General features: G+C 47.7%; 1 protein-coding gene across 2 annotated transcripts; it reads right to left on the bottom strand.

Annotated features, from left to right (window-relative positions):
* Positions 1-15461: 15461 nt before the first annotated feature.
* LOC134932401 (tubulin alpha-3 chain-like) lies at positions 15462-29983 on the bottom strand. 2 transcript variants are annotated; one of them, XM_063926773.1, is made up of 4 exons: positions 29875-29983; positions 29127-29349; positions 24770-24918; positions 15462-16614 (listed from the first exon to the last, which is right to left on the bottom strand). In XM_063926773.1, the coding sequence occupies exons 1-4, from the start codon at positions 29875-29877 to the stop codon at positions 15637-15639; spliced, it is 1353 nt and encodes a 450-aa protein (XP_063782843.1). In that variant the 5' UTR covers positions 29878-29983; the 3' UTR covers positions 15462-15636. The 2 variants fall into 2 exon arrangements, with proteins under 2 accessions (XP_063782843.1, XP_063782842.1); XM_063926772.1 differs by lacking the exon at positions 29875-29983 and having other exon boundaries at positions 29127-29364.
* Between the last annotated feature and the right edge of the window lie 42106 nt (positions 29984-72089).

Here is a 72089-nt window from a genome sequence, read left to right as displayed (position 1 = left end):
GACTCACCAGTGTCCTAAAAAATGCAGTTGTACCCACTTAACCACGGACATGTGGACAAGTGGAGCAGGGCAGGGTCAGGACTATATGACTGTGACAGCCCACTGGGTAGATGTATGGACTCCCGCCGCAAGAACAGCAGCGGCGGCACCAGTAGCAGCATCTCGCAAACGCCAACTCTTTCCTAGGCAGGCTACGCTTTGTATCACCGGTTTCCAGAATACGCACACAGCTGAAAACCTCTTACGGCAACTGAGGAAGATCATCGCGGAATGGCTTACCCCAATTGGACTCTCCTGTGGATTTGTGGCATCGGACAACGCCAGCAATATTGTGTGTGCATTAAATATGGGCAAATTCCAGCACGTCCCATGTTTTGCACATACCTTGAATTTGGTGGTGCAGAATTTTTTAAAAAACGACAGGGGCGTGCAAGAGATGCTGTCGGTGGCCAGAAGAATTGCGGGACACTTTCGGCGTACAGGCACCACGTACAGAAGACTGGAGCAACACCAAAAACGCCTGAACCTGCCCTGCCATCATCTGAAGCAAGAAGTGGTAACGAGGTGGAATTCAACCCTATATATGCTTCAGAGGTTGGAGGAGCAGCAAAAGGCCATTCAAGCCTATACAATTCAGCACGATATAGGAGGTGGAATGCACCTGTCTCAAGCGCAGTGGAGAATGATTTCAACGTTGTGCAAGGTTCTGCTGCCCTTTGAACTTGCCACACGTGAAGTCAGTTCAGACACTGCCAGCCTGAGTCAGGTCATTCCCCTCATCAGGCTTTTGCAGAAGAAGCTGGAGACATTGAAGGAGGAGCTAACACGGAGCGATTCCGCTAGGCATGTGGGACTTGTGGATGGAGCCCTTAATTCGCTTAACAAGGATTCACGGGTGGTCAATCTGTTGAAATCAGATCACTACATTTTGGCCACCGTGCTCGATCCTAGATTTAAAACCTACCTTGGATCTCTCTTTCCGGCAGACACAAGTCTGCTGGGGTTCAAAGACCTGCTGGTGAGAAAATTGTCAAGTCAAGCGGAACGCGACCTGTCAACATCTCCTCCTTCACATTCTCCCGCAACTGGGGGTGCGAGGAAAAGGCTCAGAATTCCGAACCCACCCGCTGGTGGTGATGCAGGGCAGTCTGGAGCGACTGCTGATGCTGACATCTGGTCCGGACTGAAGGACCTGACAACGATTACGGACATGTCGTCTACTGTCACTGCATATGATTCTCTCCCCATTGAAAGAATGGTGGAGGATTATATGAGTGACCGCATCCAAGTAGGCACGTCAGACAGTCCGTACTTATACTGGCAGGAAAAAGAGGCAATTTGGAGGCCCTTGCACAAACTGGCTTTATTCTACTTAAGTTGCCCTCCCACAAGTGTGTACTCCGAAAGAGTGTTTAGTGCCGCCGCTCACCTTGTCAGCAATCGGCGTACGAGGTTACTTCCAGAAAATGTGGAGAAGATGATGTTCATTAAAATGAATTATAATCAATTCCTCCGTGGAGACATTGACCAGCAGCAATTGCCTCCACAAAGTACACAGGGAGCTGAGATGGTGGATTCCAGTGGGGACAAATTGATAATCTGTGAGGAGGGGGATGTACACGGTGATATATCGGAGGATGATGATGAGGTGGACATCTTGCCTCTGTAGAGCCAGTTTGTGCAAGGAGAGATTAATTGCTTCTTTTTTGGTGGGGGTCCAAACCAACCCGTCATTTCAGTCACAGTCGTGTGGCAGACCCTGTCACTGAAATGATGGGTTGGTTAAAGTGTGCATGTCCTGTTTATACAACATAAGGGTGGGTGGGAGGGCCCAAGGACAATTCCATCTTGCACCTCTTTTTTCTTTCATTTTTCTTTGCGTCATGTGCTGTTTGGGGAGTGTTTTTTGGAAGGGCCATCCTGCGTGACACTGCAGTGCCACTCCTAGATGGGCCAGGTGTTTGTGTCGGCCACTAGGGTCGCTTATCTTACTCACACAGCTACCTCATTGCGCCTCTTTTTTTCTTTGCGTCATGTGATGTTTGGGGAGTGTTTTTTGGAAGGGCCATCCTGCGTGACACTGCAGTGCCACTCCTAGATGGGCCAGGTGTTTGTGTCGGCCACTAGGGTCGCTTATCTTACTCACACAGCTACCTCATTGCGCCTCTTTTTTTCTTTGCGTCATGTGATGTTTGGGGAGTGTTTTTTGGAAGGGCCATCCTGCGTGACACTGCAGTGCCACTCCTAGATGGGCCAGGTGTTTGTGTCGGCCACTAGGGTCGCTTATCTTACTCACACAGCTACCTCATTGCGCCTCTTTTTTTCTTTGCGTCATGTGCTGTTTGGGGAGTGTTTTTTGGAAGGGCCATCCTGCGTGACACTGCAGTGCCACTCCTAGATGGGCCAGGTGTTTGTGTCGGCCACTAGGGTCGCTTAGCTTACTCACACAGCTACCTCATTGCGCCTCTTTTTTTCTTATTTGCGTCATGTGCTGTTTGGGGAGTGTTTTTTGGAAGGGCCATCCTGCGTGACACTGCAGTGACACTCCTAGATGGGCCAGGTGTTTGTGTCGGCCACTAGGGTCGCTTAGCTTACTCACACAGCTACCTCATTGCGCCTCTTTTTCTTCTTCTTTGCGTCATGTGCTGTTTGGGGAGTATTTTTTGGAAGGGCCATCCTGCGTGACACTGCAGTGCCACTCCTAGATGGGCCGGGTGTTTGTGTCGGCCACTAGGGTCGCTTATCTTACTCACACAGCTACCTCATTGCGCCTCTTTTTTTCTTTGCGTCATGTGATGTTTGGGGAGTGTTTTTTGGAAGGGCCATCCTGCGTGACACTGCAGTGCCACTCCTAGATGGGCCAGGTGTTTGTGTCGGCCACTAGGGTCGCTTAGCTTACTCACACAGCTACCTCATTGCGCCTCTTTTTTTCTTCTTTGCGTCATGTGCTGTTTGGGGAGTGTTTTTTGGAAGGGCCATCCTGCGTGACACTGCAGTGCCACTCCTAGATGGGCCAGGTGTTTGTGTCGGCCACTAGGGTCGCTTAGCTTACTCACACAGCTACCTCATTGCGCCTCTTTTTTTCTTCTTTGCGTCATGTGCTGTTTGGGGAGTGTTTTTTGGAAGGGCCATCCTACGCGACACTGCAGTGCCACTCCTAGATGGGCCAGGTGTTTGTGTCGGCCACTAGGGTCGCTTAGCTTACTCACACAGCTACCTCATTGCGCCTCTTTTTTTCTTCTTTGCGTCATGTGCTGTTTGGGGAGTGTTTTTTGGAAGGGCCATCCTGCGTAACACTGCAGTGCCACTCCTAGATGGGCCAGGTGTTTGTGTCGGCCACTAGGGTTGCTTAGCTTAGTCATCCAGCGACCTCGGTGCAAATTTTAGGACTAAAAATAATATTGTGAGGTGTTCAGAATAGACTGAAAATGAGTGGAAATTATGGTTTTTGAGGTTAATAATACTTTGGGATCAAAATGACCCCCAAATTCTATGATTTAAGCTGTTTTTTAGGGTTTTTTGAAAAAAACACCCGAATCCAAAACACACCCGAATCCGACAAAAAAAAAAAAAATCGGTGAGGTTTTGCCAAAACGCGGTCGAACCCAAAACACGGCCGCGGAACCAAACCCAAAACCCGAAAAATTTCAAGTGCACATCTCTAGTATTCACCCAAGGGTTCTAGTGGAGCTTCACTCTGAACTGGCAAAACCGCTATCTTTGATCTTTAAGGATTCAGTTATATCAGGTATGGTTCCCAAAGACTGGCATATAGCGGAAGTAGTGCCTATATTCAAAAAGGGAAGTAAAGCTGAAGCAGGTAATTATAGACCAGTTAGTCTTACATCTATAGTGGGGAAAGTATTGGAAGGTATTCTAAGAGATAGTATTCAGAAGTTCCTTGAAGTCAATAAGGTCATTAAAATGAATCAATATGGGTTTATGAAGGACAGATCCTATCAAACCAACTTACTTGGCTTTTATGAAACAGTAAGCGCAAACCTAGATCAGGTTAAAGACGTGGATGTAATCTTTTTAGACTTTGCCAAAGCATTCGATACTGTACCACACATGAGACTCATCTACAAGCTACAAGAATCAGGGCTAGGAAGCACAATATGCACTTGGGTCAAAAACTGGTTAGATAATAGGGAGCAGCACGTTGTGGTTAATGGATCTTTTTCAACTTGGACTGAAGTGCTAAGTGGTGTGCCGCAAGGCTCAGTATTAGGACCGCTATTGTTCAATATTTTCATTAACGACCTAACAGAAGGTCTAGAGAGCATGGTGTCAATTTTTGCAGATGATACCAAATTGTGTAAGGCTATAAATACAGGAGGATGCCGAGTCTCTTCAGAACGATTTAGTTAAATTAGAAGCATGGGCAGCCAAATGGAGAATGCGCTTCAACACAGACAAGTGTAAGGTAATGCACTGTGGTAACAAGAACAAAAATTACACCTACCTACTAAATGGGGTAAAATTAGGGGATTCTGTACTGGAAAAGGACTTAGGTGTCCTCATAGATAGCAAGCTAAGCAGTAGTACCCAAAGTAGGACTGCAGCAAAGGCGGCTAATAAGATATTAGCATGCATAAAACGGGGTATTGATGCTAGGGACGAGAGTATTATACTCCCGTTAAATATAAATCACTAGTGAGGCCACACCTTGAATACTGTGTACAATTCTGGGCACCGTACTACAAAAAGGATATCCTGGAGCTAGAAAAGGTACAGGAGGGCGACCAAACTAATTAAGGGCATGGAGACGATGGAATACAAGGAAAGGCTTGAAAGACTAGGCATGTTTACATTGGAAAAGCGGAGACTAAGAGGGGATATGATCAACATCTACAAATATATAAGGGGACAATACACAGCTTGCACGGGACCTGTTTTTGGTTAGATCAACACAGAGGACTTGTGGACACTCGCACAGGTTAGAGAGGAGATTCCGCACAATACGTCGTAAAAGCTTTTTCACGGTAAGGACAATACGTGTTTGGTATTCCCTGCCCGAGGGAGTTTTAATGGCAGAATCTGTCAACACCTTTAAGAATGGGTTAGATAAATTCCTAATGGATAAGGATATCCAGGGGTATGGTGCATAGTCCTGCATTATAGTTACTATAAATAGGGATAAAATGCAACGGCTGACAGCAGCATCAGTCAGATATTTTAGTCAAATCATCGTGCATAGGAGACCACAAATAGGTTGAACTCGATGGACAATTGTCTTTTTTCAACCTCAGATACTATGTTACTGTAGAAGGCATTTTGTACCTCCTGGAATAGGTAATAATGGAAGGTATAGATTGTATATATTAAAATTTAAACCAATGGTGTATATTAGTTTTAAACTAATAGTTTAATAATGCCTAGGTACTGTTTATAACGCCACCTAATTGAAAGGCAACTATTTTATAAATTTTTCTTGTAGTTGAACAAAGTAAACTTAACCTTAAAAAACACACAGAAAAATAAAATGTATCTTATCACATGCAAGAATAGCAGCCGCTGTACTACAGAAACACTGACAGGACTCAGGTGAACTGTGTGCGTCTCTCTAGGCCCAAATGGTGCAGTTGCATAACAGTTTACACCAAACTCAGACACCCAGGCAGGGAGAAGCTGGGATCCATGTGTCACTTACAGCTCTGTCCACCCTCCCATCTCTCCTCTGGTCAGAAAGGTCTGGTGGTAGCTCAGGAAACATGATGTTCCTCGTCTCTGCCTGCACTGCATACTGTCCTGCTTGCATCCTGACTGCTGGTTCTGTTGCTGCTTAAGAGGGAAAGCTAGTGATGTCAGTGTGCTCTGGGTGGGGGCACCCTGATAAGGGGGAGCCAGGGTACAGTATGCTCTGCATCCCCCCTTAATCTGGCTATGAGGCCTGAGACTAGCAGCTGACTGGACATAAGCAAACTTACAAGAAAGTTCCGACAGGCAACTGAGAATTTACCAGCTTGCAAGACCCAGCAAATTCCCAGGGCACATGTCTGAAAGCCACATAACGGGTCATGTTTTAGCAATACCCCTTTTCCACCATAGCAAAAATCCCAGGTATTTGTACGTGGAAACCGGTAACCCAAGTCTTCAGCTGCATTTAAAGCAATGTGACAGGCCATACCTCCCAACCGCAATTTGCCACAGGAGGTTAGGGGCAGTCTGTCTGTACAGCCTGATGCAGAAAGAGAAGCAGTGTTGGTAAAAAGGTGAATGATCTATTCAACACAGGAGGTTGGCTTACCTACAGCATCAATGGGGAAAAAATCCATGTCAGAGCCACAGTGGAATAGAGCTTGCCCCAGTGTTCCAAGTCTCGTGTCAGACTGAGGACTCAGGAAAAGGGTTATAACAACATGCCAGTCTTTCCTAAGAAATGTTTAACACCAAACCAATACAAACAATTTTATTATGGTACTGAAGGCAAGGGATGCGGTCAACATCCCGCTGGACGGGATCCCGTCGGTCAAAATACAGACGCTGGAATCCCAACCGCCAGTATCCAGACATATTCTCCCTCCGTGGGTGTCCACGACACCCATAGAGGGAGAATATAATAGTGAGCATAGCGAGGCACAGTGCCGGTAGCGTGGCAAGCCCGCAAGGGGCTGCGTTCCGCTCGCCATCCCTGTCAGGATTGTGTGGTCGGGATTACGGCATCGGTATTTCGACCACCGGCATCCCATCCAGCGGGATTATGATCTGATACAATCAGTAACTGCTATTCCCTGCACAACAAATGATAGTCTGAGGTGATGTTGGTTATGGACCCCTGTCAATGAAAGTCACCTGTAGTTTTTGAGCTATAAAACAGATTACATAAAATTTAGCTTCAGGCACACAATTTCTATTCAAGAAACCGACATCACCATATTTTATTTACATCCTTAACCACATAACTGACTATTTTTCCCATCAAAAGTGTTAAAATACATTTCTCTAACGTCCTAAGTGGATGCTGGGGACTCCGTAAGGACCATGGGGATTAGCGGCTCCGCAGGAGACTGGGCACAACTACAAAGAAAGCTTTTAGACTACTGGTGTGCACTGGCTCCTCCCACTAAGACCCTCCTCCAGACCTCAGTTAGATTCTTGTGCCCGGCCGAGCTGGATGCACACTAGGGGCTCTCCTGAGCACCTAGAAAGAAAGTATATTTAGGTTTTTTATTTTCAGTGAGATCTGCTGGCAACAGACTCACTGCAGCGAGGGACTAAGGGGAGAAGAAGCGAACCTACCTAACAGGTGGTAGTTTGGGCGTCTTAGGCTACTGGACACCATTAGCTCCAGAGGGATCGACCGCAGGACCCGACCTTGGTGTTCGTTCCCGGAGCCGCGCCGCCGTCCCCCTTACAGAGCCAGAAGCACGAAGAAGGTCCGTAAAATCGGCGGCAGAAGACTTCAGTCTTCACCAAGGTAGCGCACAGCACTGCAGCTGTGCGCCATTGCTCCTCATGTACACCTCATACTTCGGTCACTGATGGGTGCAGGGCGGTGGGGGCGCCCTGAGGGCAATAGATAACACCTTGGCTGGCAAAATATACATCATATATAGTCCCAGAGGCTATATAGATGTAAAAATACCCCTGCCAGTATCACAGAAAAAGCGTGAGAAAGTCTGCCGAAAAGGGGGCGGGGCTTCTCCCTCAGCACACTGGCGCCATTTTTCCCTCACAGTTCCGCTGGAAGGAAGCTCCCTGGCTCTCCCCTGCAGTCTGAGAAACTACAGAAGGGTAAAAAAGAGAGGGGGGCACTAAATTTAGGCGCAGTACAGAGAATAAATATATATATATATATATATATATATATATATATATATATATATATATATATATATATATATATATATAAAAAAGCAGCTATAGGGAAACCACTCATTGATAGTGGGATCCCAGTGTTATATAGCGCTCTGGTGTGTGCTGGCATACTCTCTCTCTCTGTCTCCCCAAAGGGCTTTGTGGGGTCCTGTCCTCTGTCAGAGCATTCCCTGTGTGTTTGCGGTGTGTCGGTACGGCTGTGTTGACATGTTTGATGAGGAGGCTTATGTGGAGGCGGAGCAGATGCCTGTAAATGTGATGTCACCCCCTGCGGGGTCGACACCTGAGTGGATGGTGCTGTGGAAGGAATTACGTGATAGTGTCGACTCCTTACATAAAAAGGAGTGACGACATACCTAATGTGGGACAGCCGGCTTCTCAGCCTGTGCCTGCCCAGGCGTCTCAAAAACCATCAGGGGCTCTAAAACGCCCGCTACCTCAGACGGTTGACACAGATGTCGACACGGATACTGACTCCAGTGTCGACGACGAAGAGACTAATGTAACTTCCAGTAGGGCCACACGTTACATGATTGAGGCAATGAAAAATGTGTTGCACATTTCTGAGGTTACCCCCGGTACCATAAAAAAGGGTATAATGTTTGGAGAGAAAAAACTACCAGTAGCTTTTCCTCCATCTGAAGAGTTAAATGAAGTGTGTGAAGAAGCGTGGGCTTCCCCTGATAAAAAGATGGTAATTTCTAAGAGGTTACTAATGGCGTACCCTTTCCCGCCAGAGGATAGGTCACGCTGGGAAACATCCCCTAGGGTGGATAAAGCGCTCACACGCTTGTCGAAGAAGGTGGTACTACCGTCTCAAGATACGGCCGCCCTGAAGGAATCTGCTGATATAGATTTCAGGATAGCCTCCTGCTTTCTAGGTACACACACACACACAGGTGTGATACTGAGGCCGGCTATAGCTTCAGCCTGGATGTGCAGCGCTGCTGCTGCATGGTCAGATTCCTTGTCAGAAAATATAGATACCCTAGACAGGGACACTATTTTGCTGAACGTAGAGCATATAAAAGACGTACTTTTATACATGAGGGATGCACAGAGGGATATTTGCCGGCTGGCATCCAAAATTAGTGCAATGTCCATTTCTGCCAGGAGAGGGTTATGGACTCGGCAGTGGACAGGTGATGCAGATTCCAAACGACACATGGAAGTTCTGCCTTATAAGGGTGAGGAATTGTTCGGGGATGGTCTCTCGGACCTCGTTTCCACAGCAACAGCTGGGAAGTCTACATTTTTGCCCCATGTTCCCTCACAACCAAAGAAAGCACCATATTATCAGGTACAGTCCTTTCGGCCCAATAGGGGCAGCGGGTTAAAGGCGCGTCCTTTCTGCCCAGAGGTAGAGGGGAAAAAGCTGCAGCATACAGCCAGTTCCCAGGAGCAAAAGTCCTCCCCCGCTTCCTCTAAGTCCACAGCATGACGCTGGGGCTCCACAGGCAGAGCCAGGTACGGTGGGGGGCCCGTCTCAAGCATTTCAGCAAGCAGTGGGCTCGCTCACGGGTGGATCCCTGGATCCTTCAAATAGTATCTCAGGGGTACAAACTGGAATTCGAGACGTCTCCCCCCCCCCCGCCGTTTCCTCAAATCTGCCTTGCCAACCACTCCCTCAGGCAGGGAGGCAGTGTTACAGGCAATTCAAAAGCTGTATTCACAACAAGTGATAGTAAAGGTGCCCCTACTTCAACAAGGAAGGGGTTACTATTCCACAATGTTTGTGGTACCGAAACCGGACGGTTCGGTGAGACCCATTTTAAATTTGAAATCTTTGAACACATATATCAAAAAATTCAAGTTCAAGATGGAATCGCTCAGGGCGGTTATTGCGAGCCTGGACGAGGGAGATTACATGGTATCGCTGGACATCAAGGATGCCTACCTACATGTCCCCATTTACCATCCTCACCAGGAGTACCTCAGGTTTGTGGTACAAGATTGTCATTACCAATTCCAGACGTTGCCGTTCGGTCTCTCCACGGCTCCGAGGGTCTTTACCAAGGTAATGGCGGAAATGATGATACTCCTTCGAAGGAAGGGAGTTTTAATTATCCCGTACTTGGACGATCTCCTGATAAAGGCGAGGTCCAGAGAGCAGTTGTTGGTAGGGGTAGCACTATTTCGGGAAGTGCTACAACAGCACGGCTGGATTCTAAACATTCCAAAGTCACAGCTGGTCCCTACGACACGCCTGCTGTTCCTAGGGATGGTTCTGGACACAGAACAGAGAAAAGTGTTTCTCCCGGAGGAGAAGGCCAAGGAGCTGTCATCTCTAGTCAGAGGCCTCCTAAAACCAAAACAGGTGTCGGTGCATCACTGCACGCGGATCCTGGGAAAAATGGTAGCTTCCTACGAAGCGATTCCATTCGGCAGGTTTCATGCAAGAACCTTTCAGTGGGACCTGTTGGACAAGTGGTCCGGATCGCATCTTCAGATGCATCATCTGATAACCCTGTCTCCAAGGACAAGGGTGTCTCTGCTGTGGTGGCTGCAGAGTGCTCATCTTCAAGAGGGCCGCAGATTCGGCATACAGGACTGGGTCCTGGTGACCACGGATGCCAGCCTTCGAGGCTGGGGAGCAGTCACGCAGGGAAGAAACTTCCAAGGACTATGGTCAAGTCAGGAGACTTCCCTGCACATAAATATTCTGGAACTAAGGGCCATTTACAATGCCCTAAGTCAGGCAAAACCCCTGCTTCAAAACCAGCCGGTACTGATCCAGTCAGACAACATCACGGCGGTCGCCCATGTAAATCGACAGGGCGGCACGAGAAGCAGGACGGCAATGGCAGAAGCCACAAGGATTCTCTGATGGGCGGAAAATCACGTGTTAGCACTGTCAGCAGTGTTCATTCCGGGAGTGGACAACTGGGAAGCAGACTTCCTCAGCAGGCACGACCTCCACCCGGGAGAGTGGGGACTTCATCCAGAAGTCTTCCAAATGATTGTAAACCAGTGGGAAAAACCACAGGTGGACATGATGGCGTCCCGCCTAAACAAAAAGGCTAGAAAAATATTGCGCCAGGTCAAGAGACCCGCAGGCGATAGCTGTGGATGCTCTGGTAACACCGTGGGTGTACAGATCGGTTTATCTGTTCCCTCCTCTTCCTCTCATACCAAAGGTACTGAGGATAATAAGGAGAAGAGGAGTAAGAACTATACTCATTGTTCCAGATTGGCCAAGAAGAGCGTGGTATCCGGAACTTCAAGAAATGATGTCAGAGGACCCATGGCCTCTACCGCTCAGACAGGACCTGCTGCAGCAGGGGCCCTGTCTGTTCCAAGACTTACCGCGGCTGCGTTTGACGGCATGGCGGTTGAACACCGGATCCTGAAGGAAAAGGGCATTCCGAGGAAGTCATTCCTACGCTGATAAAAAGCTAGGAAAGAAGTAACCGCGAACCATTATCACCGCATATGGCGAAAATATGTTGCGTGGTGTGAGGCCAGGAAGGCCCCAACGGTAGAATTTCAGCTGGGCCAGTTCCTGCACTTCCTACAGTCAGGGGTGACTATGGGCCTTAAATTGGGTTCCATTAAGGTCCAGATTTCGGCTCTATCGATTTTCTTCCAGAGAGAATTGGCTTCACTACCTGAAGTTCAGACTTTTGTTAAGGGAGTGCTGCATATTCAGCCCCCTTTTGTGCCTCCAGTGGCACCTTGGGATCTCAACGTGGTGTTGGATTTCCTAAAGTCACATTGGTTTGAGCCACTGAAAACCGTGGATTTAAAATATCTCACGTGGAAAGTGGTCATGTTGTTGGCCTTGGCTTCGGCCAGGCGGGTTTCAGAATTGGCGGCTTTGTCATGTAAAAGCCCTTATCTGATTTTCCATATGGATAGGGCAGAACTGAGGACTCATCCCCAGTTTCTCCCCAAAGTGGTATCAGCTTTTCATCTGAACCAACCTATCGTGGTGCCTGCGGCTACGAATGACTTGGAGGCTTCCAAGTTGTTGGATGTAGTCAGGGCCCTAAAAATTTATGTTTCCAGGACAGCTGGAGTCAGGAAGACTGACTCGCTTTTTATCCTGTATGCACCCAACAAGTTGGGTGCACCTTCTTCTAAGCAGACTATTGCTCGCTGGATCTGTAGTACGATTCAGCTTGCACATTCTGCGGCTGGACTGCCGCATCCTAAATCAGTGAAAGCCCATTCCACAAGGAAAGTGGGCTCTTCTTGGGCGGCTGCCCGAGGGGTCTCGGCTCTTCAACTTTGCCGATCTGCTACTTGGTCAGGGGCAAACACGTTTGCTAAATTCTACAAATTTGATACCCTGGCTGAGGAGGACCTTGAGTTCTCTCATTCGGTGCTGCAGAGTCATCCGCACTCTCCCGCCCGTTTGGGAGCTTTGGTATAATCCCCATGGTCCTTACGGAGTCCCCAGCATCCACTTAGGACGTTAGAGAAAATAAGAATTTACTCACCGGTAATTCTATTTCTCATAGTCCGTAGTGGATGCTGGGCGCCCATCCCAAGTGCGGATTGTCTGCAATACTTGTACATAGTTATTGCTTAACTAAAGGGTTATTGTTGAGCTCTGTTGAGAGGCTCAGTTGTTATCATGCTGTTAACTGGGTATTGTATCACGAGTTGTACGGTGTGATTGGTGTGGCTGGTATGAGTCTTACCCGGGATTCAAAATCCTTCCTAATTGTGTCAGCTCTTCCGGGCACAGTATCCTAACTGAGGTCTGGAGGAGGGTCTTAGTGGGAGGAGCCAGTGCACACCAGTAGTCTAAAGCTTTCTTTGTAGTTGTGCCCAGTCTCCTGCGGAGCCGCTAATCCCCATGGTCCTTACGGAGTCCCCAGCATCCACTACAGACTATGAGAAATAGAATTACCAGTGAGTAAATTCTTATTTTAAAAAAAAAAAAAGTTCTTTATTAAAGTTGAAAAAGTATTTTTTTTAAATATTTAAACTAGATATGAGTGGGTTCGGTTCCTCGAGATCCTAACTTCACCCATTTTATGCAGTTCCAAGGCAGCCTTGGATCTTCCCACCTTGCTTGGTTAACCAGAACGCCCCCAAATGTCATCATCCCGCTGTCAGATTCTCTCGGGATTCGTATTCTATATAAGGAGCCGCGCGTCGCCACCATTTTCACTCGTGCTTTAGAGATGATAGCGAGAGGATGTGGCTGCGTTCTCTCAGTTTCTGTGTTCACTGTGCTGCAAATATCTACGTTCTCTGCCTGAAAAAACTCCATATCTGTGCTGCCTTGTAGGAGGACAGTGCATAATTTTTCTGACCACCAGAGTGTGTGTGGTGTGATGTGAATATACATACAGCAGTACAGTAGTCCATTGCTCTACCTCTGTGTCGTCAAGTATACTATCCATATCTGTCCTGCATTGTAATTTTGCGCAGTATATAGTAGGAGGACAGTGCAGAATTTTGCAGACTATATCTATACTATAGATCTCTCTCTATCTCAGTACGGTACAGTAAGCCATTGCTATTGATATATTACTGGCATATAATTCCACACATTAAAAGATGGAGAACAAAAATGGGGAGGGTAAAATAGGGAAAGATCAAGATCTACTTCCACCTCGTGCTGAAGCTGCTGCCATTAGTCATGGCCGAGACGATGAAATGCCATCAATGTCGTCTGCCAAGGCCGATGCCCAATGTCATAGCAGAGGGCTTGTAAAATCCAAAAAAAAAAAAAGTTCAGTAAAATGACCCAAAAATCAAAATTAAACGCATCTGATAAGCGTAAACTTGCCAATGTGCCATTTACGACACGGAGTGGCAAGGAATGGCTGAGGCCCTGTCCTATGTTCCTCATGACTAGTGGGTCAGCTTCACATGAGGATGGAAGCACTCATCCTCCCTCTAGAAAAATGAAAAGACTTTAACTGGCAAAAGCACAGCAAAGAACTGTGCGTTCTTCTAGATCACAAATCCCCAAGGAGAATCCAATTGTGTCGGTTGTGATGCCTGACCTTCCCAACACTGGACGGGAAGAGGTGGCACCTTCCACCATTTGCATGCCCCCTGCAAGTGCTGGAAGGAGCACCCACAGTCCAGTTCCTGATAGTCAAATTGAAGATGTCACTGCTGAAGTACACCAGGATGAGGATATGGGTGTTGCTGGCGCCGAGGAGGAAATTGACAAGGAGGATTCTGATGGTGAGGTGGTTTGTTTAAGTCAGGCACCCAGGGAGACACCTGTTGTCCATGGGACGAATATGGCCATTGACATGCCTGGTCAAATTACAAAAAAAAAAAAACAAACACCTTCGGTGTGGAATTATTTCAACAGAAATGCGGACAACAGGTGTCAAGCCGTGTGTTGCCTTTGTCAAGCTGTAATAAGTAGGGGTAAGGACATTAACCACCTAGGAACAGCCTCCCTTATACGTCACCTGGAGCACATTCATCAGAAGTCATTGACAAGTTCAAAAACTTTGGGTGACAGCGGAAGTAGTCCACTGACAACTAAATCCCTTCCTCTTGTTGTAACCAAGCTCCTGCAAACCACACCACCAACTCACTCAGTGTCAATTTCCTCCTTAGACAAGAAAGCCAATAGTTCTGCAGGCCATGTCACTGGCAAGTCTGATGAGTCCTCTCCTGCCTGGGATTCCTCAGATGCATCCTTGAGTGTAACACCTACTGCTGCTGGGAGTCGATCGTCATCCCAGAGGGGAAGTCAGAAGACCACTTGTACTACTTCCAGTAAGCAATTAACTGTCCAACAGTCCTTTGCGAGGAAGATGAAATATCACAGCAGTCATCCTGCTGCAAAGCAGATAACTCATGTCTTGGCAGCTTCGGTGGTGTTTAACGTGTGTCTGGTATCCGTTAATTCACAGGGAACTAGACAATTGCTTTTAGGACTAAAAAAAAATATTGTGAGGTGTTCAGAATAGACTGGAAATGAGTGGAAATTATGGTTGAGGTTAATACTACGGGATCAAAATGACCCCCAAATTCTATGGTTTAAGCTGTTTTTGAAGGTTTTTTTTTTTTTTTTTTTTTAAACACCCGAATCAGACAAAAAAAATTTCAGGGAGGTTTTGCCAAAACACGTCCGAATCCAAAACACGTCCGCAGAACCAAATCCAAAACCCGAAAAATTTCCGGTGCACATCTAATTTAAACATTATATTATGCACATCTGCAGAACAGATCTCATAAAAACAGTGGGAATGCACAGTTGCATGAAATCTGACCATGCCAGTTAAGCAGTTAAATCAACTGTTACTGAGCAAACGCTAATTAGATACCTCTACAACAGAGTTACCCCCAAACTCCATTACAGTCCAGGTTTTAAGGATAGCCATGCTTAAGTCCAGATGACTGAGGTACTAATTAAGTCACCTTTGCTCAAGCATTGATATCCTTACAATTTGGACTGTAATGGCAAAATTTGGGCAACTGCTCGGCAAGATTAGTTCAGGTCAATAAACATGTAACACAAGCTATTTGCTCTGGTCACACGTTAAAAATCTTCTTTCATAGCTTAAATGTAACAAACCCCATAACATGTTCACATGAACAGTCACATTTTACTTCCCAGCCCAAGGCTCCTGCTACAGCAGTCAGTTTCAGCTTACAAGAGTGTCATTGTTTTGTTCATATGAACTCTGATTAAAGAAGTTCAAACAAAATAATGCATTGTTTTTTTTTTTTATTTATACAAGAGCATAAACGTTATTTCAATGCAATGTAAACTTATATCCTGGGCCCTGTTTGATAAGAAAAACATTGTTTATCTACAGAACTGCAGTACTCATTTAATACCAACATTTAGAACACTGTGTGGCTCCAAATAATCTAAAGCAAGGTTTAGTATTCATCTTCCTCTTCACCTGCACCATCACCAGATTCTGTTCCCACCTCTTCATAATCCTTTTCCAAAGCAGCCATATCCTCTCTTGCTTCAGAGAACTCCCCTTCCTCCATTCCCTCTCCCACATACCAGTGTACAAATGCTCTCTTGGAATACATTAGGTCAAATTTATTGTCTAATCTGGCCCATGCCTCCGCTATAGCTGTAGTATTACTCAGCATACAGACAGCACGTTGAACTTTGGCCAAGTCTCCTCCTGGGACCACAGTTGGGGGCTGGTAGTTGATGCCCACCTTAAATCCAGTAGGACACCAATCAACAAACTGAATTGTCCTCCTGGTTTTAATTGCGGCTATTGCAGCATTTACATCTTTGGGCACTACATCACCTCTATATAACAGACAGCAAGCCATGTATTTACCACGCCGGGGGTCACATTTCACCATCTGATTGGAATATTCAAAGCAAGCATTTGTGATCTCCGGCACAGACAGCTGCTCATGGTATGCTTTCTCTGCAGATATTATGGGTGAGTAGGTGACCAGTGGGAAATGAATTCTAGGATAAGGTACCAAGTTAGTTTGGAACTCTGTTAAGTCAACATTCAAAGCACCATCAAACCTCAAGGAAGCTGTGATAGAAGAGACTATTTGGGCAATTAATCTGTTCAAGCTGGTATAAGAAGGACGCTCAATATCCAGGTTCCTGTTGCATATGTCGTAGATTGCCTCATTGTCTACCATGAAGGAGCAGTCTGAATGTTCCAGAGTCGTGTGGGTTGTCAGAATAGAGTTGTATGGTTCTACCACTGCAGTAGAGATCCTGGGGGCAGGATAAACCGAGAACTCCAGCTTTGATTTTTTCCCATAATCAACAGAAAGACGTTCCATCAATAATGATGTAAAACCAGAACCTGTGCCACCTCCAAAACTATGAGAAACCAGAAATCCTTGAAGCCCACTGCACTGGTCGGACTGCAAATGAAAAAAAGAAAATCTCACAGATTGAAGCCTGAGCCATTTTTAAGTGATTTTATTATCAGTACAACAACTTTCCATTAAAGTTAAAACCTAATACCCATGTATTACATTTTCTAAAAATTAACAGTTTTGGGGTGCCACACCCTGCACCTAGATATAGCGCTAGGGACCCCAAATATACAGAGACCATGATGCAGCTTTGGTGCTTATTCATACATTTGCACAAATATGTGCAAGATCTCTGAATTCTAATATTGTGGGATTTAAATCGGATTACTCTTATTCAGGGTGCTGGGGGAAACAAGGTCTCTTTTCTTGCTTAGAAATACCCCTCCCTTTCAAGCACCTGAATGATATCATTAAGCTGATTGAGCATATACCATTATATGTCAGTTTTCTTGGAACAAAGACCAAAATAGTTAAGAGTGACCGTTTTACTTGTCTATGAGAACAAGCTTTAAAAAAAAAAAAAAAAAAAAAAAAAAAAAAGAAGAAGGTTTCTTCAACATGTCCTATATAATTGGCTAACTGCTCCTCACCTTCTGTTATGTGCGCCGGTGGCCACTAGAGGCCACCAAACAGACCCAATGAAAGTTATACAGGGAGATGTTACAGCCTGCTGATTACCCAAAAACACTGAGCCACATGTTTCACACTTGCTGAACATGGAGAGGGTGCTGGGGAAAGTTGGGGTAGGTTTTTTGTGTGGCAGTTGCCATAACAACCTTTCATATTCAAAGTGAACTGGATTTTCTATATCCTTTCGTTTGATTTCCACTTAGTTACATTACTGATCCTCACCTATGTGGTGCCACTGGAAGGACAAGGACACACCCTATGCACACTGCACCCCTCACCATATACTGCCCCTATATACACACACTGCACCCTCATACACCTCCATATAGTGCCCCCTATATCATACCTCAACGGGATCAGTAGGGTTTACAGCTGGACAGGATGCCAGAGGCTAGAATACAGACAGCAGCATCCCATCCAGGAGAATCCTGACAGCCCCCCATACCTCATCTGCCCCTACCCTAAACCTAACCCTCCCTTGTGGGTGCCTAACCTTGTCCGCTGTCTAAAGCCAACCCTCCCTGCATGATGCCTAATCCTAACTATCCCCATTCCCTAACCTTCTCACCCCTGTACCCTAACACCCACCCCCCCCCTTCTTGCCTGATCGCACCCTCCCCCTGTGGTCGGACACCAGCGCATCCACCTGTCAGGATGCCAGTGTAGTTATATAGACGCCAGCATTTCGACCTCCTTCAGGATAGTAGTCAGTATATCAGCCGCTGGGATCCCGCCTGTCGGGAAGCTAACTGCTTCCTCACATGACCCTCTCTAGGAGGGATAGAATGTTCTGCTCCTGGACTTTCCTCTTAAATTATGATTGCCAGCACCTGTTTTGAGAGGCGATTCACCACAGGTGCTGGCAATCATAAAGAGGGAAGTCCAGGAGCAGAGCATTCAACCCTCCTGGAGAGGGTCATGTTGAGAGGTAAGCTATACACAGGGCATCTTCCTCCTCCATATACTGCTCCCCCCATATACCACATACTCTGCACCCCCTCCCCAATTTACTATGCTGCAACCCAAGGCTAATTGCCATCCCGGGACTCTGCAAGTAGCAGCAGTAACCAGGAAATAAATGTGGTAACTGCAACACAGTTCCACAGTACTCAGAGTGGAGGCACCGGGGAACACGTGTGGCCACTTACCAGCAGGTGGAGAAGGTGGATCAGTCCAGCAGGAAAGAGCGAGACCCTCTGTGGGGTGACCGGAAGGAGGAGAGGAGTCTGTGCTGAGGCTGCAGATAATCAGCTCAACTGCCTTACATATTCTGTGTTCCGGTGGGGTGTGGTATTGAAAGTCGACAGTAACTAGGTCGACCACTATTGGTCGACAGTAACTAGGTCGACAGTGTCTAGGTCGACAGGGTCTTTAGGTCGACATGTCAAAGGGTCGACATGTTTTTAATGTTATTTTGGTGTCGTTTTCTTCGTAGAGTGACCGGGAACCCCAATTAGTGCACCGCGTCCTCGCATAGCTCGCTTCGCTCGCCATGCTTCGGGCATGGTGCCTTTGCTCCGTTACCGCTTCGCTCAGCACAGATTACCATTCCAATCGTAGTCCACGTGGATCGTTAAGTATGAAAAGGTTCAAAAAAAGAAGAAAAAAAAAATTGTGAAAAAAACTCATGTCGACCTTTTGACCTAGAACATGTCGACCTAAAGACCCTGTCGACCTAGACACCCTGTCGACCAATAGTGGTCGACCTAGTTACTGTCGACTTTGTCCGGATCCCGTTCCGGTGGAGGGGCAGGGTCCTGTGCTTGCCCCTCTGACACCAGCCATGGCCAGACCCATCTGGCCAGCTGCTGGTGGCTACTAGTGTCCTCTACCCCCAGACTGGACAAGAGCTGTGCAGGGACTGGTGAGCTTACACGTGCCAGTACTGGTGTATATAATGCATCATTATAGCCTGCCCATTACTATATCTATAGAGCTATTATCATTTATATGGCACCACAGGGGTTCTGCAGCACCCAATTACAGAATACTTAAATTATGAAAACCGGAAAACAGCAACTTACAGTTGACAATACAGGACAAGTACAGGAGAAATAAACAGCTACATCAGCAGGTGACACTAAGTATCAGGTGGCAGAAGACTGCTGGATTTGGTGCAGTTGATTATTAAATTAAGAAAGGATAAGCACATGAGGGAAGAGGGCCCTACTTGCGAGAGCTTACATTGTAAAGGGGAGGAGTAGACAGACAGGGGTAACACAGACGGGGTACATAGAGAGCGTGGAACAGAGGGTTTAGATGAGATTTGGCTGGGTTTGGTGAAGTGGGTCTTGAGAGCCCGTTTGAAGTTGGAGTGTGAGAGGTAGGGAATTCCAGATAAATGGAGCAGCACGTGAAAAATCTTGGAGGTGGGAGGAAGTAATCAGGCAGGAGAGTGTGCATTAGCAGAGCAAAGAGGATGGGTGGGAGTCTAAAGGGAGATAAGGTCAGAGATGTAGATGGGAGAGTAGTGAGTGAGGGCTTTGTAAGCGAGTGTGAGAAGCTTGAAATGGATTCTGAAAGGGGAGCCAGTGAAGGTCTTGTAAGAGAGGAGAGGTGGACGTATTGCGTTTGGTGTGGAAAATGAACTGGGCAGCAGCACTGAGGATAGATTGGAGTGGAGGGTAGTATTTGTCAGGAATGCCACAGTCAGGAGGAGATTACCATAGTCCAGTCTGGAAATGACCAGTGAGTTGATAAGTCTTCGTAGCATCCTGGGTCAGAAAGGGTCTGATCCTGGAATTTTTTAGATGAAAATAGCAGGTTTACAAGAAGTGCTGAATGTGTGGTTTGAAGGAGAGGGAGGAATCAAGGATGACTTCAAGACAGCGCACTTGGGGGGAGGGGGGGGGGGGCTAGAGGAGATAGTAGTGCTATCAATAGATAAGATTGTAGGAGGTGAAGTTATGTGGGAGGGAGGGAAGATGATCAGCTCGGCCTTCGACATGTTAAGTTTAAGAAAGAGCTTGGACATCCAAACAGAGATAGCAGAGACACAAGTGAGGAGAGCAGGGGAGAGGTCTGGAGAGGAAAGATTTGTGTCAGCATAGATATTGGAAGCCAAAAGAACTAATGAGCTTACCTAGTGGGGATGTATAGAGAGAAGAGGACCAAGGACAGAACCTTGGGGTACACCTATAGTTAGTGGAAGTGATGGGGAGGTGGAGTCATGAGAGCAGACCGAATGAACAGTCAGAGAGGTAGGAAGACAGCCAAGAGAGCAGTATCACGCAGACCAATGGAGTGAAGGATTTGTAGTAGGAGAGTGGTCCACAGTGTCAAAAGCAACAAAGAGATCAAGAAGAATAAGTAGAGAGTAGGGTCCCTTAGATTTAGCAGCATGAAGGTCATTGCATACTTTTGTAAGGGCAGTTTCAGTGTAGTGGAGAGGACAGAAGCCAGACTGGAATGGGTCAAGCAGTGAGTGAGGAAAGGAAGTAAGGCGGTTGTAGACTATACGCTCAAGGAGTTTGGGGGCAAAAGGGAGGAGAGAGATGGGTCGGTAGCAGTGGCGCATGCAGGGGGGGTTTCCGAGTACCCAGAAACCCCCCCTCACTAAAAAAAAAAAAAAAAAAAATTTTTTTTTTTTAGTTTTTTTTTTCTGCATGACTATTATGCCTGCTGTCTTCCTGGTGGTACTTATAAGTGCTTAATAAAAGTTTACTTTATTTTAATTATAGTACATATATATCCATGTGCATACATCTATACACATAAACATACACGCACATACATATAAACATACACACACACACACACATACACATAAACATACACACACACACACACATACATATAAACATACACACACACACATATACATACATATAAACATACACACACACACCTACATATAAACATACACACACACCTACATATAAACATACACACACACACCTACATATAAACATACACACACACACACACCTACATATAAACATACACACACACACACACACACACACACACCTACATATAAACATACACACACACACCTACATATAAACATACACACACACACACACCTACATATAAACATACACACACACACACACCTACATATAAACATACACACACACCTACATATAAACATACACACACACCTACATATAAACATACACACACACACACCTACATATAAACACACACACACACACACCTACATATAAACACACACACACACACACCTACATATAAACACACACACACACACACCTACATATAAACATACACACACACACCTACATATAAACATACACACACACACCTACATATAAACATACACACACACACCTACATATAAACATACACACACACACACACACATATAAACATACACACACACACACACACCTACATATAAACATACACACACACACCTACATATAAACACACACACACACCTACATATAAACATACACACACACACACACCTACATATAAACATACACACACACACACACCTACATATAAACATACACACACACACACCTACATATAAACATACACACACATATACCTACATATAAACATACACACACACATATACCTACATATAAACATACACACACACATATACCTACATATAAACATACACACACACATATACCTACATATAAACATACACACACACATATACCTACATATAAACATACACACACACATATACCTACATATAAACATACACACACATATACCTACATATAAACATACACACACATATACCTACATATAAACATACACACATATACCTACATATAAACATACACACACACATATACCTACATATAAACATACACACACACACACATATACCTACATATAAACATACACACACACACATATACCTACATATAAACATACACACACATATACCTACATATAAACATACACACACACATATACCTACATATAAACATACACACACATATACCTACATATAAACATACACACACACATATACCTACATATAAACATACACACACATATACCTACATATAAACATACACACACACATATACCTACATATAAACATACACACACATATACCTACATATAAACATACACACACACATATACCTACATATAAACATACACACACACATATACCTACATATAAACATACACACACACACATATACCTACATATAAACATACACACACACATATACCTACATATAAACATACACACACATATACCTACATATAAACATACACACACACATATACCTACATATAAACATACACACACACACATATACCTACATATAAACATACACACACACACATATACCTACATATAAACATACACACACATATACCTACATATAAACATACACACACACACACACATATACCTACATATAAACATACACACACACACATATACCTACATATAAACATACACACACATATACCTACATATAAACATACACACACATATACCTACATATAAACATACACACACATATACCTACATATAAACATACACACACACATATACCTACATATAAACATACACACACACATATACCTACATATAAACATACACACACACATATACCTACATATAAACATACACACACACATATACCTACATATAAACACACACACACATATACCTACATATAAACATACACACACACATATACCTACATATAAACATACACACACACATATACCTACATATAAACATACACACACACATATACCTACATATAAACATACACACACACATATACCTACATATAAACATACACACACACACATATACCTACATATAAACATACACACACACATATACCTACATATAAACATACACACACACATATACCTACATATAAACATACACACACACACATATACCTACATATAAACATACACACACATATACCTACATATAAACATACACACACACACATATACCTACATATAAACATACACACACACATACCTACATATAAACATACACACACACATATACCTACATATAAACATACACACACATATACCTACATATAAACATACACACACACATATACCTACATATAAACATACACACACACATATACATACATATAAACATACACACACACATATACCTACATATAAACATACACACATATACATATATAAACATACACACACATATACATACATATAAACATACACACATACATACATATAAACATACACACATATATACATACATATAAACACACACACATATATACATACATATAAACACACACACACACATATATACATACATATAAACACACACACATATATACATACATATAAACACACACACACATATATACATACATATAAACACACACACATATATACATACATATAAACACACACACATATACATACATATAAACACACACACATATATACATACATATAAACATACACACATATATACACACATACATACACACATATATACATACACACATATATACATACACACATATATACATACATATAAACACACACATATATACATACATACATACATACATACACACATACATATACACATACATACACTAGTTTTACGGACCCATCATATACTGGGTCACCTCAGTCCCCACCCCCGTGCTTGGCTCCACCCAGTTCTGGAAACCCCCCCATGCAAATCCTGCGTTTGCCACTGGGTAGTTGGAAGAGTGTTCAGATCAAGGGTAGGTTTTTTTTTAAGAATCTGAGAGATGAGTGCATGCTTGAAGGCAGAGGGGACAGTCCCTGATGAGAGGTAGAGATTGAGAACATGGGAAAGATGGGAACAGGCAGGAGAGAGGTAGAGGAGGCAGGAGGGAATAGGGTCAAGTGGGGAGGTGGTGAGGGGACAGGAACGAATGAGTGCCATGACTTCCTCACCAGATGCATGGGAGAAAGATGTCAGTTGGTGAGAGGGGTGGTAAGGGATGGGAGGAGACTGGTTGCTGATGGTCTGATGTGATGTCCTGATGTATGGAGTCAATTTTGGATGTGCAGTAAGTGGCAAGTGAAGAGCAGAGAGTGAGGAAGGGAGACGAGGTGGAGGTGGGCAGAGGAGTGAGTTGAGAGAGGCAAAGAGGCACCGGGGGTTGGAAGACTAGGAGGAGATGAGGTTCTTGAAGTATGATTGTTTAAGCAAGAGAAAAAGGGCAGCACTTAAGGAGACCAAAAGTTTGAAATTGAGGAAGTTTGCCTTAGAGCGCAATTTCCTCTAGTGTTGCTCAGCAGTACATGAGCATTTTTGCAGATATCTGGTGCATTTGGTGTGCCAGGGTTGAGGTGTTAATTTTCAAGGGTGAATACATACAGTATATCAGGCTACACCCTCAGCATGATAGAGCCCCAGCTCACAGTAGCAGGACTTCCAGAAACCTGGCAGCTCCTGTATGAGTAGCTACCACCACCCCCCTATAATCCAGCCCTGGTGTCCATCATTTTGACAGGCTTTTAACTCGTGAAGAAATAAATAATCTAAAACCAATTCAATTATTTAATGAAGAACCTTTAACAGCTCTTTTCTATATACTTTTACTCACAAGACTAGCTAGAATGTACTTGCCATCTTTCGTATCTTGTCCAGTACAGAATCTATTAACTCCTTGCCAATTGTATAGTGTCCACGGGCATAGTTATTGGCAGCATCTTCTCTTCCGGTAATTAGCTGTTCTGGATGGAATAAGCTTTTATAGCACCCAGTTCTGATCTCATCTGTTTAAAGAAATGTGCAGAGTGTTCTCACATTAGAGTAAGCATTTACACTTTTCATAATTAGACAAGAGACAGATCATAGGAACAGATTTTAGAAAGCAAACAATCAGATGGACAGCAGTTCCAATGAGGGCTAGCTAGACCTTTCCAGAAAGAAAGCCATCATAAGATGCGAATAAGTTTGTAGGAGGATTAAATACTGATCATTGGGGTAAATGTATGAAAAGTCATTATGGAAGGGTGGGGGAGTGGCGCGCATGTATTGCTTCCCCCCCATTCCCCCACGTATGACAGCAGTGATGTGCGTATGTGCCGGGGAAATGTAACAGTCAGAAGCAACAGGTGTTTAAGAACCAACTCCACAGCAGGGACAGCTCTGTCCCTGGGGGTGGCAGGTGCCGGCTCCAGGTGAGATCTCACGCGAGTAGAGCGATCACATACACGCACAGGGCGACCGCACGCTGTGTGCTCAGGTGGGCAATGCCAGAGTGGGGAGTTTTCATTAGCAGACAAGATAATCATACATCTTGTTGGAGTGGTTTCCTGCTTCACCTCAGTAATGAGGCAAAAGCAGAAGTGTTATAATGGCATGGATCGTGCCGCTATAATATATTCACCCCATTGATAGCTATGGTGGCATGAATTTGATTCTTCACTTTTCAATTCAGTCTTATTGCTACAGGTACTTAAGAGTCTGCATGAAGAGCATTATATGAAGTCAAGTCTATATTCATGGAATATCTATGGCAGAGGTTCTCAAACTCGGTCCTTGGGGGCACACAGTGCATGTTTTGCAGGTCTCCTCACAGAATCACAAGTGAAATAATTAGCTCCACCTGTGGACCTTTTAAAATGTGTCAGTGAGTAATTAATACACCTGTGCACCTGCTGGGTTACCTGCAAAACATGCACTGTGTGTGCCCCCGAGGACAGAGTTTGAGAACCTTTGATCTATGGGGTTGATTCAATTGAGAGTGATGTGAATAGCACCGGGAAGGAGGTCCCTGAGCTGTTCAGTTCAGCGCGCTGTTATGTTGGAGAATGCCGGTACTTGCACCTTAAACTGCACGTTTGTCATGAGGAAGGGCATTCTGACTTAAGTGCCCCGTTGCGATGCAGTCTGTGCCACACTAAGGCACAAATTAGCATCATGGCACTACTTTTGTCAAATTTCTGCTCACACCTCAGGAGGGGTGTAAGCAGAAATCCTGTAGTCCGAATTAACAGCGTGCTGAATTGAACAGCTCCAGGACCTTCTACCCTACACAATTTACAACACACTGAATTGAATCTATAATAGGGGCAGTGTGTGTGTGGCACACATGGGCTCCTGGGTCCAGACTGCACAACAATAGACTACACTTTTCTGTGCATTAGAGCTGCAGAAATCACTGGGAAAATGGCTTGGATGCTATTTTTCCAAAGATAGTCACATGTGCAGCAGTGATAACTGAGAAAATGGCACAGGTGCAATATTCCGATTAGTGCATGCACAGTAGAATTTGCCACAGTGCCAGACCCTATGCATGTGCCTGCATGAAAACTGCACACAGGCCCCCTCCATACGTGCATGTAGGGGGGGGGGGGGGGGCAGTGGCGGATCCAGGGGAGGGGCACATAGGCCCGTGCCCCCCCTGTCATTTCTAGCACTTTTTTTTTTCTCCCAAAGGTGAGCAACAGCAACACTCCGCTGCTGTCTCCATCAGTAATATTAGAGCCACGGCACTAAACAGCAGATCTAGAGCTCTGATTAAGAGCTCTATTCAGTGTAATAACGGGAGGTGACTGAGGGGGAGCTGTTGCGCACATCCTACTGCAGCAACGAGCTGCTCTCCTGCTACTGTACTGCGGAGCATCCTGTCTTCTCTGCCCCTACACTACAGTGGCAGTCTGGAGGAGCCTCTCACAGCCACAGTTGGTGATGTGTGTGGAGCAGTGACTGCGGTGAGTCATCACATCCAATTCAAGTCAGTCTAATGAGAGTGTGAAGCTTTTGGTTGGGCAGGAAGTCGGTCTGACTGAAAAACGTGACAGTCTGCAGTTAGTGTGTGTCTTCTGTGTGGGGGAAGTGACAGTCAGCAGTTAGTGTGTGTCTGAGTGGTGGTGGAGTCAGTTTTCAGTCCAAGTGTGTGTGTGTGGGGGTAAGAGCGGAACCAGTGAGTGCATGGGAGGGGGTAGTTTGCTGTTTGAGTGAGTGTTTTTTTTTTTTGGGGGGGGGGGGGGGGGGGGTGTACCACGTTGGAAATACGCCTTTACCTATACAACACATTGTAAAAACGTATACATGTGTAAGATGCATATGGGTGGTCTGCATATATGAGAGTGTATAGTGTTCACTCTAGCCTTCTTTCGCGGGGCGCTGCGCTCTGCCCCTTTTTCTGAGTGTCTGAATGCGCCCTGCCCATTTGTGCCCGCCCTGCTGATTACTAAAGGACTGCCGCTCCCGGCCGCACTGAAACTCCTCCCGCCGCGCTGCCACTCCTCCCCGCTACGCTGCCACGCCTCCCTGCCGCTGCCTCAGGCTTGTTGCGCTAATAGCTCTCGGCAATACTGTAGGCTGCTGGTGAGATGAGGAGGGCTGGGTTTGCCTCTCCCGCCGAGGCAAACCCAGCCCTCCTCTGTGTACATGACCCTATAAAAGAGGACGCCGGGTAGGATCAGTGTGGCGACCATTTTCATCCAGCTCCGCGGTGTGTGAGGGGGAGGGGGAGGGGGAGGGCGGACCAGCACGCTCACTCCCGCAGCATCAGCCCCCAGTAAGTTGTATTAACACACAAACATCATCTACGACTAGTGCTGCCAGATAGGTCACCTGGTGCCCCTTTAGTTTTAATCTGGCAGCACTCAACTAATCTTATAGTTTAATGAACTATATAAACCTTATTGAGACTTCAGAAATAAACTGGCAGCACATGAATGCTATATAAACCAACCTGGGACACCTTCGCTTCAATCTGACAGCACATTTAAAATACGATGTGCTGCCAGTTTATTTCCGAAGTGTCTCAATCAGGTTTATATAGCAACACGTGCTACCAGTTTAATTCTGAAGTGTTTCAATAGGGTTTATATAGCAATATGTGCTGCCAGTTTTTTCTGAAGTGTCTCAATAGGGTTTATATAGCAACATGTGCTGCCAGTTTAATTCTGAAGTGTCTCAATAGGATTTATATAGTTTAATAAACTATATAAACCCTATTGAGACACTTCAGAAATAAACTGGCAGCACATGAATGCTATATAAACCATTCTGGGACACCTTCGCTTCAATCTGACGGCACATTTAAACTTAATGTGCTGTCAGATTGAAGTGAAGGTGTCCCAGGATGTTTTATAAGATACAATGTGCTGCCAGTTTAAGACACATGCATACATATTACAGTATGTACATCATTTTGCCCTTCTTAATTAAAATGTGCCCTACCCAAGGTCAGCACCCTGCCCTAAAAAAAAAAATCCTAGAGTGAACGATCAATAGATAGATAATCCAGGAACGGCACTTGGAGACAAATGGTATCCAACTTGAAGTATATTTGGCTATTTTGTGTAAAATATACTGTACATCTGTGCATATAGAAGCCTCCACCCCTCATGAAAATCCTGCATTTGCCCCTGTCCTCCAATTTCAATCTATCTAGTCTATTACAAATAAAGGGATTCTACAGATGAAGGGCACAACATGTTCACTTTAAAAATATATTTTAATAAGTTGACAAAGTATTAACATACAGCCAGTAAGAGAAGCAAATGAATCAAGAATGGATTGCAAACACAGTTCGCTAATGGAATATACCGCCGGTAGGGTTACAGCCTTTGTATGAAAAAGCCAAGTCAACCATAGTGAGCCATTGGGTAAGACTGATTTTCTAATTAGTGTCATTCACAATGACCTATGGAATCTACATTGTAAAGGCAGTCATTCTTGGGGTTGGTCGGGGTAGGGGGGTTTGCAGGGCTTGTTGAAGCCAGTAGTCCTGCAACAGTAAGGTTATAGTTCCGAAGTAGCAGCTTTTGTAAACTGCGTTTGAGGTCAGATTTTAAAACTGCATTATATCAAGTGCAAAACAGTGAGCTTTGCACTTAAATTGGGTGCAGCTTTACATTAAGTCAAGCTTGCCAAGTGGCACCTTACATATGGCACCGCTTTGTAAATATATTCCATAGTATCACAGGCCTTCAAATGAGAGGAATTACAATGCATACCATACCTATAACTGTTTGCTCCAAGTCAATAAATATAGCTCTTGGTACATGCTTTCCTGCACCAGTCTCACTGAAGAAAGTGCCAAATGAAGAATCCACCATTGCCTGAGTCTTCTCACATGAAATGATGCCATCTGGTTGTATTCCATGTTCCAAACAATAGAGCTCCCAGCAAGAATTCCCCATCTGAACACCAGCCTGGCCAATATGGACAGATATGCATTCTCTCTGAAAGACAGACATGTAATCTCAGCACACAAGTTACCATACATATATACTGCACTTTTGGAACAACATGTCTGAGTCCCTATATTATAGGTTCCTATTGCGCAGTCAAACAGTAGCTAAAACTCCAAACAGCCAGTTTCCACTTAACATTGGCAAAAAAAAGGAAATCATAACAGATTAAGAACACAAGTTTTCTACTAGAAGAATCCCTGCCAAATGTCTACCACAGAATGGGTCAGTCAACAATTGAGCTATTTTTGGTATGGACTCTACCACGATTATCTACATTTTAAATGCCCATTGCAAAGCAAATTGTAAGACTCCAACCAGGGATGAAACCAGTTAGATTACTATTTTGTATGGTAACAACTGCAGATCAAGCTTTAAACAATGAAGACGTCAACCAAAGGTACAAAAGATTTTTTAGCTATACATAAAAAAAAAAAACATCCACACAAAAACAAAGATAAATCCACAACTCGATTAAACCATGAGCAACACAAACAAATAAAAGAATCACCTTACCATGATTTCACCTTTAACCCAAAGGCACACAGCAGCCTTCCACTCTACACACACTGCTTGTATAACAGATGCTGGAAACAGGTGCTTGATGCACACCCTGATTTATAAAGCAAGGCTAATATATCACCTGACAAGGGAAGAGAGCTTAAAGGAACACTATGCACCTAATCAGAATGAAACTCAATTAACCACTCACACACACTCTTGTGTAAAATGGGAAAAAACATCCGATGGTTATAAAAAGAGATAACACTGATCTGTTGCTATATGTTACTGCACATTTACACCTTTAGCAATGTTTGATGCTTGCACACAGCCCTTTATGTTCTCCAATTTAACAGTTTGCCACTTGACATCTCTGTAACACTGTTTTAATCAGCATTACAAAACAGAATCTTTAAAAAATTAAAGTTCTGTATAGCATTCTGTTAAGATTAATACAGGTTGAGTATCCCATATCCAAATATTCCAAAATACGGAATATTCCTAAATATGGAATTTTTGGAGTGAGAGTGAGATAGTGAAACCTTTGTTTTCTGATGGCTCAATGTACACAAACTTTGTTTAATACACAAAGTTATTAAATACTAAGCGATTCATCGCGCCCTACGAGCGCTCTTCACACCGTCGTAAGGGGCTACGCCCCCTTAACCCTTGCACACCCTTGTGGCATGCAATATTTGTATTATATGGAGTATTACCGCCAATCATAATTGTGCGAGTGGTTAATATTGCATGGACAAAGGAGGTGCGATGGTTAAGGGGTCACAGCCCCTTGCAACAGCGTGAACAGCGCACACAGGGCCTGATGAATCACCTAGTAGGTGCTGTGGTTGGGGGAGTTGCAGGTGTGGGGGAGACGCGAATGGGGGAGGGGGTCCGTGGGTGCCGCGGGTGGGGGAAGGGCAGTTGCAGGGGTGCCGCGGGTGGGGGAGGGGCTGCTGCAGTGGTGCCGCGGGTGGGGAAGGGGCGGGTGCATGGGTGCCGCAGGTGAGGGTCCGGAGCCACTGTAGGTGGGGGAGGATCGGTTGCGGGGGTGCCGCAGGTGGGGGAGGGGTGGGTGAGGTGAGGCTGCGGGTGGGAATGGGGCAGATACGGGGGTGCTGCGGGTGTGGGAGGGGGTCCGGAGCCACCGTGGGTGGTGGAGAGGGTGTGTGGGGGTGTTATGAGGGGAGGGGGTCTGGAGCCACCGCGGGTGGTGGAGGGGGGGTGTGCGGGTGCCGCGGATGGGGCCCAGAGGTACTGCGAGTGGGGGAGGGGAGGGTAATGCTTCTCCTACTTCTCCTCCTGGTAGCAGCTAAGCTGCTGTCCTCCCTTTGGCAGTGGCTCTCCCAGAGACTCGCACAGCAGCCAAGCAGCCAGTCACTATTGTTAACGCCGGTGTCCCAACGCGCCGCATTACAGGGAAGATGATGCACTCAATAAACTACAGCCCCCAGCAGGCCTTAGCACCGAAATGCTTCAACGCTAAGGGCTGCTGGGAGATGTAATTTATTTAGTGTGTCTACTTCCCTGTAATGCAGCGTGTTGGGACACCGGCACTAACAGTAGTGCCTGGCTGACAGAAGTGACTGACTCGCTGAATCAGTGTAAAAGGTGAGAGTGCTGTGCAGTGTCAGTGACAGCACTGTCACATTTTACATTGATTCAGCGGCCAGACATTACCCCCCGCGATATCACCCACTCTATCCATGACATTAGCCATCTCGGTGCTTCCAGGCAGGCAGCCCAGGTGCTGTGTTGCGGAGTCAGTGCCTCTGTGGATCTGGACGCGGCTGTGGCGGGGAGGCACTTCTGTGACATCACGCGCAGAGGAGGCTCTGGGGCTCAGATAGTATGCGGTGCAGGGAGGGCTATGAAAGCCTTCCGCTGCGCCGCTTTCATACACATCTATGCCAGTGGCCGCAGCAGCTTTTGTTCCACCTGCGCCGCGGCTAGGGAGTGGGGATTGTTGATGCCGGAGGGGGCAGCCAGACTGGCAGTAGGACATAGGACGCTGCAGTAAAAGGATTTTCTCTGACGTCCTAGTGGATGCTGGGAACTCCGTAAGGACCATGGGGAATAGACGGGCTCCGCAGGAGACTGGGCACTCTAAAAGAAAGATTAAGTACTATCTGGTGTGCACTGGCTCCTCCCTCTATGCCCCTCCTCCAGACCTCAGTTAGATTTCTGTGCCCGGCCCGAGTTGGATGCACACTAGGGGCTCTCCTGAGCTTCTAGAAAGAAAGTTTAAAATTAGGTTTTTTATTTTACAGTGAGACCTGCTGGCAACAGGCTCACTGCAACGAGGGACTAAGGGGAGAAGAAGCGAACCTACCTGCTTGCAGCTAGCTTGGGCTTCTTAGGCTACTGGACACCATTAGCTCCAGAGGGATCAACCGCAGGACCCGTCCTTGGTGTTCATTCCCGGAGCCGCGCCGCCGTCCCCCTTACAGAGCCAGAAGCATGAAGATGGTCCGGAAAATCGGCGGCAGAAGACTTCAGTCTTCACCAAGGTAGCGCACAGCACTGCAGCTCTGCGCCATTGCTCCTCATGCACACTTCACACTCCGGTCACTGAGGGTGCAGGGCGCTGGGGGGGGGCGCCCTGAGCAGCAATAAAAACACCTTGGCTGGCAAAATAACTACAATATATAGCCCCAGAGGCTATATATGTGGTAATTACCCCTGCCAGAATACAGAAAAAAGCGGGAGAAAAGTCAGCCGAAAAAGGGGCGGAGCTATCTCCCTCGGCACACTGGCGCCATTTTCTCTTCACAGTGTAGCTGGAAGACAGCTCCCCAGGCTCTCCCCTGTAGTTTTCAGGCTCAAGGGGTTAAAAAGAGAGGGGGGGGGGGCACTAAATTTAGGCACAATATTGGTTATACAAGCAGCTATTGGGGAAAACTCACTCAGTGATAGTGTTTATCCCTACAGTATATAGCGCTCTGGTGTGTGCTGGCATACTCTCTCTCTGTCTCCCCAAAGGGCTGTGTGGGGTCCTGTCCTCAGTCAGAGCATTCCCTGTGTGTGTGCGATGTGTCGGTACGGCTGTGTCGACATGTTTGATGAGGAGGCTTATGTGGAGGCGGAGCAGATGCTGAAAATGGGATGTCGCCCCCTGTGGGCCGACACCAGAGTGGATGGATAGGTGGAAGGTATTAACCGACAGTGTCAACTCCTTACATAAAAGGCTGGATGACGTAACAGCTATAGGACAGCCGGCTTCTCAGCCCGCGCCTGCCCAGGCGTCTCAAAGGCCATCAGGGGCTCAAAGACGCCCGCTCCCTCAGATGGCAGACACAGATGTCGACACGGAGTCTGACTCCAGTGTCGACGAGGTTGAGACATATGCACAATCCACTAGGAACATCCGTTACATGATCTCGGCAATAAAAAATGTGTTACACATTTCTGACATTAACCCAAGTACCACTAAAAAAGGGTTTTATGTGTGGGGAGAAAAAGCAGGCAGTGTTTTGTTCCCCCATCAAATGAGTGAATGAAGTGTGAAAAAGCGTGGGTTCCCCCGATAAGAAACTGGTAATTTCTAAAAAGTTACTGATGGCGTACCCTTTCCCGCCAGAGGATAAGTTACGCTGGGAGATATCCCCTAGGGTGGATAAAGCACTCACACGTTTGTCAAAAAAGGTGGCACTGCTGTCTTAGGATACGGCCACTTTGAAGGTACCTGCTGATAAATAGCAGGAGGCTATCCTGAAGTCTGTATTTACACACTCAGGTTCTAGACTGAGACCTGCAGATAGTGCTGCTGCAGCGTGGTCTGTAACCCTTTCAAACAGGGATACTATTTTGCGAACATAAGACGTCGTCTTATATATGAGGGATGCACAGAGGGATATTTTGCCGGCTGGCATCCAGAATTATTGCAATGTCCATTCTGTCAGGAGGGTATTAGAGACCCGACACTGGACAGGTGATGCTGACTTTAAAAGGCACATAGAGCCTTATAAGGGTGAGGAGTTGTTTGGGGATGGTCTCTGGGACCTCGTATCCACAGCAACAGCTGGGATGAAAATTTTTTACCTCAGGTTTCCTCACAGCCTAAGAAAAGCACTGTATTATCAGGTACAGTCCTTTCGGCTTCAGAAAAGCAAGCGGGTCAAAGGAAAAAGCTGCACCAGTCAGCCAGTTCCCAGAATCAAAATTCTTCCCCCGCTTCCTCTGAGTCCACCGCATGACGCGGGGGCTCCACAGGCATAGCCAGGTACGGTGGGGGGCCGCCTCAAAAATTTCAGCGATCAGTGGGCTCGCTCACAGGTGGATCCCTGGATCCTTCAAGTAGTATCTCAGGGGTACAAGCTGGAATTCGAGGCGTCTCCCCCCCGCCGTTTCCTCAAATCTGCCTTGCCGACAACTCCCTCAGGCAGGGAGGCTGTGCTAGAGGCAATTCACAAGCTGTATTCCCAGCAGGTGATAGTCAAGGTGCCCCTACTTCAACAAGGACGGGGTTACTATTCCACACTGGTTGTGGTACCGAAACCGGACGGTTCGGTGAGACCCATTTTAAATTTGAAATCCTTGAACACATACATTAAAAAATTCAAGTTCAAGATGGAATCGCTCAGGGCGATTATTGCAAGCCTGAAGGAGGGGGATTACATGGTGTCCCTGGACATCAAGGATGCTTACCTACATGTCCCCATTTACCATCCTCATCAGGAGTACCTCAGATTTGTGGTACAGGATTGCCATTACCAATTCCAGACACTGCCGTTTGGACTGTCCACGGCACCGAGGGTCTTTACCAAGGTAATGGCAGAAATGATGATACTCCTTCGAAAAAAGGGAGTTTTAATTATCCCGTACTTGGACGATCTCCTTATAAAGGCGAGGTCCAAGGAGCAGTTGTTGGTCGGAGTAGCACTATCTCGGGAAGTGCTACATCAGCACGGATGGATTCTATACGTTCCAAAGTCACAGCTGGTTCCTACCACACGCCTACTGTTCCTGGGGATGGTTCTGGACACAGAACAGAAAAAAGTGTTTCTCCTGCAGGAGAAAGCCAAGGAGCTGTCATCTCTAGTCAGAGACCTCCTGAAACCAAAACAGGTATCGGTGCATCACTGTACACGAGTCCTGGGGAAAATGGTAGCTTCTTACGAAGCAAAATTCCATTCGGCAGGTTCCATACAAGAACCTTTTAGTGGGACCTCTTGAACAAGTGGTCGGGATCGCATCTTCAGATGCATCGGCTGATAACCCTGTCTCCAAGGACCAGGGTATCTCTACTGTGGTGGCTGCAGAGTGCTCATCTTCAAGAGGGCCGCAGATTCGGCATACGGGACTGGGTCCTGGTATCCACGGATGCCAGCCTTCGAGGCTGGGGGGGCAGTCACACAGGGAAGAAACTTCCAAGGACTTTGGTCAAGTCAGGAGTCGTCCCTACACATAAATATTCTGGAACTAAGGGCCATTTACAATGCCCTAAGTCAGGCAAAACCCCTGCTTCAAAACCAGCCGGTACTGATCCAGTCAGACAACATCACGGCAGTCGCCCATGTAAACCGACAGGGCGGCACAAGAAGCAGGATGGCGATGGCAGAAGCCACAAGGATTCTCCGATGGGCGGAAAATCACGTCTTAGCACTGTCAGCAGTGTTCATTCCGGGAGTGGACAACTGGGAAGCAGACTTCCTCAGCAGACACGACCGACACCCGGGAGAGTGGGGACTTCATCCAGAAGTCTTCCAACTGTTGGTAAACCGTTGGGAAAGGCCACAGGTGGACATGATGGCGTCCCGCCTAAACAAAAAACTAGATATTGCGCCAGGTCAAGGGACCCTCAGGCAATAGCTGTGAACGCTCTAGTGACACCGTGGGTGTACCAGTCGGTTATGTATTCCCTCCTCTGTCTCTCATACCAAAGGTACTGAGAATAATAAGAAAACGAGGAGGAAGAACGATACTCGTGGTTCCGGATGGGCCAAGAAGAGCTTGGTACCCAGAACTTACAGAAATAATATCAGAGGACCCATGGCCTCTACCGCTCAGACAGGATCTGCTACAGCAGGGGCCCTGTCTGTTCCAAGACTTACCGCGGCTGCGTTGGACGGCATGGCGGTTGAATTCCGGATCCTAAAGCAAAAGGCATTCCGGAGGAAGTCATTCCTACGCTGATAAAAGCCAGGAAAGAAGTAACCGCAAACCATTATCACCGTATTTGGCGAAAATATGTTGCGTGGTGTGAGGCCAGGAAGGCCCCAACAGAGGAATTTCAGCTGGGTCGTTTTCTGCACTTCCTACAGTCGGGAGTGACTATGGGCCTAAAATTGGGTTCCATTAAGGTCCAGATTTCGGCTCTGTCGATTTTCTTCCAGAAAGAACTGGCTTCACTGCCTGAAGTTCAGACTTTTGTAAAGGGAGTGCTACATATTCAGCCCCCTTTTGTGCCTCCTGTGGCACCGTGGGATCTCAACGTGGTGTTGAGTTTCCTGAAATCACATTGGTTTGAGCCACTTAAAACTGTGGATTTGAAATATCTCACGTGGAAAGTGGTCATGTTATTGGCCTTGGCTTCGGCCAGGCGTGTGTCAGAATTGGCGGCTTTGTCATGTAAAAGCCCTTATCTGATTTTCCATATGGATAGTGCAGAATTGAGGACTCGTCCCCAGTTTCTCCCTAAGGTGGTATCAGCTTTTCACTTGAACCAACCTATTGTAGTGCCTGCGGCTACTAGGGACTTGGAAGATTCCAAGTTACTGGACGTAGTCAGGGCCTTAAAAATTTATATTTCCAGGACGGCTGGAGTCAGGAAAATGGACTCGTTTTTTTATCCTGTAGGCACCCAACAAAATAGGTGCTCCTGCTTCTAAGCAGACTATTGCTCGCTGAATTTGTAGCACAATTCAGCTGGAGCATTCTGCGGCTGGATTGCCGCATCCTAAATCAGTAACAGCCCATTCCACGAGGAAAGTGGGCTCATCTTGGGCGGCTGCCCGAGGGGTCTCGGCTTTACAACTTTGCCGAGCCGCAACTTGGTCAGGTACAAACACGTTTGCTAAATTTTACAAATTTGATACCCTGGCTGAGGAGGACCTTGAGTTCTCTCATTCGGTGCTGCAGAGTCATCCGCACTCTCCCGCCCGTTTGGGAGCTTTGGTATAATCCCCATGGTCCTTACGGAGTTCCCAGCATCCACTAGGACGTCAGAGAAAATAAGATTTTACTCACCGGTAAATCTATTTCTCGTAGTCCGTAGTGGATGCTGGGCGCCCATCCCAAGTGCGGATTGTCTGCAATACTTGTATATAGTTATTGCCTAACTAAAGGGTTATTGTTGAGCCATCTGTTGAGAGGCTCAGTTATATTTCATACTGTTAACTGGGTATAGTATCACGAGTTATACAGTGTGATTGGTGTGGCTGGTATGAGTCTTACCCGGGATTCAAAATCCTTCCTTATTGTGTCAGCTCTTCCGGGCACAGTATCCTAACTGAGGTCTGGAGGAGAGGCATAGAGGGAGGAGCCAGTGCACACCAGATAGTACCTAATCTTTCTTTTAGAGTGCCCAGTCTCCTGCGGAGCCCGTCTATTCCCCATGGTCCTTACGGAGTTCCCAGCATCCACTACGGACTACGAGAAATAGATTTACCGGTGAGTAAAATCTTATTTTTTTTGCCCCTATCTACAGCGCAGAGACTTGCTGCAGATGCAGTGGCATACCCTCCAACTGTACCTTTTTGGCAGGTACAGTACCTTTTTTTTATGGTCTGTACCGGTTTGTGGCTCTCCAAACTTCCATTGAAAGCACAGGAAAAGGGGCGTGGCCACTCCGCCTTTCCGAATTTGTACCGATTTGTAAGTGTAAATAGTTGGAGGGTATGTTGCTGCAGATTCAGTGGGCCTATTTTGGGGTGTGGGCCTGGACCTACAGCTCCATCAGCCCCGTTGTTAATTCTGCTCTGGGAACACACAACAGCCAAAGGGCAGAGCCTCCCATTGGATGTAACTTGTGCGAAAGGGCGTTTCTCGCCCAATCAGCTGTGGACTGGGTGTGATAGACCTGCTGCTAACCCAATGAGAGCTCCTAGCCACGCCCACTGTTAGCCACACAGTCACAGAGTGACAGATCTGGGCTATTATATAGGAGATAATGTATTAAATTACCATCAGGCTGTGTGTATAATGTGTATATGAAACATAAATGAATTGTGTGTGTGTACACACACTTTGTTTCTCTGACGTCCTAGTGGATGCTGGGAACTCCAAAAGGACCATGGGGAATAGCGGCTCCGCAGGAGACTGGGCACAAAAGTAAAAGCTTTAGGACTACCTGGTGTGCACTGGCTCCTCCCCCTATGACCCTCCTCCAAGCCTCAGTTAGATTTTTGTGCCCGAACGAGAAGGGTGCACACTAGGTGGCTCTCCTGAGCTGCTTAGTGAAAAAGTTTAAGTATAGGTTTTTTATTTTCAGTGAATCCTGCTGGCAACAGGTTCACTACACCGAGGGACTAAGGAGAGAAGAAGCGAACTCACCTGCGTGCAGAGTGGATTGGGCTTCTTAGGCTACTGGACATTAGCTCCAGAGTGACGATCACAGGCCCAGCCATGGATGGGTCCCAGAGCCGCGCCGCCGGCCCCCTTACAGAGCCAGAAGAGTGAAGAGGTCCGGAAAATCGGCGGCAGAAGACGTCCTGTCTTCAATAAGGTAGCGCACAGCACCGCAGCTGTGCGCCATTGCTCTCAGCACACTTCACACTCCGGTCACTGAGGGTGCAGGGCGCTGGGGGGGGGGGCGCCCTGAGACGCAATAAAAACACCTTAGATGGCAAAAAATACATCACATATAGCTCCTGGGCTATATGGATGCATTTAACCCCTGCCAATTTTTCCTTAAAAAAGCGGGAGAAAGGCCGCCGAGAAGGGGGCGGAGCCTATCTCCTCAGCACACTGGCGCCATTTTCCCTCACAGCTCCGTTGGAGGGAAGCTCCCTGACTCTCCCCTGCAGTCCTGCACTACAGAAACAGGGTAAAACAAGAGAGGGGGGGCACTAATTTGGCAGATAAATCTATACAGCAGCTATATAAGGGAAAAACACTTATATAAGGTTATCCCTGTATATATATAGCGCTCTGGTGTGTGCTGGCAAACTCTCCCTCTGTCTCCCCAAATGGCTAGTGGGGTCCTGTCCTCTATCAGAGCATTCCCTGTGTGTGTGCTGTGTGTCGGTACGTTGTGTCGACATGTATGAGGAGGAAAATGGTATGGAGGCGGAGCAATTGCCTGTAATAGTGATGTCACCCCCTAGGGAGTCGACACCTGACTGGATGGTCTTATGGAAGGAATTACGTGATAGTGTCAGCACTTTACAAAAGACTGTTGACGACATGAGACAGCCGGCAAATCAGTTATTACCTGTACAGGCGTCTCAAACACCGTCAGGGGCTCTAAAGCGCCCGTTACCTCAGATGGTCGACACAGACCCAGACACGGACACTGACTCCAGTGTCGACGGTGAGGAAACAAACGTATTTTCCAGTAGGGCCACACGTTACATGATCACGGCAATGAAGGAGGTTTTGAACATTTCTGATACTACAAGTACCACAAAAAAGGGTATTATGTGGGGTGTGAAAAAACTACCCGTAGTTTTTCCTGAATCAGATGAATTAAATGAGGTGTGTGATGAAGCGTGGGTTTCCCCCGATAAAAAACTGCTAATTTCTAAAAAATTATTGGCATTATACCCTTTCCCGCCAGAGGTTAGGGCGCGTTGGGAAACACCCCCTAGGGTAGATAAGGCGCTCACACGCTTATCAAAACAAGTGGCGTTACCGTCTCCTGATACGGCCGCCCTCAAGGAACCAGCTGATAGGAAGCTGGAAAATATCCTAAAAAGTATATACACACATACTGGTATTATACTGCGACCAGCAATCGCCTCAGCCTGGATGTGCAGTGCTGGGGTGGCTTGGTCGGATTCCCTGACTGAAAATATTGATACCCTGGACAGGGACAGTATATTATTGACTATAGAGCATTTAAAGGATGCATTTCTATATATGCGAGATGCACAGAGGGATATTTGCACTCTGGCATCAAGAGTAAGTGCGCTGTCCATTTCTGCCAGAAGAGGGTTATGGACGCGACAGTGGTCAGGTGATGCGGATTCCAAACGGCATATGGAAGTATTGCCGTATAAAGGGGAGGAGTTATTTGGGGTCGGTCTATCGGACCTGGTGGCCACGGCAACGGCTGGGAAATACACCTTTTTACCCCAGGTCACCTCTCAGCAGAAAAAGACACCGTCTTTTCAGGCTCAGTCCTTTCGTCCCCATAAGGGCAAGCGGGCAAAAGGCCACTCATATCTGCCCCGGGGCAGAGGAAGGGGAAAAAGACTGCAGCAGGCAGCCTCTTCCCAGGAACAGAAGCCCTCCCCCGCTTCTGCCAAGTCCTCAGCATGACGCTGGGGCCTTACAAGCGGACTCAGGCACGGTGGGGGCCCGTCTCAAGAATTTCAGCGCGCAGTGGGCTCACTCGCAAGTGGACCCCTGGATCCTGCAGGTAGTATCTCAGGGGTACAAATTGGAATTCGAGACGTCTCCCCCTCGCCGGTTCCTGAAGTCTGCTTTACCAACGTCTCCCTCCGACAGGGAGGCGGTATTGGAAGCCATTCACAAGCTGTATTCCCAGCAGGTGATAATCAAGGTACCCCTCCTACAACAGGGAAAGGGGTATTATTCCACGCTGTTTGTGGTACCGAAGCCGGACGGCTCGGTGAGACCTATTTTAAATCTGAAATCCTTGAACACTTACATACAAAGGTTCAAATTCAAGATGGAGTCACTCAGAGCAGTGATAGTGAACCTGGAAGAAGGGGACTATATGGTGTCTCTGGACATCAAGGATGCTTACCTCCATGTCCCAATTTGCCCTTCTCACCAAGGGTACCTCAGGTTTGTGGTACAGAACTGTCACTATCAGTTTCAGACGCTGCCGTTTGGATTGTCCACGGCACCCCGGGTCTTTACCAAGGTAATGGCTGAAATGATGATTCTTCTTCGAAGAAAAGGCGTCTTAATTATCCCTTACTTGGACGATCTCCTGATAAGGGCAAGGTACAGGGAACAGTTAGAGGTCGGAGTAGCACTATCTCAAGTAGTACTACGACAGCACGGGTGGATTCTAAATATTCCAAAATCGCAGCTGATTCCGACGACACGTCTGCTGTTCCTAGGGATGATTCTGGACACAGTCCAGAAAAAGGTGTTTCTCCCGGAGGAGAAAGCCAGGGAGTTATCCGACCTAGTCAGGAACCTCCTAAAACCAGGCCAAGTGTCAGTGCATCAATGCACAAGGGTCCTGGGATAAAATGGTGGCTTCTTACGAAGCGATTCCATTCGGCAGATTCCACGCAAGAACTTTTCAGTGGGATCTGCTGGACAAATGGTCCGGATCGCATCTTCAAATGCATCAGCGGATAACCCTGTCTCCAAGGACAAGGGTGTCTCTCCTGTGGTGGTTGCAGAGTGCTCATCTTCTAGAGGGCCGCAGATTCGGCATTCAGGACTGGGTCCTGGTGACCACGGATGCCAGCCTGAGAGGCTGGGGAGCAGTCACACAGGGAAGAAATTTCCAGGGCTTGTGGTCAAGCATGGAAACGTCACTTCACATAAATATCCTGGAACTAAGGGCCATTTACAATGCCCTAAGTCAGGCAAGGCCTCTGCTTCAGGGTCAGCCGGTGTTGATCCAGTCGGACAACATCACGGCAGTCGCCCACGTAAACAGACAGGGCGGCACAAGAAGCAGGAGGGCAATGACGGAAGTTGCAAGGATTCTTCGCTGGGCGGAAAATCATGTGATAGCACTGTCAGCAGTGTTCATTCCGGGAGTGGACAACTGGGAAGCAGACTTCCTCAGCAGACACGACCTCCACCCGGGGGAGTGGGGACTTCACCCAGAAGTCTTCCACATGATTGTGAACCGTTGGGAAAAACCAAAGGTGGACATGATGGCGTCCCGCCTCAACAAAAAACTGGACAGATATTGCGCCAGGTCAAGGGACCCTCAGGTAATAGCTGTGGACGCTCTGGTAACACCGTGGGTGTACCAGTCAGTGTATGTGTTCCCTCCTCTGCCTCTCATACCCAAGGTACTGAGAATCATAAGAAGGAGAGGAGTAAGGACTATACTCGTGGCTCCGGATTGGCCAAGAAGGACTTGGTACCCGGAACTTCAAGAGATGCTCACGGAGGACCCGTGGCCTCTACCTCTAAGAAAGGACCTGCTCCAGCAGGGACCCTGTCTGTTCCAAGACTTACCGCGGCTGCGTTTGACGGCATGGCGGTTGAACGCCGGATCCTGAAGGAAAAAGGCATTCCGGATGAAGTCATCCCTACCCTGATCAAAGCCAGGAAGGATGTAACTGTGCAACATTATCACCGTATTTGGCGTAAATATGTTGCGTGGTGTGAGGCCAGGAAGGCCCCTACAGAGGAATTTCAACTGGGTCGTTTCCTGCATTTCCTGCAAACAGGACTGTCTATGGGCCTAAAATTAGGGTCCATTAAGGTTCAAATTTCGGCCCTGTCGATTTTCTTCCAGAAAGAACTAGCTTCAGTTCCTGAAGTTCAGACGTTTGTCAAGGGGGTACTGCATATACAGCCTCCTTTTGTGCCTCCAGTGGCACCTTGGGATCTCAATGTAGTTTTGGGTTTCCTAAAATCACATTGGTTTGAACCACTCACCACTGTGGACTTAAAATATCTCACATGGAAAGTGGTAATGCTGTTAGCCCTGGCTTCAGCCAGGCGTGTCTCAGAATTGGCGGCTTTATCCTATAAAAGCCCTTACCTAATTTTTCATACGGACAGGGCAGAATTGAGGACTCGTCCTCAATTTCTCCCTAAGGTGGTTTCAGCGTTTCACTTAAACCAGCCTATTGTGGTACCTGCGGCTACTAGGGACTTGGAGGATTCCAAGTTGCTGGACGTAGTCAGGGCCCTGAAAATATATGTTTCCAGGACGGCTGGAGTCAGAAAATCTGACTCGCTGTTTATCCTGTATGCACCCAACAAGCTGGGTGCTCCTGCTTCTAAGCAGACTATTGCTCGTTGGATTTGTAGTACAATTTAGCATGCACATTCTGTGGCAGGCCTGCCACAGCCAAAATCTGTAAAAGCCCATTCCACACGGAAAGTGGGCTCATCTTGGGCGGCTGCCCGAGGGGTCTCGGCTTTACAACTTTGCCGAGCAGCTACTTGGTCAGGGGCAAACACGTTTGCTAAATTCTACAAATTTGATACCCTGGCTGAGGAGGACCTGGAGTTCTCTCATTCGGTGCTGCAGAGTCATCCGCACTCTCCCGCCCGTTTGGGAGCTTTGGTATAATCCCCATGGTCCTTTCGGAGTTCCCAGCATCCACTAGGACGTCAGAGAAAATAAGAATTTACTTACCGATAATTCTATTTCTCATAGTCCGTAGTGGATGCTGGGCGCCCATCCTAAGTGCGGATTGTCTGCAATACTTGTACATAGTTATTGTTACAAAAATCGGGTTATTATTGTTGTGAGCCATCTTTTCAGAGGCTCCTCTGTTATCATGCTGTTAACTGGGTTCAGATCACAAGTTGTACGGTGTGATTGGTGTGGCTGGTATGAGTCTTACCTGGATTCAAAATCCTTCCTTATTGTGTCAGCTCTTCCGGGCACAGTATCCTAACTGAGGTCTGGAGGAGAGGCATAGAGGGAGGAGCCAGTGCACACCAGATAGTACCTAATCTTTCTTTTAGAGTGCCCAGTCTCCTGCGGAGCCCGTCTATTCCCCATGGTCCTTACGGAGTTCCCAGCATCCACTACGGACTACGCAGGTGAGTTCGCTTCTTCTCTCCTTAGTCCCTCGGTGCAGTGAACCTGTTGCCAGCAGGATTCACTGAAAATAAAAAACCTATACTTAAACTTTTTCACTAAGCAGCTCAGGAGAGCCACCTAGTGTGCACCCTTCTCGTTCGGGCACAAAAATCTAACTGAGGCTTGGAGGAGGGTCATAGGGGGAGGAGCCAGTGCACACCAGGTAGTCCTAAAGCTTTTACTTTTGTGCCCAGTCTCCTGCGGAGCCGCTATTCCCCATGGTCCTTTCGGAGTTCCCAGCATCCACTACGGACTATGAGAAATAGAATTATCGGTAAGTAAATTCTTATTTTAATGCACAAAGTTTTTAAAAATATTGACTAAAATGACCTTCAGGCTGTGTGTATAAGGTGTATATGAAACATAAATGCATTCTGTGCTTAGACTCAGGTCCAATCGCTATGATATTTCACTATGGTATGCAATTATTCCAAAATACGGAAACATCCAATATCCAAAATACTTCTGGTCCCAAGCATTTTGGATAAGGGATACTCAACCTGTATTCTTTTTACAAAACTGATGAATCTTGTATTGTTCATTGTAAAATAAGGGTCTAAAGAAGCAAGGACAAAACTAAAATTAATTGTATTAATAAAATCACATGAGTTCCAGTATTTCAAGTACTGTTTGACCCTGATGAAGATTAAAGGAACTAAACTGTGTTTTCTGAAGACTAAAATACACTGCCATTGTGTCTACACTTTGTTACATCTAGAACATTGTTTTTTGTTTATTAAAAACATTTTCTGCATACTCTACATTTCAGTGTAACAAATTATTTGCATAGGCTTACCATACTATTACTTTAAACCGGGACATCTATGAATTACACAGGTTCTGCGGCTGACTACAAGCCTGCATTTCACCTGGTTTTAATTAGAGATGTGCGGCGGCCACTTTTCGTGTTTTGTGTTTTCTCTGACGTCCTAGTGGATGCTGGGAACTCCGTAAGGACCATGGGGAATAGACGGGCTCCGCAGGAGACTGGGCACTCTAAAAGAAAGATTAGGTACTATCTGGTGTGCACTGGCTCCTCCCACTATGACCCTCCTCCAGACCTCAGTTAGATTTCTGTGGCCCTCATTCCGAGTTGTTCGCTCGCAAGGCGAATGTAGCAGAGTTACACACGCTAAGCCGCCGCCTACTGGGAGTGAATCTTAGCTTCTTAAAATTGCGACCGACGTACGCGCAATATTGCGATTACAAACGAGTTAGCAGTTTCTGAGTAGCTTCAGACTTACTCTGCCTGTGCGATCAGTTCTGTGCTTTTCGTTCCTGGCTGACGTCATAAACACACCCAGCGTTCGCCCAGGCACTCCCACCGTTTCTCCGGCCACTCCTGCGTTTTTTCCGGAAACGGTAGCGTTTCCAGCCACACGCCCCTAAAACGCCGTGCATCCGCCCAGTAACACCCATTTCCTGTCAATCACAATGCGAACGTCGGAGCGATGAAAATGCCGTGAGTAAACTTACTTTCATCATAGTAAAGTTACTTGGCGCAGTCGCAGTGCGAACATTGCGCATGCGCACTAAGAGAATTCTCACTGCGATGCGATGAAAATCTCCGAGCGAACAACTCGGAATGAGGGCCTGTGCCCGGCCGAGCTGGATGCACACTAGGGGCTCTCCTGAGCTCCTAGAAAGAAAGTTTATTTTAGGTTTTTTATTTTACAGTGAGACCTGCTGGCAACAGGCTCACTGCATCGAGGGACTAAGGGGAGAAGAAGCGAACCTACCTGCTTGCAGCTAGCTTGGGCTTCTTAGGCTACTGGACACCATTAGCTCCAGAGGGATCGACCGCATGGAACTGGCCTTGGTGTTCGTTCCCGGAGCCGCGCCGCCGTCCCCCTTACAGAGCCAGAAGCAAGAAGAGGTCCGGAAAATCGGCGGCAGAAGACTTCGGTCTTCACCAAGGTAGCGCACAGCACTGCAGCTGTGCGCCATTGCTCCTCATGCACACTTCACACTCCGGTCACTGAGGGTGCAGGGCGCTGGGGGGGGGGGGGGGGCGCCCTGAGGGCAATATATGACACCTTGGCTGGCAAATCTACATCATATATAGTCCTAGAGGCTATATAGATGTAAAATTACCCCTGCCAGTATTCCAGAAAAAGCGGGAGAAAGTCAGTTGAAATAGGGGCGGGGCTTCTCCCTGAGCACACTGGAGCCATTTTCTCTTCACAGTGCAGCTGGAAGACAGCTCCCCAGGCTCTCCCCTGTAGTTTTCAGGCTCAAAGGGTTAAAAAGAGAGGGGGGGCACAAAATTTAGGCGCAATATTGTATATACAAGCAGCTATTGGGAAAAATTCACTCAATATAGTGTTAATCACAAAATTATATAGCGCTCTGGTGTGTGCTGGCATACTCTCTCTCTCTGTCTCCCCAAAGGGCTGTGTGGGGTCCTGTCCTCAGTCAGAGCATTCCCTGTGTGTGTGTGCGGTGTGTCGGTACGGCTGTGTCGACACGTTTGATGAGGAGGCTTATGTGATGGCAGAGCAGATGCCGATAAATGTGATGTTGCCCCCTGTGGGGCCGACACCAGAGTGGATGGATAGGTGGAAGGTATAAACCGACAGTGTCAACTCCTTACATAAAAGGCTGGATGACGTAACAGCTATGGGACAGCCGGCTTCTCAGCCCGCGCCTGCCCAGACGTCTCAAAGGCCATCAGGGGCTCAAAAACGCCCGCTCCCTCAGATGGCAGACACAGATGTCGACACGGAGTCTGACTCCAGTGTCGACGAGGTTGAGACATATACACAATCCACTAGGAACATCCGTTACATGATCCCGTCAATAAAAAATGTGTTACACATTTCTGACATTAACCCAAGTACCACTAAAAAAGGGTTTTATGTTTGGGGAGAAAAAGCAGGCAGTGTTTTGTTCCCCCATCAAATGAGTGAATGAAGTGTGAAAAAGCGTGGGTTCCCCCGATAAGAAACTGGTAATTTCTAAAAAGTTACTGATGGCGTACCCTTTCCCGCCAGAGGATAAGTTACGCTGGGAGATATCCCCTAGGGTGGATAAGGCGCTCACACGTTTGTCAAAAAAGGTGGCACTGCCGTCTTAGGATACGGCCACTTTGAAGGTACCTGCTGATAAAAAGCAGGAGGCTATCCTGAAGTCTGTATTTACACACTCAGGTACTAGACTGAGACCTGCAGATAGTGCTGCTGCAGCGTGGTCTGTAACCTTGTCAAACAGGGATACTATTGTGCGAACATAAGACGTCGTCTTATATATGAGGGATGCACAGAGGGATATTTTGCCGGCTGGCATCCAGAATTAATGCAATGTCCATTCTGTCAGGAGGGTATTAGAGACCCGACACTGGACAGGTGATGCTGACTTTAAAAGGCACATAGAGCCTTATAAGGGTGAGGAATTGTTTGGGGATGGTCTCTGGGACCTCGTATCCACAGCAACAGCTGGAGAAAAAAAAAAAATTACCTCAGGTTTCCTCACAGCCTAAGAAAGCACTGTATTATCAGGTACAGTCCTTTCGGCTTCAGAAAAGCAAGCGGGTCAAAGGCGCTGCCTTTCTGCACAGAGACTAGGGAAGAGGGAAAAAGCTGCACCAGTCAGCCAGTTCCCAGAATCAAAATTCTTCCCCCGCTTCCTCTGAGTCCACCGCATGACGCGGGGGCTCCACAGGCGTAGCCAGGTACGGTGGGGGGCCGCCTCAAAAATTTCAGCGATCAGTGGGCTCGCTCACAGGTGGATCCCTGGATCCTTCAAGTAGTATCTCAGGGTTACAAGCTGGAATTCGAGGCGTCTCCCCCCCGCCGTTTCCTCAAATCTGCCTTGCCGACAACTCCCTCAGGCAGGGAGGCTGTGCTAGAGGCAATTCACAAGCTGTATTCCCAGCAGGTGATAGTCAAGGTGCCCCTACTTCAACAAGGAAGGGGTTACTATTCCACACTGTTTGTGGTACCGAAACCGGACGGTTCGGTGAGACCCATTTTAAATTTGAAATCCTTGAACACATACATAAAAAAATTCAAGTTCAAGATGGAATCGCTCAGGGCGGTTATTGCAAGCCTGGAGGAGGGGGATTACATGGTATCCCTGGACATCAAGGATGCTTACCTACATGTCCCCATTTACCATCCTCACCAGGAGTACCTCAGATTTGTGGTACAGGATTGCCATTACCAATTCCAAACACTGCCGTTTGGACTGTCCACGGCACCGAGGGTCTTTACCAAGGTAATGGCAGAAATGATGATACTCCTTCGAAAAAAGGGAGTTTTAATTATCCCGTACTTGGACGATCTCCTTATAAAGGCGAGGTCCAAGGAGCAGTTGTTGGTCGGAGTAGCACTATCTTGGGAAGTGCTACAACAGCACGGATGGATTCTATACATTCCAAAGTCACAGCTGGTTCCTACCACACGCCTACTGTTCCTGGGGATGGTTCTGGACACAGAACAGAAAAAAAAGTGTTTCTCCCGCAGGAGAAAGCCAAGGAGCTGTCATCTCTAGTCAGAGACCTCCTGAAACCAAAACAGGTATCGGTGCATCACTGCACACGAGTCCTGGGAAAAATGGTAGCTTCTTACTAAGCAAAATTCCATTCGGCAGGTTCCATGCAAGAACCTTTCAGTGGGACCTCTTGGACAAGTGGTCGGGATCGCATTTTCAGATGCATCGGCTGATAACCCTATCTCCAAGGACCAGGGTATCTCTACTGTGGTGGCTGCAGAGTGCTCATCTTCAAGAGGGCCGCAGATTCGGCATACAGAACTGGGTCCTGGTAACCACGGATGCCAGCCTTCGAGGCTGGGGGGCAGTCACACAGGGAAGAAATTTCCAAGGACTTTGGTCAAGTCAGGAGTCGTCCCTACACATAAATATTCTGGAACTGAGGGCCATTTACAATGCCCTAAGTCTGGCAAGGCCTCTGCTTCAAAACCAGCCGGTACTGATCCAATCAGACAACATCACGGCAGTCGCCCATGTAAACCGACAGGGCGGCACAAGAAGCAGGATGGCGATGGCAGAAGCCACAAGGATTCTCCGATGGGCGGAAAATCACGTCTTAGCACTGTCAGCAGTGTTCATTCCGGGAGTGGACAACTGGGAAGCAGACTTCCTCAGCAGACACGACCTACACCCGGGAGAGTGGGGACTTCATCCAGAAGTCTTCCAACTGTTGGTAAACCGTTGGGAAAGTCCACAGGTGGACATGATGGCGTCCCGCCTAAACAAAAAAACTAGATATTGCGCCAGGTCAAGGGACCCTCAGGCAATATCTGTGGACGCTCTAGTGACACCGTGGGTGTACCAGTCGGTTTATGTATTCCCTCCTCTGCCTCTCATACCAAAGGTACTGAGAATAATAAGAAAACGAGGAGTAAGAACGATACTCGTGGTTCCGGATGGACCAAGAAGAGCTTGGTACCCAGAACTTCAAGAAATGATATCAGAGGACCCATGGCCTCTACCGCTCAGACAGGATCTGCTACAGCAGGGGCCCTGTCTGTTCCAAGACTTACCGTGGCTGCATTTGACGGCATGGCGGTTGAATAACGGATCCTAAAGGAAAAGGGCATTCCGGAGGAAGTCATTCCTACGCTGATAAAAGCCAGGAAAGAAGTAACCGCAAACCATTATCACCGTATTTGGCGAAAATATGTTGCGTGGTGTGAGGCCAGGAAGGCCCCAACAGAGGAATTTTAGCTGGGTCGTTTTCTGCACTTCCTACAGTCAGGGGTGACTATGGACCTAAAATTGGGTTCCATTAAGTGTCACAACTGAGGGCCTGAGCTGACGGAAGGCAGCCTCAGTTGTAGGGGCTGAGATGTACCGGAACCTGGGAGGTTGTATCAGACCCCTGGACATGTAAGTAACATGAAGAGAAACCGCCCGAAGGCGTGACCACGACAACTTGAGTAAAAGTCAATGATATTTATTTATGACAAACTCCATGCATCACAGTAGCAGTAAAAAGTAACAAAAATCAGCAGAGAAATAATAATACAGTTCCTGGGTACTACAGGGTGGCAGGGGCCACAGAGCTCTGGTGGTATGAGACAGTTCTTATTATCTGCAAGTTGGAAAGTCCTTACCAGGCTCAACTGTAGCAATGAGGAAAGCCCAGGGTCGTACCAGCTGGTGTTCCAGGGAAAGCTGGACTGCTGTAGATAAAATGCTGCTGTGGGTACTGGTTAGAACCAGACAGGTGTTGGCACGGAGTGGATACTGGCTGGAACCAGTTAAATAATAAATAAAGCTTGAGAGCGATGCAATGTAGATGAAATGTAGAATTTGAGAGCGGAGAAATAATAATACCGGTGGAGAGTGGTAAACTGCAGAAAGGACACCGGCCCTTTAAGAGAAGCTGTACACTGCTGGAAGCTGAGCTGGAAGCAGGTGATGTTGTAGCTGGAAACAGGTGAGTCCAGAATGGATCGGAGAGTCAGGCTACACCGCAGATGGAATGCTGGTGCGGGTCTCTATAGCAGAAGTCTGGAGACAGGAGCTGGAACCTGGAAGACAATCACAGGAGAGAGACAAACTGGAACTAGGTTTGACAACCAAAGCACTGACGCCTTCCTTGCTCAGGCACAACCTATTTATACCTGCAGCAAGGAAGGCATTGGCTAGGCAATTATGCAAATTAATAATACTGACAACGGATTGGTAGGAAAGATCAGCTGACAGAATCCAAGATGGCTGCGCCCATGCAGACACTTGGAGGGAAGTTTGGATTGTAAACCATGTGGTCTGGAAAACAGTAATGGCGGCGCCGGCCACCGGAGACAGGAGACGCCAGGCTGACAGATGCACATCCGACCACGCGGACACAGCGGAGGCCGCGGCTGACGTAATCGCCACTCAGAATGCAGAAGCTCAGGGACGGCGGCGGAGGCCGCGGGAGACGCCATGCCAGATGTATAAGGCGTTACTGTGACCGCGTCCAGAGAGACAGGAGAGGATGCGGGAATGTGCACATCAGGATAACAGATGGGATCCGGTCCTGGAGCGCTGAGCCAGCCTTAGGAGGCATCTGATAGGTAAGAAATGGCGTCCAGATACCCGGATCGTGACATTAAGGTCCAGATTTCGGCTCTGTCGATTTTCTTCCAGAAAGAACTGGCTTCACTGCCTGGAGTTCAGACATTTGTAAAGGGAGTGCTACATATTCAGCCCCCTTTTGTGCCTCCTGTGGCACCTTGGGATCTCAACGTGGTGTTGAGTTTCTTAAAATCACATTGGTTTGAGCCACTTAAAACTGTGGATTTGAAATATCTCACGTGGAAAGTGGTCATGTTATTGGCCTTGGCTTCGGCCAGGCGTGTGTCTGAATTGGCGGCTTTGTCATGAAAAAGCCCTTATCTGATTTTCCATATGGATAGGGCAGAATTGAGGACTCGTCCCCAGTTTCTCCCTAAGGTGGTATCACCTTTTCACTTGAACCAACCTATTGTAGTGCCTGCGGCTACTAGGGACTTGGAAGATTCCAAGTTACTGGACGTAGTCAGGGCCTTAAAAATTTATATTTCCAGGACGGCTGGAGTCAGGAAAACTGACTCGCTTTTTATCCTGTAGGCACCCAACAAAATAGGTACTCCTGCTTCTAAGCAGAATATTGCTCGCTGAATTTGTAGCACAATTCAGCTGGAGCATTTTGCGGCTGGATTGCCGCATCCTAAATCAGTAAAAGCCCATTCCACGAGGAAAGTGGGCTCATCTTGGGCGGCTGCCCGAGGGGTCTCGGCTTTACAATTTTGCCGAGCTGCAACTTGGTCAGGGGCAAACACGTTTGCTAAATTCTACAAAATTGATACCCTGGCTGAGGAGGACCTTGAGTTCTCTCATTCGGTGCTGCAGAGTCATCCGCACTCTCCCGCCCGTTTGGGAGCTTTGGTATAATCCCCATGGTCCTTACGGAGTTCCCAGCATCCACTAGGACGTCAGAGAAAATAAGATTTTACTCACCGGTAAATCTATTTCTCGTAGTCCGTAGTGGATGCTGGGCGCCCATCCCAAGTGCGGATTGTCTGCAATACTTGTATGTAGTTATTGCCTAACTAAGGGTTATTGTTGAGCCATCTGTTGAGAGGCTCAGTTATATTTCATACTGTTAACTGGGTGTAGTATCACGAGTTATACGGTGTGATTGGTGTGGCTGGTATGAGTCTTACCCGGGATTCAAAATCCTTCCTTATTGTGTCAGCTCTTCCGGGCACAGTATCCTAACTGAGGTCTGGAGGAGGGTCATAGTGGGAGGAGCCAGTGCACACCAGATAGTACCTAATCTTTCTTTTAGAGTGCCCAGTCTCCTGCGGAGCCCGTCTATTCCCCATGGTCCTTACGGAGTTCCCAGCATCCACTACGGACTACGAGAAATAGATTTACCGGTAAGTAAAATCTTATTTTCGTTTTGGTTCTAATTCCCCGCCCGTGTTTTGGTTTTGGATTGGTTTTGCCGAAACCACCCTTTTGTGTTTTGGTTTTGGTTTTGGATCTAGATGGCGTATAAGTCCAGTCCAGTGATCCTGCCGTATATGTCCAGTGGTACTGCCATATAATTCCAGTGATACTGCCGTATATATATAAATATATATATATACCCTGTTGCAACTTGCAAAGCGGATTACTGAGGCCATAACAATTATGCTGGTGTTAGACATTACACTGGCCCTGTATGCTATAAAAATTCAGTAGTGCAGTAAAATAAATGTACACTGGCCCTGTCTTGTATGCTGTAATAATTCTAGGGTGCAGTAAAATAAATGTACACTGGCCCTGTCTTGTATACTGTAATAATTTTAGGTTGCAGTGAAAATCAATGTGCACTGTATGCTTGTATACTGTAAAAATTCAGGGGTGCCAAGGACAATTCCATCTTTCACGTCTTTTCTTTGCCACATCATTCCAGGGGTGCTGCCCTATATGGGGTGCTGCCCCTCTGCCCTATCAGTTCAGGGGTGATGCCCCACTGCCGTTTAAGTCCAGGGGTGCTGTTGCCTGTCTGCTGTGCTGTGTAATTCTCCAGGGGTGCTGCCTATGCTGTATAAATCCAGGGGTGCAGCTGTACTTGATCCTAGGTTTAAATGATAGCCTAGAGCAGATATGAAACAAGCTTCAATATCACAAACAGATTTGTGAAAACTAGCCGCAAAGGTCGAAATGGAAATTTCCAAAGTGTTTTTAAATAAAGTGGGGAGAGACCACATTTGTGACCAAAGTCAGTGTGACTCAGAAGAGACTGAATCATAATCCAGCGCAACTGCCGGAGAGGTAAACGTGATGTTTTCTGCCGGAGTATTAGAGAGAGGTTCTTCTCAATTATTTCATGTTAGGGACTCACTTCAATGAATGGCTCCAATTAGTCAACCTTAATTTTGATTTATTATTGATGTTCCGTATTTTGGAATTATTTATTTAGAAGATGCGCATTTGTTGTACAGGGATCTTCTTTTCCTAAGGGCTGCGTAGGGTTATCGCAAGACCTCACGGTGTTAGAAGAACAGAGTTTCAGTGATCTTGCATTGCATCAGCTTTCCATTGCACTGCAGCACTAGATGGGCCAGGAGCTCCTGTGAGACACAAACAGTTATTGAATAAGGCCCAGTATGGAGTCTTATGGTGGCTTACAGCCAGGAAGATGTCAAGACAATTCCATCTTGCACCTCTTTTACTTCTTTGCATGATGTGCTTATGGCATAGTTTCTAAAACTGCCATCCTGTCTGCCACTACCGTGCCACTCCTAGATGGGCCAGGTATTTGTGCCGCCCACTTGTGTCACTTAGCTTAGTCATCCAGCTACCTCGGTGTATCTCTTTTTTTTCTTTGCAGTATGTGCTCTTTGGGGCCTAGTTTTTAAAAGTGCCATCCTGTCTGCCACTGCAGTGACACTCCTTGTGCAAGGTGTCTGTGCTGCCTACTTGTGTCACTTAGCTTAGTCATCCAGCGACCTCTGTGTAACCTTTTGGCCTAAAAACAATATTGTGAGGTATTCAGAATAAACTGGAAATGAGTGGAAATTAATGTTATTGATGTTAATAATACCGTAGGATCAAAATTACCCCCGAATTCTGTGATTTCAACTGTTTTTATGTTTTTTTCAAAAATCATCCAGATCCAAAACCAAAACCCGAAAGGGTGGTTTTGGCAAAACCAATCCAGATCCAAAACACGATTGGGTATCCAGATCCAAAACCAAAACACAAAACACGAAAAGTGTCCGCCGCACATCTCTAAAATTTTCTTGATGTTCCTGATATTACGTCTATTTTACTTAAATGGCAGATGTGAAACACCAGCAATGGGGTCTCTATGTACTGTATAAGACAGAGTCTGAGTCATTAGTATGCAACTGCGGCATGTCTGAATCAGGCCCTATATGAGAACACCCTGTTAATGGCCAGGTAGCCTACTCAGTTTCAAATGGACATGTAACTGAATTGTGTTCAATTCTGCATTGCCCAGACTTGTATACGCTTGGCTCCAGAGCATGCACAGTGGGCCAGAGGCAGATGTGGTTGGAGTTGCTATCACTTCCTTGGAAGCAGCAGTGACAGTGCTGTATGGTAATACAGCAGGAGGCATCTATTACAAGCAGAGGCCTCCTGCTGCAGTAGTGATCCGAGTTGCATCCTAGGATGCAGACATTGGATCATTGACTCACCGTCAGGTGGCTTGCGGCACCCAGAGACACTGATGCATCTCTTACAGCGCTAGGTCCAGGGAGTAAATGGTAGAAAAAACCCATTCTATACTTAACCCGGAAATTGTTACCCAGGGAGCGCAAGTACTCAACTACTGAATAAGAGTGCTTGGCAATTAAGTGGGCAGTGGAGTGCCTAAGGTACTATAGTATTTACTGGGGAGGAAATTCCGGCTAGTTACATCAGCTGCAGCCAGGGCCGTCTTAACAGCAGTGTGGGCCCCTGGGCACAACAATGCACTGGGGCCCCTACCTATCCTTCAGCGGTAGCGGTTGGGGGTGCAATCAGCGGCAGCTTTGATGTCCCGCGGGCGGTAGGGGGTGTTCTACCGCTCAGCATGTAGGACCTGGATTAGTAATTTCTGCTAATTAATCTTTTACTGCACAGATGCGGCGGAGAGAACACTAAACTGTAGAAGGGGCATTGGGGTGAATGAAGGGGCCCTGGTACATGACTTCCAGGGTGGTAGGGGGTGTTTAATACACAGGGGAGGGTGTATAGTGGAGTGGGTTAATATTCACCATTTTCCGGTGGGAGGGCGGCTTGCTTGACTGCAGATATCTCCAGTTCCTGGAAATAGATTTCTTAGCTTTGAATGGGATAAAATCATAAAAACACTAAAGAGTCTCACCTTTCGGGAGGTACTGGGGACACCTGTCAGGAGGTACTGGGGACACCTGTCGGGAGGTACTGGGGACACCTGTCGGGAGGTACTGGGGACACCTGTCGGGAGGTACTGGGGACACCTTTCAGGAGGTACTGGGGACACCATTCAGGAGGTGCTCAGGACACCTTTCAGGAGGTGCCAGGGACACCTTTCAGGAGGTACTGGGGACTTGATGATCAGAGTTCAGAAGCCAGAGCAATCCACCAACGAAAATATAAAACTGCATACCAGGCCTGCAGAGCTGGAGCAGGGACCAGCTGCTGGAAGGCTGATATCTCTGGTTCTGGGCATAGTAGAGACAAGCTGCCAGTGTCCACTGAAAGAGGAGAGTCCCAGCTTTTGGACTATACCCTCAGAAAAACTATAAGTCCAACATAATCTGAGATATCTGGCTGGGAAGAGCAATTAACAGTCTTGGATGGGGACCACTGCTTTGAAGTCGGATATCTCTGGTTCCCCTTGCCCGATTTTCAAAAATCTGGTACCCCTGGAAAGAGGGGACCCTCAGCTATCAGCCTAGGGCCCTTATGCTCCTGGGGCCCTTGGGCAAGTGCCCATTTAGCCCATACGAAAAGACGGCCCTGGCTGCAGCCCATAGAAGCTGTGTAGGGCTGACGATGAGGCTGGGAGTGGCTTCCAACAGGAAGCCAACTCCCTGCTTATCGCAGCCTGGTCTGGCAGTCCCGGTGGGAAGATATACCTCCTAATGGTACTGCCTGTCCTGCGGGCGACTGGCAGGTAGGACTTCCAATAGGAAGTCACTGCCAGTCATAGTGAAGCCAGTGAAGTCCTCAGGATGCAGTCCCCAACCAGTGCTCACCTGGCAAACTGCTGTCCTTGTTATGCTGTGTTACCATATGCTCACTATAGGGGACATGTATTAATCCTCGGAGAGAGATAAGGTGGAGTTATTGTTGAAAAGTAACCAATCAGTTTCCGTCGTTTCAATTACTGTGCTACATAAATGTGCAACTTCTCCACTTATCTCATTCCATTTCTCGATACATCTCCCCCTTACAGACAAAATGTTGCCTTCCAGTAAGCAATGTGCTGCTCACTTATTCCCACAACACTGCCAATCATGCAACATATAATGATGCAGAGCTGAACATATGTCTGTGTATGGTATCTTGTGTGTTTTTGTAGTGGAAGGGGGAGCATACTCAAGTATGGGAGATGCACAGTCCTTTGCATCTCTGCTTACAACTGAATCACAGAGGCAGATTCAGTTAGCCATGGGATGAGTTGTGCGATCTCTTTTCCACTGTAAAATGCCCAGAGATATTAAATTTGAGAGCCACAATCAACTCATGAGTAGCCCCAATGAAGCAGTTAATGCATATTTACTCCTCTCTGAGAGGAGCCTGGAGTGGAGAAGCAGCTCTCCATATTGCATCATGTTAGCCCCGCCTATTCCCCACAAACTCTCACTTCACAGCATTTTGGGGCCTAATGACGTGAAGAAATGTGAATCACGTAGTTTTAGCCCTGCCTCCTCCATACCGGACACGTGATTTGCGGTATTATCTCCCCATCTTGCCATGGGCGTGTGCAGCTATTTTATTAGGGGGTGCACCGCCTTTTGGGGCGTGCCTAGCACCACCTTTTCAAATCAAATGGCTTAATCTAATGTCTTCCTAGTTCTTATTAATACAAGTAAATATAATACACCCCAGAGAAATAAAATGGAACATAGTGGTGTGACCACCAGCTGGTACTAACTGTCCGCTACGGCATATCCCTGAGCCCCAGCACCATATTGCTGCTTACACTTCTCCAACTAATCCCTGACCCAGTGGCAGAACTAGCAAATGGTGGACCAGCGTTTGGCACACATGTCCCCATGCTCACCAGCTACTGACAGTAGTGCTCCTTATTCACATTATGCCACACAGTAAGAGCCGCATTCACATTACACTGCACGGTATGAGCCGAAGTTCACATTACGCCGCACAGTAAGAGCCGCATTCACATTACACCGCACAGTATGAGCCACATTCACATTACACCGCATAGTATGAGCCGCATTCACATTGCGCCACACGGTATGAGCTGCATTCACATAACACCACACAGTATAAGCCGCATTCACATTATGCCACACGGTATGAGCCAAATTCACATTACGCCACACGGTATGAACCAGATTCACATTACGACACACGGTATGAGCCGCATTCACATTATGCCACACGGTATGAGCCGCATTCACATTACACCACACAGTATGAGCTGCATTCACATTACACCGCACAGTATGAGCTGCATTCACATTACACCGCACAATATGAGCCGCATTCACATTACGCCACACGGTATGAGCCAAATTCACATTACGCCACACGGTATGAGCCAAATTCACATTACGCCACACAGTATGAGCCGAATTCATGTTATGCCACACAGTATGAGCTGGAATTCACATTATACCACTCACAGTGAAAGACAGTACTGCTGAACAACCGTTTTTCTCTGACGTCCTAAGTGGATGCTGGGGACTCCGTCAGGACCATGGGGATTAGCGGCTCCGCAGGAGACAGGGCACAAAAAATAAGAATTTACTTACCGATAATTCTATTTCTCATAGTCCGTAGTGGATGCTGGGGACTCCGAAAGGACCATGGGGAATAGCGACTCCGCAGGAGACTGGGCACAAAGTAAAAGCTTTAGGACTAGCTGGTGTGCACTGGCTCCTCCCCCTATGACCCTCCTCCAAGCCTCAGTTAGGATACTGTGCCCGGACGAGCGTACACAATAAGGAAGGATTTTGAATCCCGGGTAAGACTCATACCAGCCACACCAATCACACCGTACAACTTGTGATCTGAACCCAGTTAACAGCATGATAACAGAAGGAGCCTCTGAAAAGATGGCTCACAACAACAATAACCCGATTTTTGTAACAATAACTATGTACAAGTAATGCAGACAATCCGCACTTGGGATGGGCGCCCAGCATCCACTACGGACTATGAGAAATAGAATTATCGGTAAGTAAATTCTTATTTTCTCTAACGTCCTAGTGGATGCTGGGGACTCCGAAAGGACCATGGGGATTATACCAAAGCTCCCAAACGGGCGGGAGAGTGCGGATGACTCTGCAGCACCGAATGAGAGAACTCCAGGTCCTCCTCAGCCAGGGTATCAAATTTGTAGAATTTAGCAAACGTGTTTGCCCCTGACCAAGTAGCTGCTCGGCAAAGTTGTAAAGCCGAGACCCCTCGGGCAGCCGCCCAAGATGAGCCCACTTTCCGTGTGGAATGGGCTTTTACAGATTTTGGCTGTGGCAGGCCTGCCACAGAATGTGGAAGCTGAATTGTACTACAAATCCAACGAGCAATCGTCTGCTTAGAAGCAGGAGCACCCAGCTTGTTGGGTGCATACAGGATAAACAGCGAGTCAGATTTTCTGACTCCAGCCGTCCTGGAAACATATATTTTCAGGGCCCTGACTACGTCCAGCAACTTGGAATCCTCCAAGTCCCTAGTAGCCGCAGGCACCACAATAGGTTGGTTTAAGCGAAATGCTGAAACCACCTTAGGGAGAAATTGAGGACGAGTCCTCAATTCTGCCCTGTCCGTATGAAAAATTAGGTAAGGGCTTTTATAGGATAAAGCCGCCAATTCTGATACACGCCTGGCTGAAGCCAGGGCTAACAGCATTACCACTTTCCATGTGAGATATTTCAAGTCCACAGTGGTGAGTGGTTCAAACCAATGTGATTTTAGGAATCCCAACACTACATTGAGATCCCAAGGTGCCACTGGAGGCACAAAAGGAGGCTGTATATGCAGTACTCCCTTGACAAACGTCTGAACTTCAGGAACAGAAGCTAGTTCTTTTTGGAAGAATATCGACAGGGCCGAAATTTGAACCTTAATGGACCCTAATTTGAGGCCCATAGACAGTCCTGTTTGCAGGAAATGCAGGAATCGACCCAGTTGAAATTCCTCCGTAGGGGCCTTCCTGGCCTCGCACCACGCAACATATTTACGCCAAATACGGTGATAATGTTGTACGGTTACATCCTTCCTGGCTTTGATCAGGGTAGGGATGACTTAATCCGGAATGCCTTTTTCCTTCAGGATCCGGCGTTCAACCGCCATGCCGTCAAACGCAGCCGCGGTAAGTCTTGGAACAGACATGGTCCCTGCTGGAGCAGGTCCTGTCTTAGAGGTAAAGGCCACGGGTCTTCCGTGAGCATCTCTTGAATTTCCGGGTACCAAGTCCTTCTTGGCCAATCCGGAGCCACGAGTATAGTCTTTACTCCTCTCCTTCTTATGATTCTCAGTACTTTTGGTATGAGAGGAAGAGGAGGGAACACATACACTGACCGGTACACCCACGGTGTTACCAGAGCGTCCACAGCTATTGCCTGAGGGTCCCTTGACCTGGAGCAATATCTGTCCAGTTTTTTGTTGAGGCGAGACGCCATCATGTCCACCTTTGGTTTTTCCCAACGGTTTACAATCATGTGGAAGACTTCTGGGTGAAGTCCCCACTCCCCCGGGTGAAGATCGTGTCTGCTGAGGAAGTCTGCTTCCCAGTTGTCCACTCCCGGAATGAACACTGCTGACAGTGCTATCACATGATTTTCCGCCCAGCGAAGAATCCTTGCCACTTCCGTCATTGCCCTCCTGCTTCTTGTGCCGCCCTGTCTGTTTACGTGGGCGACTGCCGTGATGTTGTCCGACTGGATCAATACTGGCTGACCCTGAAGCAGAGGCCTTGCCTGACTTAGGGCATTGTAAATGGCCCTTAGTTCCAGGATATTTATGTGAAGTGATGTTTCCATGCTTGACCACAAGCCCTGGAAATTTTTTCCCTGTGTGACTGCTCCCCAGCCTCTCAGGCTGGCATCCGTGGTCACCAGGACCCAATCCTGAATGCCGAATCTGCGGCCCTCTAGGAGATGAGCACTCTGTAACCACCACAGGAGAGACACCCTTGTCCTTGGAGACAGGGTTATCCGCTGATGCATTTGAAGATGCGATCCGGACCATTTGTCTAGCAGATCCAACTGAAAAGTTCTTGCGTAGAATCTGCCGAATGGAATCGCTTCGTAAGAAGCCCCCATCTTTCCCAGGACCCTTGTGCACTGATGCACTGACACCTGGCCTGGTCTTAGGAGTTTCCTGACTAGGTCGGATAACTCCCTGGCTTTCTCTTCCGGGAGAAACACCTTTTTCTGTACTGTGTCCAGAATCATCCCTAGGAACAGCAGACGTGTCGTCGGAATCAGCTGCGATTTTGGAATATTTAGAATCCATCCGTGCTGTCGTAGTACTATTTGAGATAGTGCTACTCCGACCTCTAACTGTTCTCTGGACCGTGCCCTTATCAGGAGATCGTCCAAGTAAGGGATAATTAAGACGCCTTTTCTTCGAAGAAGAATCATCATTTCGGCCATTACCTTGGTAAAGACCCGGGGTGCCGTGGACAATCCAAACGGCAGCGTCTGAAACTGATAGTGACAGTTCTGTACCACAAACCTGAGGTACCCTTGGTGAGAAGGGCAAATTGGGACATGGAGGTAAGCATCCTTGATGTCCAGAGACACCATGTAGTCCCCTTCTTCCAGGTTCGCTATCACTGCTCTGAGTGACTCCATCTTGAACTTGAACCTTTTTATGTAAGTGTTCAAGGCTTTCAGATTTAAAATGGGTCTCACCCAGCCGTCCGGCTTCGGTACCACAAACAGCGTGGAGTAATACCCCTTTCCCTGTTGTAGGAGGGGTACCTTGATTATCACTTGCTGGGAATACAGCTTGTGAATGGCTTCCAATACCGCCTCCCTGTCGGGGGTAGACGTTGGTAAAGCAGACTTCAGGAACCGGCGAGGGGGAGACGTCTCGAATTCCAATTTGTACCCCTGAGATACTACCTGCAGGATCCAGGGGTCCACTTGCGAGTGAGCCCACTGCGCGCTGAAATTCTTGAGACGGGCCCCCACCGTGCCTGAGTCCGCTTGTAAGGCCCCAGCGTCATGCTGAGGACTTGGCAGAAGCGGGGGAGGGCTTCTGTTCGTGGGAAGAAGCTGTCTGTTGCAGTCTTTTTCCCCTTCCTCTGCCCCGGGGCAGATATGAGTGGCCTTTTGCCCGCTTGCCCTTATGGGGACGAAAGGACTGAGCCTGAAAAGACGGTATCTTTTTCTGCTGCGAGGTGACTTGGGGTAAAAAGGTGGATTTCCCAGCCGTTGCCGTGGCCACCAGGTCCGATAGACCGCCCCCAAATAACTCCTCCCCTTTATACGGCAATACTTCCATATGCCGTTTGGAATCCGCATCCCCTGACCACTGTCGCGTCCATAATCCTCTTCTGGCAGAAATGGACATCGCACTTACTCTTGATGCCAGAGTGCAAATGTCTCTCTGTGCATCTCGCATATATAGGAATGCATCCTTTAAATGCTCTATAGTCAATAATATATTGTCCCTGTCCAGGGTATCAATATTTTCAGTCAGGGAATCCGACCAAGCCACCCCAGCACTGCACATCCAGGCTGAGGCGATTGCTGGTCGCAGTATAACACCAGTATGTGTGTATATACTTTTAAGGATATTTTCCAGCCTCCTATCTGCTGGCTCCTTAAGGGCGGCCGTTTCTGGAGACGGTAACGCCACTTGTTTTGATAAGCGTGTGAGCGCCTTATCTACCCTAGGGGGTGTTTCCCAACGAGCCCTAACCTCTGGTGGGAAGGGATATAGTGCCAATAATTTTTTAGAAATTAGCAGTTTTTTGTCGGGGGTAACCCACGCTTCATCACACACTTCATTCAATTCATCTGATTCAGGAAAAACTACGGGTAGTTTTTTCACACCCCACATAATACCCCTTTTTGTGGTACTTGCAGTATCAGAGATGTGCAAAACCTCCTTCATTGCCGTGATCATGTAACGTGTGGCCCTACTGGAAAATACGTTTGTTTCTTCACCGTCGACACTGGAGTCAGTGTCTGTGTCTGGGTCCGTGTCGACCCACTGAGGTAACGGGCGTTTAATAGCCCCTGACGGTGTTTGAGACGCCTGGACAGGCACTAACTGAGCTGCCGGCTGTCTCATGTCGTCAGCAGTTTTCTGTAACGTGCCGACACTGTCACGTAATTCCTTAATTACGGCCATCCATTCAGGTGTCGACTCCCTAGGGGGTGACATCACCATTATAGGCAATTGCTCCGCCTCCACATCATTTTCCTCCTCATACATGTCGACACACACGTACCGACACCCAGCACACACACAGGGAATGCTCTGATAGAGGACAGGACCCACTTAGCCCCTTGGGGAGACAGAGGGAGAGTTTGCCAGCACACACCAGAGCGCTATATATGTATAGGGACAACCTTACAATAAGTGTCTATCCCTTATAGCTGCTTATATCTGTTATTTTGCCAAATAAGTGCCCCCCTCTCTTTTTTACCCTGTTTCTGTAGTTGCAGGATGCAGGGGAGATTCTGGGAGCCTTCCTACCAGCGGAGCTGTGTGGGAAAAATGGCGCTGTGTGCTGAGGAGATAGGCCCCGCCCCCTTCACGGCGGGCTCTTCTCCCGCTTTTTTCTGGAAAACTGGCAGGGGTTAAATACATCCATATAGCCCAGGAGCTATATGTGATGTATTTTTTGCCAAATAAGGTAAATTCATTGCTTCCCAGGGCGCCCCCCCCCAGCGCCCTGCACCCTCAGTGACCGAAGTGTGAAGTGTGCTGAGAGCAATGGCGCACAGCTGCAGTGCTGTGCGCTACCTTATGAAGACAGGAAAGTCTTCTGCCGCCGATTTATGGACCTCTTCTTGCTTCAGCATCTGTAAGGGGGCCGGCGGCGCGGCTCCGGGACCCATCCATGGCTGGGCCTGTGATCGTCCCTCTGGAGCTAATGTCCAGTAGCCTAAGAAGCCCAATCCACTCTGCACGCAGGTGAGTTCGCTTCTTCTCCCCTTAGTCCCTCGATGCAGTGAGCCTGTTGCCAGCAGGTCTCACTGAAAATAAAAAACCTATTTAAACTTTTACTCTAAGCAGCTCAGGAGAGCCACCTAGATTGCACCCTTCTCGTTCGGGCACAAAATCTTAACTGAGGCTTGGAGGAGGGTCATAGGGGGAGGAGCCAGTGCACACCAGCTAGTCCTAAAGCTTTTACTTTGTGCCCAGTCTCCTGCGGAGCCGCTATTCCCCATGGTCCTTTCGGAGTCCCCAGCATCCACTAGGACGTTAGAGAAATAAAAGCTTTAGGACTAGGTGGTGTGCACTGGCTCCTCCCCCTATGACCCTCCTCCAAGCCTCAGTTAGGTTTTTGTGCCCGGCCGAGAAGGGTGCAATCTAGGTAGCTCTCCTGAGCTGCTTGGAATAAAAGTATAGACTTAGGTTTTTTTATTTTCAGTGAGTCCTGCTGGCAACAGGCTCACTGCATCGAGGGACTAAGGGGAGAAGAAGCGAACTCACCTGCGTGCAGAGTGGATTGGGCTTCTTGGCTACTGGACATTAGCTCCAGAGGGACGATCACAGGCCCAGCCATGGATGGGTCCCGGAGCCGCGCCGCCGGCCCCCTTACAGATGCTGAAGACAGAAAAGGTCCAGAAATCGGCGGCAGAAGACGTCCATGTCTTCATAAAGGTAGCGCACAGCACTGCAGCTGTGCGCCATTGCTCTCAGCACACTTCACACCGCGGTCACTGAGGGTGCAGGGCGCTGGGGGGGGGGCGCCCTGAGACGCAATGAAAACACTATATATGACTAAAAATACATCACATATAGCTCCTGGGCTATATGGATGTATTTAACTCCTGTCATTTTACCTCAGAAAAAGCGGGAGAGAGGCCGCCGAGAAGGGGGCGGAGCCTATCTCCTCAGCACACAAGCGCCATTTTTCCACACAGCTCCGCTGGTAGGAAGGCTCCTAGACTCTCCCCTGCACTCCTGCTACAGAAACAGGGTAAAAAAGAGAGGGGGGGGGCACTTATTTGGCTAGATATAGATATATTGCAGCTATAAGGGATAGACACTTATTTATAAGGTTGTCCCTATACATATATAGCGCTTTGGTGTGTGCTGGCAAACTCTCCCTCTGTCTCCCCAAAGGGCTAGTGGGGTCCTGTCCTCTATCAGAGCATTCCCTGTGTGTGTGCTGTGTGTCGGTATGCGTGTGTCGACATGTATGAGGAGGAAAATGGTGTGGAGGCGGAGCAATTGCCTGTATTAGTGATGTCACCCCCTAGGGAGTCGACACCTGACTGGATGGTCTTATTTAAGGAATTACGTGATAGTGTCAGCACTTTACAAAAAACTGTTGACGACATGAGACAGCCGGCAAATCAGTTAGTGCCTGTCCAGGCGTCTCAGACACCGTCGGGGGCTCTAAAGCGCCCATTACCTCAGTCGGTCGACACAGACACGGACACTGACTCCAGTGTCGACGGTGAAGAAACAAACGTATTTTCCAGTAGGGCCACACGTTACATGATCACGGCAATGAAGGAGGCTTTGCATATTTCTGATACTACAAGTACCACAAAAAAGGGTATTATGTGGGGTGTGAAAAAACTACCCGTAGTTTTTCCTGAATCAGAAGAATTAAATGAAGTGTGTGATGATGCGTGGGTTTCCCCCGATAAAAAACTGCTAATATCTAAAAAATTATTGGCATTATACCCTTTCCCGCCAGAAGTTAGGGCGCGTTGGGAAACACCCCCTAGGGTGGATAAGGCACTTACACGCTTATCAAAACAAGTGGCGTTACCGTCTCCTGATACGGCCGCCCTCAAGGAACCAGCTGATAGGAAGCTGGAAAATGTCCTAAAAAGTATATACACTCATACTGGTATTATACTGCGACCAGCGATTGCCTCAGCCTGGATGTGCAGCGCTGGGGTGGCTTGGTCGGATTCCCTGACTGAAAATATTGATACCCTTGACAGGGACAGTATTTTATTGACTATAGAGCGTTTAAAAGATGCGTTTCTATATATGCGTGATGCACAGAGGGATATTTGCACCCTGGCATCAAGAGTAAGTGCAATGTCCATTTCTGCCAGAAGATGTTTATGGACACGACAGTGGTCAGGTGATGCGGATTCCAAACGGCACATGGAAGTATTGCCGTATAAAGGGGAGGAGTTATTTGGGGTCGGTCTTTCGGACCTGGTGGCCACAGCAACAGCTGGAAAATCCACCTTTTTACCCCAACTCACCTCTCAGCAGAAAAAGACACCGTCTTTTCAGCCTCAGTCCTTTCGTCCCCATAAGGGCAAGCGGGCAAAAGGCCAGTCATATCTGCCCCGGGGTAGAGGAAAGGGAAAAAGACTGCAGCAGACAGCCTCTTCCCAGGAACAGAAGCCCTCCACCGCTTCTGCTAAGTCCTCAGCATGACGCTGGGGCCTTACAAGCGGACTCGGTTGCGGTGGGGGGGTCGTCTCAAGAGTTTCTGCGCGCAGTGGGCTCACTCGCAAGTAGACCCCTGGATCCTACAGGTAGTATCCCAGGAGTACAGATTGGAATTCGAGACGCCTCCCCCTCGCAGGTTCCTGAAGTCTGCTTTACCAACGTCTCCCTCCGACAGGGAGGCAGTATTGGAAGCAATTCACAAGCTGTATTCCCAGCAGGTGATAATCAAAGTACCCCTCCTACAACTGGGAAAGGGGTATTATTCCACACTATTTGTGGTACCGAAGCCAGACGGCTCGGTGAGACCTATTCTAAATCTGAAATCTTTGAACACTTACATACAAAGGTTCAAATTCAAGATGGAGTCACTCAGAGCAGTGATAGCGAACCTGGAAGAAGGGGACTACATGGTGTCCCTGGACATCAAGGATGCTTACCTTCATGTCCCAATTTGCCCTTCTCACCAAGGGTACCTCAGGTTCGTAGTACAGGACTGTCATTATCAGTTTCAGACGCTGCCGTTTGGATTGTCCACGGCACCCCGGGTCTTTACCAAGATAATGGCCGAAATGATGATTCTTCTTCGAAGAAAAGGCGTCTTAATTATCCCTTACTTGGACGATCTCCTGATAAGGGCAAAGTCCAGGGAACAGTTGGAGGTCGGAGTAGCACTATCTCGGGTACTGCTACAACAGCAAGGCTGGATTCTAAATATTCCAAAATCGCAGCTGATCCCAACGACACGTCTGCTGTTCCTAGGGATGATTCTGGACACAGTCCAGAAAAAGGTGTTTCTCCCGGAGGAGAAAGCCAGGGAGTTATCCGAGCTAGTCAGGAACCTCCTAAAACCAGGAAAAGTGTCAGTGTATCATTGCACAAGGGTCCTGGGAAAAATGGTGGCTTCTTACGAAGCGATTCCATTCGGCAGATTTCACGCAAGAACTTTTCAGTGGGATCTGCTGGACAAATGGTCCGGATCGCATCTTCAGATGCATCAGCGGATAACCCTGTCTCCGAGGACAAGGGTGTCTCTTCTGTGGTGGCTGCAGAGTGCTCATCTACTAGAGGGCCGCAGATTCGGCATTCAGGATTGGATCCTGGTGACCACGGATGCCAGCCTGAGAGGCTGGGGAGCAGTCACACAGGGAAGAAAATTCCAGGGAACGTGGTCAAGTCTAGAGACTTCTCTCCACATAAATATACTGGAGCTAAGGGCAATTTACAATGCTCTATGCCTAGCAAGACCTCTGCTTCAAGGTCAGCCGGTGCTGATCCAGTCGGACAACATCACGGCAGTCGCCCACGTAAACAGACAGGGCGGCACAAGAAGCAGGACGGGAGAGTGGGGACTTCACCCAGAAGTCTTCCACATGATTGTGAACCGTTGGGAAAGACCAAAGGTGGACATGATGGCGTCCCGCCTCAACAAAAAACTGGACAGGTATTGCGCCAGGTCAAGGGACCCTCAGGCAATAGCTGTGGATGCTCTGGTAACACCGTGGGTGTACCAGTCAGTGTATGTGTTCCCTCCTCTTCCTCTCATACCCAAGGTACTGAGAATTATAAGACGGAGAGGAGTAAGAACTATACTCGTGGCTCCGGATGGGCCAAGAAGGACTTGGTACCCGGAACTTCAAGAGATGCTCACAGAGGACCCATGGCCTCTGCCGCTAAGAAGGGACTTGCTTCAGCAAGGACCCTGTCTGTTCCAAGACTTACCGCGGCTGCGTTTGACGGCATGGCGGTTGAACGCCGGATCCTAAGGGAAAAAGGCATTCCGGAAGAGGTCATACCTACCCTGGTCAATGCCAGGAAGGAAGTGACCGCACAACATTATCACCGCATTTGGCGAAAATATGTGGCGTGGTGTGAGGCCAGGAAGGCCCCCACGGAGGAATTTCAACTGGGTCGATTCCTGCATTTCCTGCAAACAGGAGTGTCTATGGGCCTCAAATTGGGGTCCATTAAGGTTCAAATTTCGGCTCTGTCGATTTTCTTCCAGAAAGAATTGGCTTCAGTTCCTGAAGTCCAGACATTCGTCAAGGGAGTACTGCATATACAACCCCCTTTTGTGCCTCCAGTGGCACCGTGGGATCTCAACGTAGTTCTGGGATTCCTCAAATCACATTGGTTTGAACCGCTCAAATCTGTGGATTTGAAATATCTCACATGGAAAGTGACCATGCTGTTGGCCCTGGCCTCGGCCAGGCGAGTGTCAGAATTGGCGGCTTTGTCTCACAAAAGCCCATATCTGATTTTCCATTCGGACAGGGCAGAACTGCGGACTCGTCCTCAGTTTCTCCCTAAGGTGGTTTCAGCGTTTCACCTGAACCAACCTATTGTGGTGCCTGCGGCTACTAGGGACTTGGAGGACTCCAAGTTGCTAGACGTTGTCAGGGCCCTGAAAATATATGTTTCCAGGACGGCTGGAGTCAGGAAAACTGACTCGCTGTTTATCCTGTATGCACCCAACAAGCTGGGTGCTCCTGCTTCTAAGCAGACGATTGCGCGTTGGATTTGTAGTACAATTCAGCTTGCACATTCTGTGGCAGGCCTGCCACAGCCAAAATCTGTAAAGGCCCATTCCACAAGGAAGGTGGGCTTATCTTGGGCGGCTGCCCGAGGGGTCTCGGCTTTACAACTTTGCCGAGCTGCTACTTGGTCAGGGGCAAACACGTTTGCAAAATTCTACAAATTTGATACCCTGGCTGAGGAGGACCTGGAGTTCTCTCATTCGGTGCTGCAGAGTCATCCGCACTCTCCCGCCCGTTTGGGAGCTTTGGTATAATCCCCATGGTCCTGACGGAGTCCCCAGCATCCACTTAGGACGTCAGAGAAAATAAGAATTTACTTACCGATAATTCTATTTCTCGTAGTCCGTAGTGGATGCTGGGCGCCCATCCCAAGTGCGGATTGTCTGCAATACTTGTACATAGTTATTGTTACAAAAATCGGGTTGTTATTGTGAGCCATCTTTTCAGAGGCTCCTCTGTTATCATGCTGTTAACTGGGTTCAGATCACAAGTTGTACAGTGTGATTGGTGTGGCTGGTATGAGTCTTACCCGGGATTCAATATCCTTCCTTATTATGTACGCTCGTCCGGGCACAGTATCCTAACTGGCTTGGAGGAGGGTCATAGGGGGAGGAGCCAGTGCACACCACCTGATATCTCAAGCTTTTATTTTGTGCCCTGTCTCCTGCGGAGCCGCTATTCCCCATGGTCCTTACGGAGTCCCAGCATCCACTACGGACTACGAGAAATAGATTTATCGGTAAGTAAAATCTTATTTTTTTTATTCATTAAGTCAATGGGCCCTAAACACACATGCCACACAGTGCCCTCCCACACACACATTATGTGACACATAGTGCTCACAAACACATTATATATTGTCACAGAACTCATCTTTCATTACCTCTCTGCTTCACAATGGTCAGCACTCTCCTGCTGAACAGGGTGGGATGTGTGGAGGGACACATGGGCAGCTACTGCTTTGTAGTATCCTGAATTCTACCTTTCTTACTTGTGGGTGCGCTTGCTGCTGAGTCCTCCTCACCGCTAGCCACTCCTGATCCACTCAGCACCTCTAGACTGGAACTCTGTCTCTAGACCAGCCGCACCAGCTCTTCAGACAGCCCTGGATGGACACCAGCAGCATGGGCCAGACCACCCTCCTGTTTCAGAAGCAGCAACTCTTATTAGCAGCCTGGAAGATGTGGCTGTCCCTCTCCCTCTCTTCTCCCAAACCACCTATCCTGCACAGGAACAGGGCTAGGGATGCAGGGGCCAGATGAAGCACACAGCCCCGGAACCCATGCCCCCTCTCCCAGCACCACCCACCCAGGTCACAGTTACAGCCGGTAAATGCAACCTCCTCCCAGTCCCCGCACAGCTCCGGCCAGCAAGCGCACCCCGCTCCCTGCACAACTTCAGCCGGCGCAATCCCCTACCCAACCAGCTCCTACCCCGCTGATAGCACCCGCACCTACCGCTAGGCGATCCTTACACGGGGGGTCATTCCGAGTTGATCGTAGCTGCGCTAAATTTAGCACAGCTATGATCATCTTCCCAGACATGCGGGGGGACGCCCCGCATGTGTCTGTCCGGCACCCCCCCCCCCCCGCACAAGTACAAAAGCATCGCACAGCGCCGATGCTTTTGTACTTGCTGAGTAACTCCCAGCCAGCACAGCTTCTGCGGCTGGCCGGGAATTGCTTGTCGCTGTACCTGGTTGCATTGGCTGTGTGTGACATCACGCAGCCGCTGCTGCCCGCCCCCCGCACGGTCCGGCCACACCTGCATTGGCCGGACCGTGCCCCCATAATGGCGGCCAACGCCGCCATTCCGCTCCCTCCCGCCCAGCGGCCGTCTCTGCCTGTCAATCAGGCAGAGGCGACCGCAAGGGAACAACTGACTTCGGCCGTCCAGCATGCGCCAGCGCACTGTGGCACCGTCGCATGCGCAGATCCGACCCGATTGCTGCTCTGCGATAAACTGCAGTGAGCGATCGGGTCGGAATGACCCCCACTGTGCACATCCCCAGCACCTTCCCAAAAAGATCCATCCTGCTGTCAGCTCCGCAAGTACCACTATGCTCACTGCACACTGCCCGCAACCCTTGGCAGCTCCCTCGTCTGGCCAGGTCTCACAGCACCGGCACCTATTCCCAACACCCCCCCCCCCCTTCATACTGGTGACCCATACTCTCTTGCCAAAGCTGCGGCGGTGGGATCCTGTGTCTGTGTGCAGGCGTGTGTGAGTTTGGGTGCCGAACATTAGGGGGTGCCCGTGCGCACCAGGCACCCCCCGTGCGCACGCCTATGCTTCTTGCCCACTTCACTAGGATAATGTGCGGGATGCAGGAGATACATCCACTCTTCCGAACTACCTGAAAAATTGTTAGTCTCCGGGACCCCCCAGACAGTAGGCAAGTATGAGATACCTCTTGTTTCTGCTCGCACACTCCGGATGTACAAGCAGAAATTAACATTAACTATAGCTCTTGGCTGTAATGGGGTGTTTACAAATAGGCAAAGCACAGTGAGTGTCGAACAAAACTGTGGGCTATGAATAGTTGGACATAAGGGTGGTCTTCTGTATACCGGCGGTCGGGCTCCCGGCGCTCAGTATACCGGCGCCGGGAGCCCGACAGCCGGCATACCGACACTTATTTTCCCTCGTGGGGGTCCACGACCCCCATAGAGGGAGAATAAAATAGTGTGGCGCGCCACCGTGCCGTAGCGTGGCGAGCGCAGCGAGCCCGCAAGGGGCTCATTTGCCCTCGCCACACTGTCGGTAAGCCAGCGGTCGGGCTCCCAGCGCCGGTATGCTGGTCGCCGGGAGCCCGACCGCCGGCCAGCCGTAGTGAACCCGGACATAAGCATACAGTAAATGCTTATCACTTGAAGCAAGTATAGTTTGGTGCTAGCATACAGATAGTGAACCACAAGATGCATACAACTCTGTATACGGGTGAATATATGTGTTTATTTCTGAACACGCAATGCGGGAGGTTCAATTCTGCATTATGCCTAATGACTGCAATTTACCTAAGACTTTACTATGGAAGTAGTAAACTAGGCCTAAAGGGGGGTACACACGGAAAGATCCATACTTAAAATCTAAGCAATTGTTTAGATTTTAAGCATGGATCTCTCGTGTGTATGCCCCCAGCAATAACGATGCGCGGCCCTTTGCAGCGCTATCGCCGGAGCTAGATTGGCCTGCATGTGCTGTGCTGAGCGGGGAAGAGGTGTTTGCTGAGCGGTCTGTGACAGATCGCTCAGCACACATCTCTCAGTAGTGTGTACTGGCTTTAAGAAATGTAATATGAGAATATTATTATAGAGTAGTACATGAATAAAAACCTGCTAAAAAAAATAAACTTTTTTATTATACTATCCATGTACTTTATCTTATGGCCAGTAAGTGTCAGGCTAAATATGTACAGCAGGAACAACTTATACCCCTTTCAGACTGACAAATATTTCCCGAGTTATTGCACATGAACGCACATCAACCCGTGAATTTGCTCAGTGTGAAAGGGTCCTGTAAGAATATCCCTGGACAAGCGTCCCGGCATTTCATCCCAGGTCTCGACCAGGGTTGAATCCAGGATCGTCCCGGGATGCGGTGCAGTGTGCACGGGTATGACGGGTCAAGGCGACCCGGCACCCATTCTCTGCACAGGAGGAGGCGGTGCTTGGAGATGATTATCTCCAAGCACAGCCTCCGGTAGCGTCAGCGGTGACGTCACCAACCCGGCAATATGCCTGGCCGGGGCGCAAGTCTGAAGAAGTGTCAAGCCGGGTCGCACCTGGGAAGCACCCGTGTACACATTCCCGGGTGCAACCCGGCTATTGTCAGTCTGAAAGGGGTATGAGGGGATGTTAAAATAAGAGTTCAGGGTTTTTTTCTGATATAATAATAACCCACTGCAGACATTTACAACTTGGCCATTGGGTTAATCACAATATCAAAATTACTGATTGCATTAGGGGTGAGAATTTGAATATGTACTATCATAACAAGTGGCAAAGTGGATTTGGATCAGTTATGTACCTATAATGCCTATTTCCCTATATATTGTACGAGCCTTCCTACCTCTTTGCCTGTCTGTTATTACCAAGTTTTGT

The sequence above is a fragment of the Pseudophryne corroboree genome, chromosome 6 (assembly GCF_028390025.1).
Source record: "Pseudophryne corroboree isolate aPseCor3 chromosome 6, aPseCor3.hap2, whole genome shotgun sequence".
Lineage (NCBI taxonomy): Eukaryota > Metazoa > Chordata > Amphibia > Anura > Myobatrachidae > Pseudophryne > Pseudophryne corroboree.
Note: the sequence above shows the minus strand (reverse complement) of the source record. Positions and strands in the feature narration are given on the sequence as shown.

Excerpts from the sequence above, each read along its gene's own strand:
- LOC134932401 (XM_063926772.1), bottom strand. The coding sequence starts at position 29,364 with ATGTCTGTCTTTCAGAGAGAATGCATATCTGTCCATATTGGCCAGGCT. Across the intron at positions 24,919-29,126 it reads CTTGGAGCAAACAGTTATAG|ATGAGATCAGAACTGGGTGC; the intron begins GTATGGTATGCA and ends TTCTTTAAACAG. Across the intron at positions 16,615-24,769 it reads TGGACAAGATACGAAAGATG|TCCGACCAGTGCAGTGGGCT; the intron begins GCAAGTACATTC and ends TTTCATTTGCAG.